The 60,948-nt window shown below is 38.2% G+C and overlaps 3 protein-coding genes and 2 pseudogenes across 3 annotated transcripts; 2 read left to right on the top strand and 3 right to left on the bottom strand.

Moving 5' to 3' along the window:
- Positions 1-7,624: 7,624 nt before the first annotated feature.
- LOC143668979 (cyclin-G1 pseudogene) lies at positions 7,625-8,253 on the bottom strand (annotated as a pseudogene).
- Positions 8,254-13,834: 5,581 nt separating this feature from the next.
- Positions 13,835-14,881, top strand: LOC143668978 (trace amine-associated receptor 4-like). Its single transcript, XM_077143571.1, has one exon. The coding sequence runs from the start codon at positions 13,835-13,837 to the stop codon at positions 14,879-14,881; it is 1,047 nt and encodes a 348-aa protein (XP_076999686.1).
- Positions 14,882-19,022: 4,141 nt separating this feature from the next.
- Positions 19,023-20,036, top strand: TAAR5 (trace amine associated receptor 5). The gene has a single exon (XM_077143628.1). It carries the CDS (start codon positions 19,023-19,025, stop codon positions 20,034-20,036), a length of 1,014 nt encoding a protein of 337 aa, XP_076999743.1.
- A 21,892-nt stretch (positions 20,037-41,928) lies between these two features.
- Positions 41,929-42,960, bottom strand: LOC143669043 (trace amine-associated receptor 7a-like). Its single transcript, XM_077143610.1, has one exon. The coding sequence runs from the start codon at positions 42,958-42,960 to the stop codon at positions 41,929-41,931; it is 1,032 nt and encodes a 343-aa protein (XP_076999725.1).
- A 13,434-nt stretch (positions 42,961-56,394) lies between these two features.
- Positions 56,395-60,948, bottom strand: part of LOC143668976 (trace amine-associated receptor 8-like) — a 6,926-nt pseudogene continuing 2,372 nt past the window's right edge.

Raw genomic sequence — 60,948 nt, 5'->3', positions numbered from 1 at the left:
CTGTTTTTAAAATTAGTCAAATTCTCTCATGCTTTTCAACTTAAAAATCACATCTACATCAATTATTTAATAGCACATTTTACGTGGGAAGCACAAAGCTATTGTGGCAAGTACCCCAAAATGGCAAATTCTCTCAAAACTTACAAATAAAAAAAAAACTACAGGTATCACATTATTCCTAAACTGAGCACAAGCTATATTAACTATGGGATTGATTTACTTCACTATTTCTTTACCTATTTCAGAATTTGCACATACAAAATGATAATGGTTCTCTAGCCTCCCATTATGCCTAAAATTAAGTGATGATTTTTATTAAAATAAATAAAAACATGTATTAATATGTGCAGAAAAACTTGTCTTCCTTTTCACTTTTTTCTTGAAAAAAGTAATACAAGCACATTAAAACAAATTCAAAAGAAACCAAATTATTTACACTAAAAAGTCGTTCTCCCTCCAATTCTTGTTCTCCAGTCTTCCAGACATCTCTCCAGAGCAATTGGTTTCTTATGTATCTTTCTAGAAAAATAAAGGGTAAGCCCAAAGGATTGTAAAGAAACAAAAAAAAGAATGTAAAGTCAGCCAAGACTGATGTAATATTCAATTTCCTGTTTTTTTTTTTTCTTATTTCTTCATTGGCTTCTTCTTCCATATTTATTTTTTCCACTTAAAAACAAATCACACAAAATGAAATGAAAGTAGAAATATTAAAATGAAAACAATTATTCAGTATTACCCCTTAGAATTTTGCTTTATGAAAATATTTGAAAAGCTGTTACTCATGTTGAAGTTTTAGCATTCATTAGTATATATATTTTGTGCCATGCCAGAGACCCAGGTTCAATTCCCATCGTCTGCCCATGCAAAAAGAAAAAAAAATGGTAACTACCTCAATATGATAAAGGGAACATATGTAAACAATAGCCAGCATCATACTCAATGGAGGGAGACTAAAAGCTTTCCCCTTAAGATCAGGAACAAGACAAGGATGCCCACTGTGCTGGTTTGAAAGGATGTATGTACCCGAGAAAAGCCATGTTTTAATTCTAATCCCATTTTTTAAAGGCAGCTGTTTCTTCTAATCCCTGTTCCACACTGTATGTTTGAAACTTTAATTAGATCATCTCCCTGGAGATGTGACTCTATCAAGAGTGGTTATTAAGCTGGATTAGGTGGAGATGTGTTACCACCCACTCCAGGTGGGTTTTGATTAGCTTATTGGAATCCTATAAAAAAGGAAACATTTTAGAGAAAGTAGGAGATTCAGAGAGAGCAGAGAAGGATGACAGAATGCCACAGAATCATGAAGCAGAGAGCCCACCAGCCAGTGACTTTTGGAGATGAAGAAGGAAAACACCTCTTGGGGAGCTGGAGAGGAAGTCGGTGCCCTTCCAGCTGAGAGAGAAACCCTGAACTTCACTGGCCTTCTTGAACCAAGGTATCATTACCTGGATGTCTTAGATTGGACATTTCTATAGCCTAGTTTTAATATTTGGACAATTTCACAGCCTTTGAATTGTAAACTAGCAACTTATTAAATTCCCCTTTTTAAAAGCCATTCCATATCTGGTATATTGCATTCACACAGCTAGCAAACCAGAACACCCACTGTCACCACTATTATTCAACATTGTGCTAGTTCTAACTAGAGCAATCAGGCAGGACAAAGAAATAAAAGGCATCCAGATTGAAAAGAAAGAAGTAAAACTCTCATGATTTGCAGATAATATGTTACTATACTTGGAAGATCCTGAAAAACCTATAGCAAAGTTATTTGAGCTAATCAACAAATTCAGCAAGGTGGCAGGACATAAAATTAATGTGCAAAAATCAGTAACACTTCCATACACTAAGCGATGACCTAGCTGAGGAGTCAGTTAAGGAAAAAATTCCATTCAAAATAGCAACTAAAAGAATCAAGTACTTAGAAATGAACTTAACTAGGGACATAATGGACTTGTCATGTAGAAAACTACATAACACTGCTAAAAGATATCAAAGGAGATCTAAATGGGTGGAAAGACAATCCCTAATTACCAAATTAATCTGGAAGGGAAAGAGACCCTGAATAGCTAAAAGTATCCTAAAAAAGAAGAACAAAGTGGGAGGGTTCACATTCTCTGACTTTAAAACCCATTATAAAGCCACAGTGGTCAAAACAGCATGGTACTGGCACAAAGATAGAAGCATTGACCAATGGGATCAAATTGTGAGTGCAGAAATAGACCACCAAATCTATAGTCAACTGATTTTTGACAAGTCCCCCAAATCCTCTGAACTGGGACAAAATAGTCCTTTCAATAATTGGGCATGGAAGAACTGGATATCAAAAGCCAAGAGGATGAAAGAGAACCCCCATCTTACACCTTACACAAAAATTAACTAAAAATGGATCAAACACCTAAATATAAGAACTAGAACCATAAAGCTTCTAGAAGAAAATGCAGGGAAACATCTTCAAGATCTAATAATAGGAGATAGCTTCCTAAACTTTACACCCAAAGCACAAGCATAAAAGAAAAAATAGATAAATGGGAACTCCTCAAAGTCAAATGTTTCTGCACCTTAAAAGATTTTGACAAAAAGGTGAAGAGGCAGCCAACTCAATGGGAGAAAATATTTAGAAATCACAACACGAGGTTGCATGCCTCGTGTCTTTGTTCCTTTTTATAGCAGCACAACCTTCATTCATAAGTACACAACATCGTTCAGCAATCTACTTCTCCATCAGTGCATCTGTTCTAGTTTGCTAGCTGCCGGAATGCAACACAAGAGAGTCGGATTGGCTTTTAATAAAAGGGGATTTATTGTGTTAGTTCTTCAGAGGAAAGGCAGCTAACTTTCATCTGAGGTTCTTTCTTACGTGGTAATCTCTACTGGCCTTCTCTCTAGGCCTCTGGGTTCCAACAGCTTTCCCCAAGGTGATTCCTTTCTGCATCTCCAAAGGCCTGGGCTGAGCTGCAAGTGCTGAGATGAGGTATGCTGAGCTGCTTGGGCTGTGCTACGTTGCGCTCTCTCATTTAAGCACCAGCCAATTAAGTCAAACGTTATTCATTGCAGTAGGCACGCCTCCTAGCCGGCTGCAGATGTAATTAGCAACAAGTTCAAGTACCATTGGCTCATGTCCACAACAACGAAGTTAGGTGCCTTCACCTGGCCAAGTTGACAACTGAATCTAACTACCACAGCATCCTTCAGCCACCTTTATGCTGGTCATAAAACTGGAATCATACAGTATCTATCCTTTGGACAAAGGTTTGATTTCCTATATATACAAAGAAATCATGCAACTCAACAACAAAAGACCAAGCAACACAATTATAAAATGTACTAAAGCTATGAATAGGCATTTTTCTGAAGACCAAATACAGATGACTCAAAAGCACATGAAGAGATGCTCATTTTCATCTGCTATAAGGGAAACAGAGACCAAGACTACAATGAGATACCACCTCACATATATAAGAATGGCTCTGTTAAAGAAAACAGGAAACTATAAATGTTGGAGGGGATGTGGAGAAAAAGGGGCACTTATACACTGCTGGTGGGAATGTATAATGGTGCAGCCACCATGGAAGACTGTCTGGTGGTTCTTTAGGAAACTAAATATTGAGTTGCCCTATGACTCAGTAATAGCACTACTTGGTGTATACCCAGAAGAGATGAAAGCAATGACACAAACAGACATTTGCACACCAATGTTCACAGCAACATGATTCACAATTGCCAAAAGATGGAAATGAACCAAATGCCCATTAACAGATGAGAGGATCAACAAAATGTGGTATATACATACAATGGAATATTATGCATCAGTGAGACAAAATGATGTCCTGAAGCACGTGACAAGATGGATGAGGCTTGAGGACATAATGCTGAGTGAAATAAGCCAGATACAAAAGGATAGATACTGTGTAATTCCACTTTTATGACCAGCATAAAGGTGGCTGAAGGATGCACTGATGGAGAAGTAGATTGGTGAACGATGGTGTATACTTATGAACAAAGGTTGTGCTGCTATGAAAAGGATCGATCAAAGATGTGAGGCATGCAATGATGTGAATGAACATGTGGGACATTTGGTGAGACAAAATAAGCCAGAAACAAAAGAACAAGAATAGTATGGTCACCTTTAGAAAATGCTTAGAAGAAAACAGGGACCTAGACTTAAAGTTTCTGAACAGATGCATTAGGTCCAGAGTGCTGATTATTATCTCTGGATTTTGAGAGGCTGTTTAATATATATATAACCTGATATTTAGAGACAAGAACGAATCTGTACAAGTTAGGATTAAAGTAATTTAGAAGATAGGGGTAAGGAAGACAGTGTCTATACTTTAGAATCATACATACTCTTTGAGACCAATGGAAGAAAGTTTTATTTGGTCTGGAACTGAACTTTACTGTAGTGCCTAATCTAATTCAACCTATCTATATAGCTCATTTGAAACAAATGAAACACAGGGAGCACAGAATAAGAAAGAGGTCCTTTAATCCTGTATAGATTATTGTAACGCCTGGATATATCCTAGAGTATATTAGGCAGATGATCAAAAAAATATTGGCCAAGTCCCCTAAGGGATGGGAGAAAGACTATGGGACTAGCAAACCTTATCATCAGGGAATCCCCTGATACTGTGTCAAACTTTAGGGACACCCAAATCAATAGGCCATGCCCTCGATCATGAGGCTTACTCTTGTGAAGCTTATGTAGATGGCATAGAAGCTTAGACTACCCATAGGCATGCCTAAGACTTAGTTCTGGAGGACCTCTGTTGATGCTCAGATGTGGCTTCAGTCTCTCTAAGCCCAACTCTGCAAGTGAAATCATTGCCCTCCCCACTACGTGGAACATGACATCCAGGGATGAAAGTCTTCCTGTCGATATGGGAGACGAGTCCCAGGGGTGAATCCAGACCTGGCACTGTGAGATCAACAATTACATCCTGACCAAAAAGGGGGAAAGAAGTGTAATTAATAAAGTATTAATGGCAGAGAGAGTTCAAACAGAGTCGAGAGGCTACTCTGGAGGTTGCTCTTACACAAACTTCAGTTAGACCTTACTACCTATCATCACCTGCCAACACCCAACCAGGACCATTCCAGCCAATCTTAAAGAACACCTAGGGCGTTATATAAGACTTACAAGGGTTCCATGCTCTAATGTGACTTTCCAGAAATCTACAACCTTCAGATGGGTCCCTGGTCCAGATAATTCTTGAAACCTAACCCAGCCTCTCCAGAACATCAGATAGTTCCATCTTCCTACCCCCTATTAGTGACAAACTCTCCCAATATGAAAAATTTAGAATTGCCATAGCCCAAACAGCCCTAAAGAGAGGGAAGGAAAGATCAAAGGTGATGGTGGAGTTATTCAGAGAAGATAGGATTGAACAAATGAATATGAATGCGGAATCATTAAATTGATATCTCTTTTAGTCTCCAGTATTTTAGAGCAGCTAGAAGTAAAAACCTAAAATTGTGGAATTGTAACCCATATCAAACTCTGAAATATGTTCTACAACTAATTGTGGGTGTTTGGAAATTTATGGCTTTTTTGTATATATGTTATTTTCAAAAAAAAAGAAGGAAAAGAAGACGATCGTGATGATAAAAAAAAGTATCTAAGCCCTCTAGCCTCATATATTCTAGAGCAGCTAGAAGGAAAAATATGAGAGGATCGTATGGTAGTCCATGACAAAGTCTGGGATCTGTCCTGCAACTACTTGTTGAAGAGTTCTTTGAAAACTATTACTTTTTATTTCTTTGCTTTGTATATATGTTATACTATACAATAAAAAGAGTTAAAAAGCAAAAAGGAAAAAATGTAAATGTGAATTGGCTCCATCCATTCTGGAGGGTCAGGCTACATATTTGCCTTGAGTGAGCATTTACAACCCTTTAATACTGTAGACTCCTTATAGTCACTGACTCACGTGGAAAATCCTGAACATCACCTACTTTGAAGGTACCTACTTAAGACTGTTTTTGCACCGTATGGGCTTACTGAAAGTATCCTTTCTTCCTTTTAAATACAATTCTAAATTGGGAGATGACAATTTTATGAAAACAGTCCGTAGTAAAAACTTCTATTATTAAAGTTAGCCTAAACTTGCTTTGTTGGGGTAAAGTAAGTTTTTGGAGTAATAATGTATCTTGTTACAAGAGAAACTAACTTCTCAATCGAATGAGATTGAGGCAGTAGATTCTGCATAAAAATTTTTATCACGGATGTAAAATCATCTGTGTTGTAGAAAAAATATTGACAATATTAAGAATAACCCAAGAAAAAAGTGAAAATTACCAGGTTTATAGTTTTTTTCTTCAAATTTAAGTGTAATTGCCATATAGTAGAAGTCCACATCTCTGGGTTATGCATGACTTGGCACTGTGAGTACCAAGAAACCATTTATACTGCCTAGAGAAGTAATCTGTTATGCCTGAGAAGTGCACATGCAAAATGTTGGTTTTGACGTAAACCTCACAATTTAAAAGGCACTGTGTTAGTTAGATTCAGTTGTCAACTTGGCCAGGTGAGCATACCTAGTTCTGTTGCTGCGGCCACAAACCAATGGTACGTGAATCTCATCTGTTGCTAATTACACCTGCAGTCGGCTAGGAGGCGTGTCTGCTGCAATGAGTGACGTTTGACTTAATTGGCTGGTGCTTAAATGAAAGAACGCAATGTAGCACAGCCAAGCAGCTTGGCATTCCTCATCTCAGCACTAGCAGCTCAGCCCAGGCCTTTGGAGATGCAGAAAGAAGTCACCCCGGGGAGAGTTGTTGGAACCCAGGGGCCTGGAAAGACCAGCAGAGACCATCTTGTGCCTTCCCATGTAAGAAAGAACCTCAGTGGAAAGTTAGCTGCCTTTCCTCTGAAGAACCAACAGAATAAATCCCCTTTTATTAAAAGCCAATCCGTCTCTGGTGTGTTGCATTCGGGCAACTAGCAAACTAGAACAGGCACACTTATGATCATTTACTTTAAGTATGTTGCCACTTTCAATATATAACAATTTTATACAATATACGAAATATTAATTCAATATAAAAATTTGGATCAATGTGGGAGGCCACAGTGGCTCAGTGGCAGAGTTCTCTCCTGCCATACTGGAGACCCAGATTTGATTTCTGGAGCCTGCCCATGCAAAAAACTAAACGATTTTTGGATCAATGTTAGAAGTTAACCTTTCCAGGCTTTTCATTTTCATATCTATGCTATTTGCTGATTCGTAGGCTGCAAAGATAAATCAAAATCTAAACATCATTCTATAGCATAACATTAAGCAGGCAGTTTCCCCAAGTCTGGGAACATCAGTGTTAATCTAGTTGCAATGTTTTGAGACTTCGTGGCTTAAATCTGTTATAACACGAATTAATCCATAGCTCAGGGTTGTGCAAAAGGCTTCAGAGAAGAAAGTTTTGCTGCAATAAACCAGCTTGGGAACTATTTCGGGAATTGTTAGAAGGTGGGTGATTCTGTAGAAATTATGTTTCAGTTGCCATGTAGTATGCCTAGAAACAATCCATTTCAACTTCTGAACATTTGATTTGATGAATATTCAGTTAAATACAAGAGCTTGGAAACAAGCTCTTTCCAGAAGATCGAATCTCGGCCATTTAACTAGGAATGTTTCAGAAGACATGCTAATCCTGTTAATTCTACACTCTGCTGTGCTGTGTCTCCAACCCAATGATAGACAATGCTAACACAGAAGGCTTTGATTTAAAAGGTCTGAGCCTGGAGTGGCATGCCTTAAGTTGAACTTCTAGTCTTCCAAAATTAAGCTGTCCAAAATTAAGCTGTTTCTCCTTCCATGTGGCACGTTTCCTTGAATGAATGAATAATAGAGTAACTTTTACTTCCAAGACACCTTTTCCCACACACCTTTTTAATTTTTTTTCCATTCTCATCAAGTATGAAACTGTGAACCTCCTGGCTTATATAGATCATGCCAGATGCCAGTGGGACATTCCTTTCCTCTTCAACTGAGTTTGCCACTAAATAAAAGCAGTTCTGTCCAACCCACCCAAGGTGCTTGGGCTGTACCTTCACTTTGGATAGGAATCTACCAAATTCACAGCCTGAGAAAATATCTCTGTATTGAACCCAGAGAACTGAGTTAAACTAAGATCTCTTGCTTCAGAGTCCCTTAGCCTTGCAGTCCATCTGAGGCCATTATCATTTGCAGAATTTAATTGTCTCAAGCTGCAGACCTTTGGCTGGTATCTACCTCCTGTTCCATCAGACATTCAGCAGTTTCTGAGTGTCAGTTTTCAGGACCTCTATCTTGATTGCCATAGCGACTTCTCAGAGGTAAAATCCCTCCCCGGTTGCTAGCAACCCATCCCACCATAGCAGATCTGGGAGGCCTGAGGACTTAAGGGCAAAAAAAGCCCAGGAGGGAAAGCTGTGCCGGGCAGAGGTCTCTACAGTGCCCCCTAGACGGACCTGACTTCCATCAGGGTCAGCTCGCAGCAGCTGCACAGTGGTTTTTAGCCATAATGATAGACCACAGTATAGTGTAAACATACTCTTCCATGCACTTGGAAACCAAAATGTCCATCCATGTGACTCACAGTATCTCAATGCCCCCTTTCTTTCGGTGGTCTGGAATATCTCTGAGGTCTATAATATCTCCGAGGTATGTCTGCAATAGATTTACCTTTTACAAATTATGTTTTTGCCTCTTCTACTTTTAGAAATAGTAAAGTCCTGGGACCCCCAAAAGTCCTGGGACTGATTTGGCCCTTGGGGAGGCTGTGCTAAGCAGCAGCCCTTGTGGGCAGCAGGGGCCTGAGCTCCCTGCTTGGTTGGGAGACACTTAGGAGTTACCTTCCAGCTGTGCAATTTCCTTTAGCCAAGTGCCATTGAAATATCTTAGTTATTCCCTGGGCACAGGCTTTTGCGGCCCCTGCCTCCTAGCTCTCCGGCTCCATCCCCAACCCTTCTGCCCTCTTATTCCCCATTCTCGGAGGGTGGGTGCAGATGCTTCCTGCAATCCCCAGATGCATTATCTTTGTGTTTCTTTTTTGCCTTTCTAGGCCTCCTATAACTTTTTTTTTTTTGTATGCTGTATGGCAGGAGTCACATTTCATTCTTTTTCCATGTGAATAGCTCATTATTGCCGCACCATTTGTTGAATTTTGTTTGTAGTTTGTCTTCTTTTGTTTTGTCTTTTTGCTTTTTTGCTTGTTTTTGGGAAGTGCATGGGCTGGAAATTGAACCTGGGTCTCCCGCATGGCAGGCGAGAATTTTACCACTGAACTACCCTTGTATCACCTCCCCATACCTCTTAAAACAATTTCCTAGGTAAGTTTTTCTGTGTTAAAATAAGTATTTTCAGGTGGGCTGCAATGGCGCAACAGATAGTATTCTCACCTGCTGTGCTGGAGACCTGGGTTCGATTCCCTGTGCCTACCCATGCAAAAAAATAAAGAAATAAAATTAAAAGTAAGTATTTTCCTGATAGATCCTGACTGATATTTTAAAAGTTACAAAAATACACTGTAAAAATATTAATTCTCTATCTGGGAAGATGTTTGGAAAGAGAAATTTGGTGAATTCTGATGAGCATAAAAGGAAAACCCCAAATCCTCCTGCCATCCCCTCTCAAAAAGTCTTTTATTTCATGAAGGAACTCCTCAGAAGATATCACAAAGTTTTTACCACTTAATTTAAAGGTGGATGACTTTATTCTATTTTTATAACACTAAAGCTTCAAGTTTCTCCAACACTGCAAGGGTTTAAATATATGCATTTGGGGTCTTGATGGACAATAGCCTTTTCGATGTAAACTACTTGAACTTCACAGTAGGGAAGTAGACTCCATTGCGGAAACCCCTTGCCACCAACGATCATGAAAACCCCCACACGATGAGGGAGGATTTCACTCTTACTCCAGATGTTGTGAAACATCATTTGGACCAGGACTTCTGTTTGACACACTATAAACTGAAAAAACTGCAATGTGAACCAATATCATTGATTTGCACATGGCACAAAAGGAGGAGGTAAAAATGAGTCCAGTTTTACTGGGGATTAAACCATTCACTGTTTGAAAACATTATCCAGCATTTGGTTATAAGGGGACCCAGCATTTGTTGGATTTGAACAAAAATTTCCCCTTTCTTCCTTCTTTCCTCTTTCCTCCTCTCTCTCCCTCCCGTCGGTTCTTTCTTTCTCACCTTTGGCCTTGGGTGAGGCCGGTCCATGTCATCCCCCTGAGGTCACTGGGATGATGGCATAAAACTGATTCACCCTCCCGGAGGCAGTGAAACCAACTCCCTGGTGACTTGCAGACTCTTTGCTGGCTGCATGCTGAGGATTGGGAAAGGACGTGCTATCCAAAGCAAGGCACAGATAATGCATCCCTCAAGGATGCATATTTTGTGTATAAATACTGATGACAGCACAGCCTGCCAGGAGCCGATCTACAAGCGTGTGGGCGGAAGTGCCTTTCCTGGAGGGCAATGAGCAAGGAGAAGCAGGAGGGGGCACCGTTGCTCAGTTCAGGGGTGGGAACTCAGCATGGCAGATATTTCACCTTTATACTATTTTAACTCCAGGCCACCTAATTGGTAAAACAAATTCTGGTAAACCAAAGTAGAATATATTAGGATATTAGAAAAGAAAAAGACCAGGTAGATACTCTCTCTCTCTCTCTCTCTCTCTCTGTCTCCCCCCACCCCACTCCACCCCGCCTCCGCCACCCCTCTCTTTTTTTCTCTGCATGTTGAAAGGAACCACACTTAAAACGGTAATTCATAAAATAAATCTGCATCGTTTAAAAAAATCACTGAAACTCTAAAAAGACATAGAAGATCATAGCAGTTATTTCTTCAACTTAATTCAGAAGTCATCTCTCTTACCTAAGAATAGATCTAAGAAAAAGGATAACATAGATCAAAGTAAGATAAAAAACATTTTTTAATTATGAATGTTTTAGCAGAAATAGTCTCAGAAGTAGATTGTTTGAGCTATCTGTGTAACCAGAAAAGAAGAAGAATCATTCCTGGTAAAACAGGTATAATGTGTCTTTTCCTAATTTTTCCCACTTAATTTGCAATAAATTTGAAAAAGAAAGTTGTCATGAAACAAAATGGAGTAGGACTTTTATTAACTATTTTAAAACTTAGCAGAACAGAGATTGCTTAACTTCACCTCCTTTGAAGAATATTCTTCTAATATTTTCCCTTTTTATTTGAGGGCAATAAATATACAACAACCCTTAACATAACTTTTGGCACTTAATGTTTGAGGAAAATATTATTACCTTATTTTTTCCTTGAAATTCTTGAACTTTCACATTTTCAATATCATTTCACAGCCCTTGTGTCTATTCCCTGATTCTGTCTTCCTCACTTGTCTGTCTTTATTCTGGACACACACACAAAATTACGCAATTTTTGCTCCTCTCCAGAATTACTGGCGAATCTTTCTTTCTACCTCCTGGAAGAAATAACCAACATTTTTCTACACTTCTGCTAGGTGATGTTTTGCAACCCTGCCATGATTTTGGTCCTTTGCTGATGTTAGCTGTGAGATGCTGTAGAGGGACGAGGTTTGGTGCTGCATTTCTAGTTTTGCCAAGATACCTCCCCGTTACTCACTACCTACATGCTTAACTTTAATTTTGAAAGAAAATGACTGTGGGTATCTTCTTTGGAGGTAAAGTTGAGCAATCTCTATTCTGGTAAGTTTTAAAATAGTAAATAAAAGTCCTATTCCGATTTAGTTTCATGACAACTTCCTTTTTCAGCAAGATAGTGGACCAGCAGTTATTTTGTTTACTTGTTTTTGTTATTTTTTGGCCAAGTGCTCAAGGTAGGAATTGAAAATTATTATGTTTTTTCTTTACCATTATCTTTACCATTCACCCACGTACTCATTCTTTATTGAATAGTGTGCATCTTGCTCTGGCTTCTTGTCTTAATCTAGCATTTAAATGTTTAAGTATTTTCCTAATATCTGTAAGCAGGCAGCAGGAAATGAGAGAATGCTGTTAGTTTCCAGCAGCTATTCCATACCACATATTTTTAAAAAATGAAATTCACTTTATAAACCTAGGAATTTAATGATATCAATCCACTCAAGGATTAGGTTTTCAAAATGAAACCTAAAACCTCAAAAATTACACAATGAAACATTGACAAGTGTTTATTTTGTATAAGAACTGTTTTTATGCATTGATAATTTTGTGGTCATTGTTAGCTATCTTTAAAGATGATTTTAAAACAGAATATTCATGAAAGTAAAGAAGACAAAAAAGGCAGGATTAAGTTAATTTATTGAAGAAGGTTGTTAAGTATTTATGATTTCAGTATAATCAGCATCTCTGAACTGGGACCGCAAAGATAAATCATCAAATAACTTGTGTTATGTTCTAAAACTGATAGCCTGCAGTTTAAAAAGGAGCTGAATAAGGGTTTGTCCTTATACCTCCCTATATTTTGCTTTCTCAAGTTCAACTTGATTGCGTAATAATTGGCTGTTACAATTTAAAAATATCTAAAGAAAATTTCTAATCAGAGAAATTAAATTACTGTATCCAAAGCAAATAAAATTTGCCCTAATATTAAGATTTCAAATAAATACATAGACATTAGAAATAATTATTGAGTTATGATAGCCAATAGTGGAAATAATACTTTCAAACAAGTTTGTATTACCAATAATATCTTTTCCAAGTAAATCTGTGATTGACCTGGTTGTGAGTTCATTTCCCTCATGGACCAGTGAGTTTTGGTCTCTTCTCAGGTCAAAGTCCACTTTCCAACCTGGCCTTCCACCTCACAAATGCTGGCCATTAGTCATCAGAGCTCACATGCAGATACAGCACTGGAAAAACAAATCAAACCCATGTCAAACTCTATGTGAGTCAGTCCCATTATTTTTCCATTATAAAGGCAACAGCATAACATATCAAATGACAGTTTAACCAACGAGGACTCTGACATGCCAAATTTGTTACCAGGACAGGAGATCATCAACATAAACTTGATTTCATGCAGGCAGCTGCTAAATGACAGAAGATAATTCACAAGATTTACAGAATCTATCATTTGATATATTTTCCTCTTTTTTTGATATTATTCACATATAAACTTGTAACATTTAGCATATTTTTAGTTTACCAAAACATTGCTCTGAATCCCAAAAACTAGGTTGTTCACATTGGGAAAAGAAGTATTTCCTTAACTGAGTTGTGTGTAATAGATGGCAGGTTCAAAACTATTTGCAAGTGTCCACAGAGAAAATTTTAAAATGCAGCACAATCTTCAAAACATGATTATTGTTTAAGCTAAAACTAAAGAATACTTATGGAGCCCTTGACAATTCTTGAGGTGCAAATTGGTTACTATAAATGATACAGGGAAAATTCTTGATCTGCCCATGGATTTGGAATGGAAACCTCCATGCATCTACCTGCATGGTTTTATCTGTGTTAATAAAATCTTGTTTGACTGAACATTTAATATACTTCTCCTTTGTTTCCTGCTACTTGAGGAGTGATCCTTAGACTAGTAGCATTAGCATCTCCTAAAGCTTTTGAGAAAAGTAGACTCTCAGCCTTCACTCCAGAAGCAGATTCTGGGTTTTAAAAAGATCTCCATGTGATTTATGTGCACATTCAGGTTTGGGAAGCACTGAAACCCTGCTCTTGGCTGGTAATAAGCTCAGATTTGTACTGGGAAATCCAGGTTATCTCAGCCTCTGGGAAAAGTTGTCCTGCCAATAATTACAGGGTTTTTTTTTTCTTTTTTTTTTTTTTGCAGGGATAACAGAAACACAGAACTTCCGGAAAAGATTCATAGGCCCCTTGGGTCAAAGATGATGAATTCACCTGACTTTTGGAACCCTCCTGAAGTCCAGTTTTGCTTTGCTTTTACTAACAATTCATGCCCCAGGAAGGTGAGGTCTGCGCTGAGCGTGTGTACCATGTACGGGGTTATGGTGGGTGCCATAGTTGTGACCGTGCTGGGCAACATGGTGGTCATCATTTCCATCGCCCACTTCAAGCAGCTCCACTCCCCGACCAATTTCCTCATCCTCTCCATGGCCACCACTGACTTTATGCTGAGCTGTGTGGTCATGCCCTTCAGTATGGTCAGGTCCATCCAATCTTGCTGGTACTTTGGAGACCTCTTTTGCAAAGTCCACAGCTGCTGTGACAACATGCTCTGCACCACCTCCATCTTCCATCTCTGCTTCATCTCAGTTGACCGCTACTATGCCGTGTGCGACCCTTTGCACTATATCACCAAAATCACCATCCCTGTCATAGAGATCTTTCTTCTCATCAGCTGGTCCATTCCTGCTTTTTTTGCCTTTGGCCTGGTATTTTCAGAATTAAATAAAATTGGTGCAGAAGATTTCGTTGCAGCTACCGACTGCACCGGTTTGTGTGTGTTGATATTTAACAAACTCTGGGGTGTGCTTGCCTCCTCCATAGCTTTCTTCCTCCCTGGAACAATCATGCTGGGGATTTATATGCACATTTTCATAGTCGCCAGGAAGCACGCTAGGCAGATAGACATGGGTCCTAAGATGAAGCAGGTTGTGTCAGAAAGCAAAACAAAGACCTCATCCAAAAATGAAAGCAAGGCCACCAAGACCCTAAGTATGGTCATGGGAGTGTTTGTCCTATGCTGGCTGCCCTTCTTTGTCTTGACAATCACAGACCCTTTCATTAATTTCACAACCTCTGAAGACTTGTACAATGTCTTCCTCTGGCTGGGCTATCTCAATTCCACTTTCAATCCCATTATATATGGAATGTTTTATCCTTGGTTTCGCAAGGCACTGAGGATGATAGTCTCAGGAGCTATTTTCCACTCTGGCTCTTCCACCCTGAGCTTATTTCCTGCACACAATTAAATTGTCCTTCCTCTCAGGTTCTTTCCTGGTAGAGAATCTTGGACACTCATTTTCTCTAAAGGCAAGAGCCGGCCTTACCAAATGGGGAGGTTCTTCCCACTGCTGTAAGAGACACCTAAGTAGGACCAATAGGTCTAGCCTTCTGGGTATACCAAAGCTGCCAAAGGGGCCAATCTCTGGGTTCTGGGGAAGGTACCTCCACAAAGAGGAATTATCTCCCAAGGCTTGCTGATGCCCACAGTGAGTCATTTAAGCTCATCCTTTTTGCTTAAATCAAACTGGGTTTTCCTCCCTTTCACTTGTAAAGAATATCAGAAGAGGAGGTATAGTTCATGTACACAATCATTAACAGCATGCATAACTGTGTTGATCTAAACCTTTCTTGAGTTTGAGAATCTGGAGTCTTGAGTTATGGAACATGTGTGCTACCTGGAGGGGGGAAAAGAAGCAGGGACTTATAGTTACTCCCAATTTTGCTGGTTCTGACCTAAACCTCTTTCAGAAAGAATTGATGTGAGATTTGCAATATGTTGAAACAATTGTTCTGTCTTATTAAATGAGAAGAATGAATAAACAGAGTTCAAGGAAAATGTATTTTTCTCTCCATATATGCTTTTGATCTCTCTGTATACACTGCCTGTGTATATACAGGGTGTGCCCATCTCTTTGAGTTGTGTGTGTACATAGCTACTACCAACCAAGACTGACCTCATTCACAAAACTGAAGTCACTTCACCTCCCCCAGGGTTTTAAGATACTATTTACTCCCTCAATGAGTATCTCTTATCTTTTCTCTTTTTTTTCTTTCTCTTCTTCCTCCTTTCTCATCAGCATATTTCACCAAATTTTGTACTTAACCATCTTTTTGTCCTTCACAACATCTCTCTGACTCTCTAATCCAGTAGTTCTCAACGGAGGTGATTTTTCCCCTTGGCGACATTTGGCAATGTCCAGAGGCATTTTTAGGTGTCACAACTGTGGAGAAGGGGATTTACTTGGCATTTAGTAGATAGAGGCCAGGGATGCTGCTGGACACCCTACAACATCCAGAACAACCCTGCCACAACTGGGAATTAACTGGTCTCAAATGTCAATAGTGTCAAAACTGAGCAACACTGAGCTAAAATCTTCACAGTTTCCATTACCCCCTCTATATAGCTTATTCTTAAATACATTTATTTTCAACTCTATCATTTCCTTAAACTTGAGTCCCTCATTTCTTAGTGTCACTGGATTATCTTTTTGGAGCACCAACATCTCGAACTCAACACTTCTAGCATTTTCCTTCTGTGCCCACAATCCCCCAGACAAGTCTCTCCTACTTCTGCTTTGTTCCAAAGTCGTCTGTGCACAGGTATTGCTTCCTCATCTAGACCATAAGCTTCCAGTGTGAGAGACTATGTCCCATTTATCTGTGTATTCTACTGTACAGAGTGGCTTTTTAATAAAAAATCTCAGAATAAATTCACTGAATAAATGAAACACAGAAACTAAGGAAAATGGGAAAGAGGAACACAAAGACATGAAGATAAATAAATATGAGTAAAAAACAGGGGTGTAGAAGTGGGAGCTCCTTTTAGGAGAGAAGATGGAAGAACAAATCAATCGATTTATGAAATGGATCCAACTTCTGTTTCTCATGGGCTTTCATTACATGTGAACAATGTCATGCTGGGGAGCTTGGGGACCCATCCAGCAGAGGCATGTAGTGAAAAATGGTCCATCAACTTAGAAACCCTTGTGAAACCTTGCATTTAGCTTTGAAGCCAATGTGGAAAAGTTCTGGAGGATAGAGGCTGTGCCTTATCTTCTTCTTACTCAGTAGTGCAAGCGTTCTATGGAAGAATTTGGTCACTTAACACATTCTTAGAGAATCTGACAGGTGCTTGAGGGAATTTCTTAAATACAGATGCCAGAAATATCAGCCTATTGTCATGCATCCACGCACTTCCAGGTCACTGAAACCTACCCATACTTCAAACTGTTTCATTGTGGCTAGAGCAATTTATTCTTCAACCCTTGCCTGTTTGTTTTCTGTTATTGTTGTTATTTGTTTGCTTTTTGTTTTTTACCATAAAAGGTTGATTTTCATGATAAAAACCATAAGATACTGTTATGTTGCATAGAGAAAACTTATCATTAGCATAGATTTTAATGTTATGTATATTTTATTAAGTGTTAATTCTTGCAGGAGCTATTATAATATTTCGTTAACCAAATCCTTTCTATCCTTTGGGCTGTTCAAAAGACATCACACCTCCATGTAGTTTGTCCTAATCCTGAGAATTCTAATGTTCATATAAAAAAAAATCTTAAAAGTTTTTATGAAACATTTATACTGTTTCTCCAGCCTATCTTTTGGGAAACCATGGGGTTTATTGAACATTTATCACTTGTTGGTGCCTTAATTTGTACATTTTTATAGACTTGCTTTAATTTAGACATTTTCACGGGCTTAGAACTGTAAACTTGCAGTTTAATAAACTTCCCCTTTCGAAAGCTTTTCTGTTTCTAATACATTGTACTCCAACAACTAGCTAAAAAAGAACAGGGTCTAATAGGAGAGACAGGCACATAGCCATTCACTTACCCTGCAATGTAACATGAGTAAGGATGGAGCCAGGTGCAGGAAGTTGTGAAGTTATGAGGAGGAAAGTTTAGCCCCACTTGGGATTTAGGAAAGGCTGCCTGCAGTTTGGGCCAAGCGTCAGGGCTTTGTATGGCATAAGAGCCTGTCTTAGAATTGAGAGAGGAGCTGGGGAAATGAATGACTATAATGGAGGTTGGAGCATCAGAGAAGGGATCACCAAGCCAACCTCCTGAAGTGTGTAAGTATTGTGCAGAGGAGGTTAGGAAAGATGCGGTGCAGAGATTTGAAAGAGATAAAAAGTTCCTGTAGTCAAGATGTTCATCAGCACACTGGGGGGAATACATAAGTTCCTTAAGAATCTTTTAAAAAGCAACATGAACCAAAAAACTTAAAATAAACAAATGTACAATATAGGATTATAAATTTAGAGAGGATGTAAAATAATGGAGATAGGAGAAATTAGCAATGTTTATTGAGTGCCTACTATGTTCTAGGGTGGTGGTGTAAGGGACAGATGGAACTCGTCGAAAATGAATTAAAGGATGTATAAATCCAGTGTTTTTACATTTTATGTCTAATTAACTGTCAGGATAAATGATCCTGCCCTGAGATCATGTTCCTTAAACACTGGAACTCATGAATGGTGCAAACTAGGTCCCTCGACACTGCCTCATTATCTGTTTGACAACACGTCCCACACAGAGGCATAGTTTCCGTTTGCAGTATAAAAGCATGAACTGTTTGCACATCTGTCACCTTTGCTGATGGAAGAGGATTTTGTGCCCTATGTCCACCTGCAACAAGGACTTCTTCCCATGAAGTGATTCCAAGTCCTCCCTCTGTAAGTGGCTTAGAAATCATGACTCCAATTTATTAGGCCTATTTGAAATTTCACTGACTGCTGTTAAGATTGATAAGAATACTATTTCCCCCTCAGATAGCTCTCCCAAGATAAGTAAACACCATGTTTTATTTTTAGAAAATAAGTGACATTTAAAACTAACATAGGGCAATACTCTAGTCTTTTGAATATTTGCAAACTGAAATCTCCTCTTGGGAAGATTTGACATGTAAATTAAATGCCATAACCTGCTGACTTTATAGTTAAATTATTTAGTTTTTGAAGGGAGGAGCTGAATTACTCCATCCCCATGTAATGATTAAGAAGAATTCATTCTTCGCTTGGTTCAGACTCATGACTTTAAGTCTCATTTTGCATTTAATGACAGGTACCTTGCCAAAATTGAGTAAATACCTTTGAATAATTTCCTGCTGCCTTCTAGGACACAACCAGATTCTCTGAGGGTATTGTGTACACAAGTTTCAAAAGCGCCTAGTCAAAGGAGGGCTAGCAGAGGTAACTGATGAAACCTTGACTCTCACACTGCATTTGAAATTCATGGCACATTTCATTCAGCTCCCAGAGATAGATATTTAGCTAGGTTTCAAATGCCTCGATTAATATTCTGATTGTTTGGCAGACAGATAATTTTTATTTTTCCTGTGGGGCAGGTAGCCGCTTCCCAAATAGAGTAAGAGTGAAAACTATAAATGAGCGCTGTCCTCACCCAAGGTGCTGAAGAGCGGTCCGTGGCTTTCTGCTACCCGGTGAATGGGTCCTGTCCCAGGACGGTCTACCCTCTGGGCATCCAGGTGGCCATCTACCTGGCTTGTGCGACAGGCATGCTGATCACAGTCCTGGGGAATCTGTTTGTGGTGTTCGCTGTGTCCTACTTCAAAGCGCTTCACACTCCTACCAACGTTTTGCTGCTGTCGCTGGCTCTGGCTGACATGTTCCTGGGTCTGCTGGTGCTGCCCCTCAGCGCCGTTCGCTCAGTGGAGAGCTGCTGGTTCTTTGGGGACTTCCTGTGCCGCCTGCACACCTATCTGGACACCCTCTTCTGCCTCACCTCCATATTGCACCTCTGCTTCATTTCCATTGACCGCCATTGCGCTATCTGTGACCCCCTACTTTACCCCTCCAAGTTCACCATCAGGGTGGCCCTCAGGTACATCTTGGCAGGCTGGGGGGTACCAGCAGCATACACTGCCTTCTTCCTTTACACAGATGTGGTAGAGAGAGGGCTCAGCCAGTGGCTGCAAGACCTCCCTTGCATTGGCAGTTGCCAGCTGCTGTTCAACAAGTTTTGGGGCTGGTTAAACTTCCCTGTGTTCTTTCTTCCCTGCCTCATCATGATCAGCCTGTATGTGAAGATCTTCGTGGTTGCTACCAGACAGGCTCAGCAAATCAGCAACTTAAGCAAGAAGCTGACTGGGGCTTCAAAGCGTGAGAGAAAAGCTGCCAAGACCCTCGGCATCGCCGTGGGCATATACCTCCTGTGCTGGTTACCCTTCACCATCGACACGCTGGTTGACAGCCTCCTTAACTTCATTACACCACCGGTGGCTTTTGACATCTTTATCTGGTTTGCTTACTTCAATTCAGCTTGCAACCCCATCATCTATGTCTTTTCCTACCGGTGGTTCAGGAAGGCACTGAAACTCATTCTGAGTCGGGAGATTTTCTTACTGCGAACACCCACTATTGATTTGTACCAAGAATGACTTTCTCTATGGGATGCATACAAAGGGTAAAGACACTGGAGGGAGGGTGATGTTGCAATGGGCTATGGACTGTCATGAGTTGCTGGGGAGTCAGGGAGACTTGGTTTAAGTGGAGAAGAAAAAAATAAGCTTCTTAACTTGGAAACAGGTACAGTCCTTCCTTCATGCAGTATTTTTAGGATCGAATGTGAGAAAAGGAGATTGAAGTCCTCTAAATATTATAGGGTAAGCCAAAATGCTGTGCAGATATTTGATTCTTAATTCTTTGCTTCCCCTAAGACAACAAAGATGTCCAGCGAAGTAAAAAGAGCACTAAGGCCATGATTTCTCAGTTCTGCCACTTATCAGCAGCCAAGAGAGCCCTGGTCAAATGTTTGGATCTTCCCTTCTGCTTCCACAAGAATTTCCATATTCCTAAAGTTAGGGGGTTGTACTGTTTGCTCCCTAAGGTGTTTTTTTTTTCTTTATCTTCTTCTCTAAGGTGTTTTTAAGCTCAAATACTATGTAATATTACTTGGAGAAACATTTTTTAAAAAATCACAGTTGTATAATCATAGTTAAGTGAGTGGAATGTCTCTTTTTCAAAATGTTCATCTCGAATTTCCTTAGAATGCAGACACTAAACAGGTCTGTAAGCCAGATTTGTCCATGTTGAGTAAATGTTTTACATTCTTAAAAAACATTTTCATCTTTTGTTAAATCATTGGTACTTGAAAATAAGTAGACTATTTTGTAAAGAGATAATAATCCACATCTTACCATTTAAAAATTTCCTTCTTTAACTTTGTATCACATAAGTTGGACCTATCATATTTCCAAGATCAATAGTATGTGATTTTCTTTGGTACCTATGCCACATGCTTGATCAGAATTGAGCCTAAAGTTTCTGAGGAGTTATTACTACCAGTTTCATGTCTTGCTTCTGTCTTCTTGAAATTTTTCCTAGAGGTCTCTAGTTACTCTACTTCTGCATTTCTTCCTGTACTTTTTCTCAAATTAAAGACTGCTTAATTGAAAAACATTTGTAAGTTACTTTGAGGTCTCTGGAGGATAGTTGCATAATTGTAGGTAGATAGAGATACAAGTATAAATAAACAATGAATTAGTGAACATATTTAAAAACATTTCATATATCAATTGCAGAGGGAATTAGCCATTAAATGACTGCTTTAAACAACAATTAACATGTCAATAATAATCATCAAAAGAGTAGAAGTCTCATTTTGTCAGTTAACTGAACTCATATGCATGTGCATGTATGTATTTTCAAGAAGTTGTAGGTTCACAGAAAAATCATGCATAACATGTGGAGTTCCCATATAACACTCTATTATTAATACCTTACATTGGGGTGGTACATTTGTTACAATTGATGAAAGCACATTTTTATAACTCTTTTTAATAATTTTTATATGGTTCAACTTAGGGTTCACTATGTTGTGCAGCTCCATGGATATTTTTAAAAATTATTCTAATAACATATATATATATATATACATATAAGCTAAAATTTCTTCTTTTAATCACATTCAGATATATAATTCAGTGCCATTAATCATGTTTACAATCATGTGCTACCATCACCACTATCCATTACCAAAACTTTTCCCTCACCTCAAACAGAAATTCTACTAATTAAGCATTAATTCCCTACTCCCTACCCTAACCCCAGATTCTTGTAATCTATATTCTAGTTTCTAAGTCTATGAATTGGTTTAACTTAATTATTTCTTATCAGTGAGATCATATACTATTAGTCTTTGTGTGTCTCGCTTATTTCACTTGGTATCATGTCATCAAGATTCATCCATGTTGTCACATATATTAGAACTTCATTCCTTTTTAATAATATTCTGTTGTGTATATACCACATTTTGTTTCTCCATTCATTGACTGATAGATATGTGAGCTGTTTCCACCTTTTGGCTTTTGGCAATTGTGAATAATGCCACTATGAACATCAGTGTGCAAATATCTGTTCAAGAACCTTGTTTCCATTCTTTTGGGTATATATATCTAAGAATGGGATTGCCAGGTCATTTAGTAATTTTACACTTAACTTTACAAGGAACTACCTAACTGTCTTCCACATTGGTTGCACCATTTTCCATCACCATCAGAAACTAATGAGTATTCTTATTTCTTAACATCATCTCCAATGCTTGTACTTTCCCATTTTTTAATAGTAAGCATTCTATTGGGTGTGAAACGGTATATTGTTGTGGTGTTAATTTGCATCTCTCTAATGGTTAATGACTTTGAACATCTCATGTGCTTTTTTGGCCATTTGTATATCTTCTTTGGAGAAATGTTTATTCAAGTCTTTTGCCTAATTTTTAATTAAACTGTTTGCTTTTTTTGTTGTTGAATTGAAGGAGTTCTTTATATATTCTGAATATTAAACCCTTATTGAATATGTGGTTTTCAAATATTTTTTCCCATTTTATAGGTTGTCATTTTACTTTCATGAAAAAGTCTTTTTGTACACAAACATTTTTAATTTTTCTGTGGTTCCATTTGTCTATTTTTTCTTTTGTTGCTTGTGCTTTAGGTGTAAAGTCTAAGAAACCAGTGCCTAACACAAGATCCTAAAGATGCTTCCTTATAATTCCTTCTAGAAGTTATATAGTTCTCATTCTTATATTTAAGTCTTTGTTACATTTTGAGTTGATTTTTGCATATGATGTGAGGTAGGGTCCACTTTCATTCTTTTACAAATGGAGATACAGTTCTCCCAACACCATTTGCTGAAGAGACTATTCTTTCCCAGTTGAATGGTGTTCACCCTTGTCAGAAATCAGTTGGTCATATATGTGAGGTTTGATTTCTGAGTTATTGATTTTATTCCATTGGTATATATTTCTGTTCTTACGCTGGTGCTATGCTATTTTCATTACTGTCGCTTTGTAATAAGATGTAAGATGGGAAAATATGAGTCCTCCAACATCATCTTTCTTTTCAAGATGGTTTTGTCTCTTCAGGGTCCCTTACTCTTTGATATAAATTTGATGATTGGCTTTAGCATTTCTGCAAAGAAAGCTATTGGAATTTTTATTAGGATTGAACTGAACCTGTAAGTTATTTTGGGTAGAACTGACATCTTAACACTATTTATTCTTCCAATCTGTGAATATGGAAAGTTCTTCCATTTATTTAGGCCTTCTTTGATTTCTTTTAGGGATGTTTTGTAGTTTTCTTTGCACAAGTCCTTCATATCTTTGATTAAATTTATTTCTATATATTTTCTTTTTAATTGTTATGCAAATGGAATTTTTTTTTCTTGGTTTCTTCTTCTGATTGTTCGTTGCTGGTGGATAGAAACACTACTGATTTGGGGGTGTTGATTTGTTACCTTACCACTTTTCTGAATTTATTTATTCACTCTAGGAGCTTAATTGTGGATTTTCCATGGTATCTGCATATAGAATCATGTCATCTGTCAATGGGGAAATACTTATTTTTTCCTTTCCAATTTTGATGACTATTATTGCTTTTCTTGCCTACTTTCTCTGGCTAGAATTTCTAGTACAATGTTGTATAACAGTGGTGACAGTGGGGATCCTTCTCTTGTTCCTGATCTTAGAGGGAAAGCTTTCAGTTTTTCATTATTAAGAAGGATTAAGTAGTGAGCTTTTTATGTGTTTTATCAAGTTGAAGAAATTTCCTCTAATCCTAGTTTTTCAAGGTTTTTTTTTTTTTGGCGTGGGCAGGCTATGGGAATTGAACCCAGGTCTCCGGCATGGCAGGCGAGACTTCTGCCACTGAGCCACCGTTGCACTGCCCTTTCCAAGGGTTTTTATGAAGAAGTTTTGCTGTATTTCATCAAATGCCTTTTCTCTGTCAATTGAGATAATCATGATTTCTTTTTCCTTCATTCTGTTAATGTGGCATATTGCATTAATTGATTTTCTTATGTCAAACCACCCTTGCATACCCACGTACTGTTGGCTTCCATTTGCCAGCATTTTGTTGAGGCTTTTTACACCTATATTCTTAAGAGTTATTGGTCTGTAATTTTTATTTCTTATGGTATCTGTATCTGGCTTTGGTATCAGGGTGATTTTGGCCTTGTAGAATGCATTAAGGAGTGTTCTTTCTTTTTTAATGATTTTGAAGTGTTAACTCTTGTTGGAATGTTTGGTAAAAGTCCCCCTTGAAGCATCTGGTCCAGGGCTTTTCTTTGTTTGGAGGTTTTTAATTATTGATTCACTCTCTTTGCTTGGTTTGCTGAGATTTTCTATTTCTCATTATTCTGGGAATGCAGTTGGTATGTTTCTATGAATCTGTCCATTTAATCTAGTTTATCCAATAGATTGGTGTATAGTTGTTCATAGTATCCTCTTGTAGTTTTCTCTTTTTATTTTCGTGGGGTCAGTAGTAATCTCTATCTTTTCATTTTCTGATTTTAGTTATCTGTGTCCTCTCTCTTTTTTTTTCTTTGTCAGTCTAAGTAAAGGTTTTCAAATTATTGAGATTTTCAAAGAACTGCTTTTTTGGTTTGGTTGATTTTCATTATTGCCTTTTTAAAAAATTTACTATTTCATTTATCTCTGCTCCAACCTTTGTTATGTCTTTTTTTTTTGGTTTCCTTTGGGGTTAGTTTGCTCTTTTTTTAGTTCTTCCAGTTTTGAAATTAGGTATATGATTTGAAATCTTTCTTCCTTTTTAATGTTACCAATTAAAGCTATAAATTTCCCTCCCAGCCTGCCTTTGATACGTCTCATAAGTTTTGGTACATTGTATTTTCTTTTTCATGGGCTTCAAAATGTTTCCTAATTTTCTTTGTGATTTCCTCTTTAACCCACTTGTTGTTTATGAAGATGTTGTTTAATTGTCATGTTTGCAAATTTTCCATTTCTCCCTCTATTATTGATTCTAACTTCATTCTATTATGATTGGAGAAGATACATTTCGTGATTTCAATATTTTTTTAGTTTTTTTTGCAACTTGTTTTGTGACCTAACATATAGTCTAACCTGGAGAATGATCCATATGATTTCAAGAAGTACATGTATTATGCTGTTAGATGAAGTATTCTATATGTCTGTTAGGTTTAGTTGGTTTAAGATATTGTTCAAGTCTTTTATTTCCTTATTGATCTTCTATCTAGATGTTCTGTCCATTATTAAAAGTGGTGTATAAGTCACCTAATATTAATGTAAATCATCTGCTTCTCTATTTAAATCTGTCAATATTTGCTTCATATATTTTGGGGTTCTGATGTTACATGCATATATATTTTTGTTACATCTTTTTGTTGAATTGACCCACTTATCAGGATATAATGACCTATTTTGTCCCTTGCAACTGTTTAAGACTTAAAGTCTGTTTTATCTGATGTTAGTTAGCTATCCCAGCTCTGTTTTGGTTACTGCTTGCATGGTGTATATATTTTTTCCATCCTTTCACTTTTAACCTACTTGTGCCTTTGACTTTAAGAGGAGTCCCTTGTAAACAGCATATAGGTAAGTCATGTCAGGAGCTTCTCCCTCAGCTCCCCAAAGGGACGCTTTCTTGACTTGGCCCCTGCCTAGCCAGTGCAGCCCTTCAACTGTCCTCTGCCATTCTGAGGAAATGCACCATCTTCAAGTCTGCGATGGATTGGAGAAATGACAGCTCTCTTTACGGGGCCCACAGTGATGCAAAGTAGCTGATCAAAACTGTGATCCACAATCGGCCATATGCCTTTCCCCCACCTCCTTAACATGGAGAACTGGGTTTTTTTTGTTTTTGTTTTTTTCTTTCTCAGGCACCAGCAAGCTATGGCAGGGGCTGGACCCCTGCAAGACTGCAGGGTGGGTCTCTGTAACTGCCACATGGAAAGAGCAATTTACTTGCACTTATTGTAATTTACCAGCCTTTTCCTCCCACTCTTCCCTGGATGCTATACAGTAATGTGCAGGACTCTGGAGCTTCAAAATCATTGATCCAGATAGTCCTTGCCTATTTAATAGTTGGTCTCGTGGAAGGTCTTATTCCTGGAGCTTCCCATAATACCCCATGTATATTTTTAATATAATTTTTTTATTATGAAAGTTGTAGGTTTACAAATATCATGCAGAAAATACAGAGTTCCCATATACCCTTATATTATTAACAGCTTGTGTTAGTGTGGTCTTTTGTTAACAATTGATGAAAGAATATTATTATATTTGTACTATAAACTGTAGTCTATAATTTATATTAGGGCTCACTGTTTGTATTGTACAAACCTATAGGCTTTTGGTTTTTCAAAAGAAGTTTATGCTGATAGCGTATATGACAACCTAAAGTTTCCACTGTTAACTACGTTCAAACATATAATCCAACTCTTAATTATACATGTTTGCAATGCCGTGCTATCATAACCACCCACCCATTACCCAAAATTGTCTATTATCCCAATTAGAAATTCTGTTCCAATTAAGAATGCACTCTTCATTCCTAAACCCACCCTAGTCCCCGTAACCTGTATCTTAGTTTCTGATTCTGTGAATTTTCTTATTCTAATTATTTCATATCAGTGTGAACATTCAATATTTATCCTTTTGTGTGTGGATTATTTCACTTTTTGCAAAGGAGATCACCTCCATTGACCCCACAGCTTTGTTCTTATCTTTTTAAAAAGTATCTTCTGTAGAAATAAATTTTCTATATATTTTTTGATGCTTAATTTTGTTTGGGAAACAATTATTCTTTCCTGTCCATTTAATTCTTAATGAAACATTATAAGATAATTAGATTATGGATTAATTATAAGTTAAATTGTATCATCGCATGCACAGTTTCAAGATGCTAAGAAACTTAGCAAGAGCTGATGGGCTAATATACTTCATAATTTGAAGTATAAATGGGTTATTAGTTTGTTTTAAAAAAAACACAATTTCCCTTTTGCCATCTTAGAAATAAGTTACCCCTGTTCCCACTGCACTGAGCGTGCTACTTTCTTGATCTGATGCCATCCAGGTGTGTCACAAGAACCCATAGTCTGCTTTAGTTTCCTAACAGCTAAAACAAATGCTGTGCAGTGGGGTAGCTTTAACAATGTGTGTTTATTGACTCATGGTCTTGAGGGCAGGAAAAATGCAAAACCAAGACACCAGAAGGGGCTGCTCAGAACTGCGGCATTTGGGGGCTGACTGCCAGCAATCTTTGGTTCTTGGCTTTTCTTTCACATGACAAGACAGATGGCAGCCTCTTCTCCTTTGTGCCACATGGGAAGAGCACTTTACTCTCTGACTCCCAGCTCCTGGCTGCTCCCATGGTTTTTCTGTCTGTGGCCTTCTCTATAAAGCTCCAGTATTAGGATTGGGATACATCTTGACTCAGTTGGGCCACACTTTTACCTCTTTGAAGGCTCCTATTTACAATGGGTTTAAACCCACAGGAATGGATTAAGAACATGTTTTGCCAGGGCACATAACTCCAGCCACTACCTTTCGTATATCAGTCAACTTCCCCAATGCAGGAAATGCTTCTGCTTCTTTCACATCTGATTGTTTTCTTTCAGGTGGGCAGGGGTGCACTGGCCAGGATAGAACTGCATGGTAAGAAGAAAGAAAGGATGGAGAGGAAGGGACTAATGTTGATTGGGAAACTTCAATGTTCTGCATCTCACCAAATGCCCACAAACCCCTGTGAGGTGGGCATTGTCAGCCTTATTTTACAGATGAGGAACAAAGAGATCTGGTCATTTACCCATGGTCTCTCTTAAAAGGTTTTCACCTGTCTCCTTTAACTCTGAGTTATTAGAGGAAACTGGACAGCTAATAAGTCTGTGAGTGGGACGAAAATAAAAGAGCAGGCTGAGTGGTAGGAAAATTGGTATCCTAAGGAATCACAGAGACACAAGGACTTGTCATGGGAGAGTATTTATATCAACAAACCAGGGACAAATGAGAAAAAGTCATATCTGTGGCAGACACTGCAAAGGGGCAAGAGCTGATAAGTTAGGATTTGATGCCCAGCTCCCACATCACCTTTGATATGAGAAGACATGTAAGAAGCAAACCTGCTGCACCAGAAAATCTGCGGAGGACCTCAGACAAATGAAAACCTGTCATCAATGATGTTCTCCTGAGAGCACAATAGAAAGTCCATAGTGATATTTTATAGCCCTGTGAGAATGACCTTTACACACTATCCCTGCAGAGTGAGGGTTAATTAAATGTAAGATAACTGCTCTTAAGTTTTTCTGTCATGGATGCTTTTGGCATGCTGGTGAGAACCACGGACCTTTATCGGAATATTTAAGTGGATAATTTAAAAAAATACAGAATCATAAAAGAAGGAAATGCTATCTTTTAACTATCTTTTAAAAAGTCAAATTAATAATACAATCACATATGTGTTTCTCTATGAAGCATTAAATAACAAGATCTGTTGGCAGGTATAATAAGTGTAATTTCAAATCAGTGATGAACATGAATGAAATTTCAAGATATCTGTGACAACTACAATGCGATACAAAATATTGATTTTTATCATTGATACAAAACATTGATTTTTATTGGTGGCAAAAATCTTGGGTAGCAGTGATATTACTGTAGTTTTTGCCTATATTCAAACTTGAAGGAAATGCTGTCAGTTAGGGTTTCGTGACTATAGAGATGAAATATTTTTCCCACATGAATCCATGGATATGCTGGTTAAAGAATCTCCTTTAAATATCAACACCAAGGGACTTTATGAGTGCAACAGCAAATGCCTCTTCTAAGTGCAATACCTTCGAGAACATCTCTGGGCATGAGGCAGTGTCAGGAAAGCCTCACCTTTCACAGAGGATGGACTCCGGCCCGATGAATACTCATCTTCATTAAGCAACTTTCCACTGGAAATTGTCTCAACAAGCACAAGCATTTTTTGGTATTTTTGTACTTGCTTAGAATTTTTTTGGCCTTTCAAAAAAGTTCTGTTCCATAAAACTATTTTACCATGGCATCAAATTCTAAAATGAATCCTTTCTCTTTTGTATGCAGCTAATCATTATTTCCTCTCTAAACATCTCCCAACCTAAGTATATTGCTTCCTCATAACTTGGCCATACTAAGCTACAAACCACCTCAGCTCACAGAAAGTGTGAATATGTAATACACATAAGTGTATATGTGTATATGCATATGAGCATATATATATGTATAATAAGTGTATAAGTCTAAATGTGTTTGAGTAAAAATGTATTGTCTATATGCCATGCATATGGATAAGGATTTTGAACAGGGCAATTTTCCTAGCAAAAGTCCATATGTGGTTCTTCAGAATAGCTCTGTCCTGTAAATTTAGTTCTGTAGGAAGCATCGAAAATCAATAGGTTGCTCTAACAGTAGCCTACTAAGTGTGCGAGAGAATCAGGCCCCCTCTCCTATGCAAAGTTGTACAAATTTCCATAGTTTCTTCTGAATTCTGATGGCTGCAAAGCTGTAGCTGTAGGAGATGCTTTTGATAATCAAAGAGAATGATTCTGATCCACCACAAGGCTTGAGAAACACTGACATGTATCAGAAATGGTTCATAATCGGGCCTATTGATAAATAAACCTGAGATTAAATGGTTCTCAACTAACTCTTTAAAAACATCATGTAATATTTTGCTTGCTGACCTCTTTGAAACATTCCAAAATTCATAACGGCCATGCTAACATGCTAGTCAACATGACAAATTTCTAATAAAAAATATTTTAAAGCATAGTGCCTTCATTTTACTCATGAGGAATCAACATGTGAAGATTGCATTTAGGTGACAAAACTCAGGTTATAAATACAATTAATATCAACTCATATGTTTCTGGTTTATGGGAAAACATAACAGTTTTGACAGTCATGCTTCACATCTTGGCTAAATAAAGAGAAAATGGGTTTCCAGTAACATGGATTAAGACCTGCCCTCTTTCAGTTTTAGAAAATCCTATTTACAAGCGAGTCCACACCTTAACTAAAATACATCTTCAAGGGGTCCTATTTACAAATGGGTTCACACCCCTAGGCACAAGGTTGAGATTAAGGAGACGTCCTTTGTTGGGAAACTGTATGACTCAATCTCCCACAGTAGGGAAGGAGAAAACCATTGGAAGACAGCAGAGAGTAGACCCCGTGGTGGTTATTCTGACAGCTCAGCCTTCAAACATTTCGGTTTTCCTCTCCTTCTGGGCATATGAGAGGGTGGAAGTTGGACATGGTCATGTGACTATAGTGAAGTGTGAGCAGAAATATCCTGGGTTCTCGAGAGGCTTCAAGAGTCATCACAGGCTACATTCCCTGCCCCTGCCATGATTGAAATGGAGCTTCAGACAGCAGGAGACATGGAGTGACTGTGGTGAGCTGAACCAGTTTAAATAAGCAGCATGAGCAAGAAACAAACTTCTTTGTCTCAATCACTGAAGTCTTAGTGTTTTTATTTATTTTGCTTTGTTTTGTTACCTATTCTGACTGATAAATCCATGTATGCTCAGGAAAGTTTTGGTCTGAACTTCTTTGCCCAGTTCCCAAAGATTGCTGGGCAGTATCATTGTCTGCTTTGAGTTCAAATTTTTATCTTCCATCCTTGTCAGGAAGAAAACTCAATTATGAATTTTAGCTTGGAATGGACCTCCAACATCCTTAGGTAGTATCGTTAGGGTTCTGCTCCTGGGGCTGAATCCAGCTTCTGGAACCTTCTCCTGGATGTCCTTACTCTGTTTTGCACATGACACTGGTTTAGGGGATTTTCTGGATTTTTTCCTTTTTTAAAATTTTCAGTTTCATTTCACTGATGTGATAGAACATAGTTTGAATCATCTCAATCATTTATTTAATTTGAGATTAGTTTTAATGCACAGAATAAGTTCTATCTTGATGAATATTCCATTTTCACTTGAAAAGAGCATGGATTTACTGTAATGGGTGAAGCTTTTTATAAATGCCAATTAAGTCCAGTTGGTTGATAGTGTTATTCAATTCTCCTGTAGCATTTCTGATTTTTCTCTTTTTTTGTTCTAACTATTTCAGAGAGAAGAGTGTTGAAATCCTTATAATTGTAAATTTGTCTATTTTTCATTTCTGTTCCATCAAATTTTGCTTTATGTTTTCTGAAAGTCTATTAGTAGGTGCTGTGCTAGTTTCCTAGGCTGCCATAAAAAATGACCATACACTGTGCAGCCTCAACAGCAGTAATGCATTCCTTCACAGTTCTGTAGGCCAGAAGTCTGAAACCCATGTGTCAATAGGGCCTTCCTCCCTCCAGAAACTCTACAGGCGAGACCCTTCTCTGATTTTCCCAGCTTCTAGGGTTGTCCACATTCCTTGGCTTGTGAGTGCCTCTCTCTCTGCTCTGTTGTCAATGGCCTTCTCCTCAGTTTTTTTGTCCTCTCCTCTGGGTATCTTTTTATAAGGACACTTGTCATTGGAATTAGGGCCCACTGGAGAAACGAAGGATCCCTAACTTAATTACATCTGCAAAAACTCTTTTTCAAACAAGATAACATTCACAGATTTCAGGGATCAGATTATGGGCTTATCTTTTGCAGGGGCTACCATTTGACTCAGGGCAGGTGCATACACATTAGGGATGATTATAACCTGTTGAAGCGTAGACCTATTTATCATTGTGTGATGCTCTCTTTTTGCCTGGTAATAATTGCTTTGAAATCTACTTTGTCTGATATTAAATTTTTTCCATCTTTTTAGTTTTTACCTATGGTATATTTGTATTTAATGTGCATTTCTTCTAGAGAGCATGTCCCTGGGTCTTGCTTTATTATTTTTTCTTAATTCTATCTGACTCTGCTACAGAAAAAATTATTAGGATTTGATTTAGTGGTACCCTGAATCTATAAATTGATTTGTGGAGCATTCTGATCACTATAATAATTGGTCTTTCCCATCTGTGAACTTTATGTAGTTCCATATTTGTTTAAGACTTATTTTACATCACTCATTTATGTTTTATTATTTTTCCGTGTAAGTCTTGTACAACTTTTATTAGACATTTTCCTGGCTACTTTATATATTTTAATGTTGCTGTTAATAATATTTTTCTTTAATTTAACTTTTAACTCTTTTTCCTTTGGTGAATAGATTTGTGATTTCTTTCGTTTATTTTTTATTCATAAATCTTACTATATGCTCCATTAATTTAAAAAGTTTATTTAAAAGAAAGATTCTCATGAACTTGTTCTGCATATCTAATATCCCATCATCTGTGAATAATGACAGCTTTCTTCTTTTCCAAAAACAAAAAAATATACTTTTTCTTCTTTACTCCATGGGTTCAAACTTTCGTTAGTGCACTATTTAATAGTAATGATGATAGGGTAGACTCTAATCATGATTATACTTATCTCAAAGGCAACATTTAATATTTCACCATTAAATATGATACTTTCAGAATTTTTATACATTTCCTATTGCTTAAGGATGTTCAAATTCATTGCCTTGGGAATAGGAATGAATCTGTGAGCTGGGGAAAGTTTGTATTCCTGAAAGATTTCTGATTCTCACAAGAGTATTCTTGGAACAAAAGATTATCACTCATTTTTGCCTTTCATGTGCATGGGGGAAAAGGGTTCTGAAGTAAGGGGCAAATCTATATGTTTTCATGGGTCTTTTCTGGGGGGAGTTCTGGGTTTTCGCCTGGGGGGATGTATCAAGAGAAATAAATGCCAGCTTCCCATTACTTTAAAACGTTTTTCTAAGAGTGAAAAACCTCTGCTCAGTCTGTTTTCCATAAGCCCTTCAGAAAAAACATCTTTAGTTACAATAGTAAAATCCTGTTGAATTTTTTAATCTATCAGTTCCATAGGGGTAGAAGCAACATTGCCCCCTCATCAGAATTATAGTTTGATCCAGGGATAGAGCTGAGATATTTGTAGCTCAGTGGGGAAATTGGGTATGTATAAAATAACAGGAGAAAGAAGACTGTAGGATATCAGAGCTGGACTGGCTACAAGGAAAGGGGCAGAGGTTGAAAGCATCTTTGGGGGACAAGCAGTGCCAGCTCCAGACTGTTGGAGGCTGAGTAAGGGAGGAGCTCTCAAATCTTTCTCATCATGCCTGAAGCCAGGTCATGTTGGCAGCCAGACACTCAGATGAGAAGAGGCCAATCTTCTGTGTAAGAAGGACTTGATCAAGCAAGTTTCTTTAGCTCTTGACCTTCGTCTAAAAAGAGAGAGGCTTAGTATGCATAATCTCCAATCACACTCTCAGCTCTTGCGTATTATGATTTTACCATTACAGTTCCTCAGCTGAGTTATTAATACAGGGAAATTGGAATAAATTCTACATTCTTTCCACTCGCCTTCCAGAGTCCCAGAGGTTTGTAAAAGAATCTTTTCTCATGAGTGGCTAAATTTCATCTGGCCTGGTAGATGGTCCTATTCAAACTTAATTATAAGAAGTACAATGTCTAAAAATTCATTACAGTGATGACTTTTAAAAATCTGTATCCTGATGGATAAAGAACCCCATTTTACTTCATAGGCGCTTATGCATATTCTTGTATAAATGTATTTTGATACTTTAAAGATGGCACATGTATTTATTTAGCAAATATTTACTGGCTACCCATCAACCTGGCAGGTGGGCTGCAATCCAAGATTCATGCCGGGTCACAGCGATGAATATGGAACAAGCTTTCCATGAGGAGCTGAGAACACTTCAGGGTGACTGATGGACAGTGACAGCTCAGTAAGCACCACAGCAGGCAGGCGTGGGCAAAGGGGCTCCTAAAAACAGAGAGAAACGAAAAAGCTGCTTCGGTATTTGGGTAGTTTTAGTCTAATGTATACTAGGGAAAAGAAAACAGAAAAGAATTAGAACAAGATCTGGGATTTTTTTTTTCTTTTAGCAGAGGAAAAGTCAATGTAAAAGAAGTTTTAAGTAGAAGGGATGAAAACACTGCTGTGGTCCCTGAAGTGGGAGTCGGCCACGAGATTTGAAACTTGTGCAAAAACCTGGCTAGAACCCTAGATACTGGTAAAATAATCTGTAAAACCATGAACGAGGTAACTTCCAGTTTTCTACCAGCCCCAATTTTTAATTCTTTCATCTTTAGGTGACTCTTAGGAGTTCAATTAGATTCACATTTCTTCCCCTTGCCTCTGCCTCCTACTTCCAATGCCCAAATTAGGACAGGTTTAGAAAATGCTATCAAGACTGAGAGAATGGGAAGCAAACTGGGAGTGATTAGGCTCTGAAGCCAAGGCGTGAGAAGATGGTCAACCACGGCGTCCAGATGCCTCCCCAGGCTCCATGAAATCTACCCAACAGTCTCCAAAATACAGCTCAGAGGCCCCCAAGTCTCCCACATTGATGAAAGGAAGCAGGATGCATCCTCAGGGAAGAATTAGCTGTCTAACCTACTGTATCATAACTTGTTTAACTGAAGAATTGTAGGATCAATTGGAAATCAATTATGGACTCTCCGCTCCTGTGTCTGCCTGTCTGTCTGTCTGTTTGTCCAAATTTCCCTCTTCTTAAATTATAAGGACACCATCCACATTGCACTGTGGTCCACCTTAAACCACTTTGGCCCCATCTTAACTAATCACATGTTCAAAGACTCTGTATCCAAAAAAGGTCCCATGCACAGGGCAGGGGTTAGGACATACACGTGTCTTTGAGGGACAAAGTCACCTGGGAAATCTGACCTGGGGGCACAAACGCCAGTCGGGATTGGTGCTGGTCTGCAGCAAACTTCTCATTGGTCAGAGGAAAATGACAGAAATAAGGACAATAGGACAAGCTCTTCATAAAGGAAAGTTTATTCCATTTAAAGGACTGCCCTTTATTCTTAGATTATGCCCTTTCCGTATTCTGATGCTAGAGCATATTTTTCTTTTATGAAATGATGGAAATAGTAACTAAAAGGAAGCCATGTGGCTGCCTTTGTTGCTGTTTATGATGTCCTTGGTTAGCAAAATAAAAACTTGATGCTTACCTGTGGGATGCCAAGACTTTTATAAAATGTTATTTTTAGAAATCCCAAATTCCAGGAACCATCATTATTTTTTTTAATAGTGAAAGTGGTATTTCAGCAAGTAAGCTTTTTTTTTGGCCCCTTAAGACAAACAGGGGCAGCATCTAGTCTACTCCAAACATTAGAGAGTGAAGTAATGATGAAGGATGATGACCCACAGTTGAAAGGAAATGGAAGCAGATGTAAGGAGGTCAACCCTGGGGAGAAAGCAAAATGAAATTTCTCTGGAGAAAATAAGATATGCTTTGTAATGCACTATCCACGTATGTTCTGTTTTGTTTTACTGTCATCTGAATGTATTAGACGATTCCAGTTTAATTCATGCTTTTCATGTTTAGGGTTAACCAGAAAACAGCAACTAGGACAGAGATTAAATGGTAACTGGAGGGTCTTCCCAAGACCTCTAAAATTCTTGCTCATATGCGACTCTTTCTGTCTTGTTCCTAAAGCAATCTTGGGTAAATGGATTTGCATCTGATAAACATTAAGATTCAGCAGAAGGCTCTAGTTCTCAGGACTTTATCACCCTAACACCCAGGGCAGACCTTGGAGGTAAACTTCTGGTCTTGCATAAGCAAAAGTTTTTAGTCCCATATTTACCCTTGGCTTTCCGTTTACACGTTGTCAACTCATTAAAGACATCATTCCCCAAATCAAGGTGAGCTAAGTAAACCATTTCCCTGATGACTAGAAGTGTGAAACATGCCTCATTATGATCCAGGAGTGAGAAAGATGTGTTAATGATGCCCTGTGGTCTTGGCAATGACCAAACTCAGAAGTACGTTAATGAGAGGAAGGAGAGAGACATGTTTTATGCTTTTGTCTCCTTGGATAAGAAAGTGGAGGTAACCAAACAAAGGCAGGTCAAAGTGTTAAACTGCAAATGAAGAGCTGTGGGCATTAATTACTGTCATCAATATATCTAATTAATGCTCTAAGCCATTCTGCAAGTTAGTGTATAACTGACTCAACTGAATTATCAACTCGATTCATGACATAATTCATTTGAGTTGAATAAGCATTTTTTAGAAACGTGTGTTAATTGTTTATGGAATACTTTGAATGGGATATGACACATATGAGATTCTTTTTTCTCCCATCTATCCCTGCCTCCAAATTTGCTCTACAAAGCCTTTCTTTTCATTCTTTAATGATAACGCAGGCAGATCTCATAGCTGTCCAGTCGCTTTTGGGATAAAAATTATATTTTGTTCTATTTCAGTTCAAAACTTCAATCCATATCTGAGTGTACCTGTCCTTCCTTCCAGCGCTAATCAGGTTGAATGGCTCAGTTTGGGAAGCCTGTTTTTCTTCCCTCACTCCATCCTCCTTTCCTGCTTCTATTTCTTAGGGAGGAGAGGAGAGTTGAATAAACAGTACAAAGCCATTTTATATCCACTTGATTACTTGTAGTTTTTCCTTGTTTGTCATGACCTCCATGTAGCAATCTTCCAAATCCTGCCTGCTTTGTGCAGAGCTATGTGGCTTCTTTAGGCGTCCCTGCTGGGAACATCCCCACTCCGCTGTTCCCTGGCACTTGTGAGCTCTTCCAACACCTCCCTCATTGCCTTTGGGGAGTATCTCAGACTCTTGCTGTGCCATGAAATGGGCTACTGGCCCCATGAGCCAAACCTGACTACCTTCTCCATCCAGCCTCCAGTGAACTCCTTGCCATCTGACTAAATGACAGTGGGGCCCTTCCCCTTCCCAGCCCATTTTTCCTCCCAGCCATCTTGTTCCAATTCTCCTTTCCCTCTATTTAGTATGAACTCAAAAGGTCAGCAAGACTACTGAATAAGAATAAGCAGATCTAAGCAGGAAGTAAGGCTTGAGCCACCTTGTAAGTACCTTCTTCAATGGAGTGGTCCCAAAGACGAAAGGTCCCCAGAAACATAGCCTGTAAAGTTTCCTCCCACAGGGAGACTTTAAGGCTTGAGCCACCTTGTAAGTACCTTCTTCAATGGAGTGGTCCCAAAGACGAAAGGTCCCCAGAAACATAGCCTGTAAAGTTTCCTCCCACAGGGAGACTTTAAAAAGTGCTTGGAGGTCAACTGGCATGGCTCATCTACATCAGGGGTGGGTAGGATGTCCCCACAAGGAACCACACAAAGCTCATCACGGGGCCTATATTTGTACACCACCACATTGAGAACACAGCCCTTTAAGATTACAAAAATATGAAACATGGTGAAACTTTTGTCCCATTATTTTATATTCTCCTTATTCCCTTCCTGCTTTTCTCTGGAAAGTGGGTAGAGCTACTAGCAGAAAAGGAGAGTGGAAGGAAGAGTGAAAGAACAGACTATAACTTCCCCAATATAGGCCCTATGGGTTGGGCCAGCATGTCCTAAGGTCAGCAAAGAAAGGAATGCCAAACTGGAAGTGATACTGAAGTTTCAAACTGAATTAGAATGGACTTTTAAATGGGCTTTTAAATCACAGATATTATGTGGAAAACTATGGAATCTGCTGAGAATATTATTAAAGATAGGAAAGGGAGATATAACTGAGCATGTTTGTATGCTGTGATTTGATAAAATGGTAAGCCATTTTATGTTGGGGATGCTTTAAGTTGAGACTGTTCCCCAGTCGGTGATCTAATCTATGGCCAAATTTCCCAATCAGACTAGAGGGAAACATGGATGCTATGCCTAGAGTCCTATTCATCCAGGCTTTTCCTGAATAATTAGAAGAATCCTCTCTACATCCTACTACACATTATCAGAGATTTTACTCATTTCCTCAGAAGTACATGATAGCAAATTAAATAATCATTTAGCAATTCTGAATAAATTCCTAAATTTCCTCTTTGTACTCGCCCATGATCAGAAAATAAATTCACTGTTGATTCCTCTTCAAATTATGACCACTTGATTTCTTGGGTCAATATTCAGGATTATTTTTCAAATTACTTGAAAACTAGTAGAAAAGTTATGCATCAGCCAATTAGAAAGCATGCCATTCGGGATAGGTAGAGCAAAACCTTGAAATGCCTCCCTTTGCCTCTGGACAGTGAGGGTGCTTAGGAAGTTTGGGAGAAAGAGTAAGGGAGAAGGTAGCAATGTGTTACAATTTGGGGGCTCAGGGCTAAAGATATTTACCAATCATTACCTAAGTATTTTGGCATTTTAACAACTTGAACGGTTGAATTGCTCCACACCATCTGAATATCAGCCGAGTCAAGATAACTGAATGCTTAAGTCAACCTACCTTCTGGAAATCCCATTGAAATGCCCCAAAATGAACATGGGAAGGCCAAAAAAGCTGTAGGAATCAAACTGATGAAAAACCAGAGTAGAGGAAAACATAACCCACGAGACACACAGTAGAAGCTTGCCACAGAGATGGGATTTCTTTCTCAGAGAGCCTGGGAGAAATTCTAAGCCCTTGAAGCAGCATCAGAGAGAATGAAGGCAAGAAAATAATGGAAACAATTCTAGAGAAAGTTTCTTATGGATTGAAGAAGAATATAAGACTTCAAATTCGAAGCGTCTATCAAGAGTAAAGAGAAGAAATGAAAAAAAAATATGGGCAACAAATTTGGATAAATCCAACAAAGAATATCATAAAAACTCCAAGGGAAGGGACGAGAAGGAGGTGGTTTAGGACAAAGGAGTGAAAACATCAGACTGGCATTGGGCTCTTGAAGACATTGGAGAAGGCTTTTGAAGTTCTAAAGGACATTCTGGTTTTGAGCAAGAATTCTGGTTAAAATTAGAATTATAATTAAAGTCTCATAAAATCCTTCAAAGCTAAATGGTAAGCAAGGAGTAAATGGTCATGGGTGGCTAGAATCAGGCAGACATGTCTAAAGGAGAACAGTCAGGAACTCTTTGGGAAGGAGAGCCTCCACCAGGGCCAGAGGGAGGAGCACAGGGGATGACCTGCAACTCCCCAAAGTCCAGCTCAATCCAGGCCCCGTGGACACCAGACCGCTGTCATGTGGGCCAACCCACAACTGTGAACTCAGAGACTCAGGCTGTCTGATCTTGCTCAAGGGACTTCAGCTGTGACCAGTATCTAAAGGGGTAGTTTAGAGTAGGACATCTCAAAGGCACCTCCAGTTCTAATATTCTGTGAGTCTGTCATTGCAGTTTGATACTGGGCAGGAAGAGGAATGTGGAAAATGAAATGTTCTTGGCTGGGGGATGGATTTCTCTGTCCCTCATATCAACGACCAATGCCCCATAGTTGGAGAAGGCAGCTCCTTCCAGGCAGTGATTCACATAAAACTATTTTCCATGAATGATCACACTTGCATACCTCAAAATGAACATATATAGCATCTGCATTTTTGTTATAATGATGATTACATTGAAGCATAAAAATGATGAATAAAGAATCATCTTTATTAATATGACCACACATATTCTTATATAGGCAATGTTATTTCTATCTTTAAAGGAAATACACATTTATTATTCTGCAAATGTTTATTAACTATCTTTTTTTGTTCCATGTGTAGGGGAAGATTTATGCTGGAGTAAAGAGATCAAATGTAAAAATATAAACACTAAATTCAGATGAGTATAAATAAAGAAAATAAAAATTCCAAGGGAAAGGACCATAGGAAAGTGGTTTAAGACAAAAAAATCCCCTCAGGTTTTGGAGGTAAACAAATATGCTCAATGAATGACTCATTAGAATGTAGGAAGCAGTGCAATAGAAACAGTGAAAAAGGGGGGACTATATAGAAATGCATCCATCTTCTGTTTTAACTTTTTTTACATGTGAAAATAAAGAGAAACTTTACAAGTTTCATTTAAATACTTGAATACGGAAGGTACCTAATGTTGGAAGACATAACCATATTATTATTCATGATAACAAACTGATATCCATGGACAAATTTATTTGTAATCTCAACAATTATCATGTAGGATGGAGTGGCTTGAACGTACTAGTTCTGATGGAGAAAAGGCAAAAAGAAACCAAAGCACTAAATCACATATGGTCTTGATTAATATGTGAACCCATCCTGCCTTAGTACAAGATAAAGTTTATCGGAATGACCCTCTCTTCAGTCTCTGGGTGAAAAAAATCATGTGTAATCAAATACTATTTCTATCATCAAATGTGAGTGAGTGAAAAGTGACAGATTAAAATGTTATATCAGAGCTCATCAATGGCTCCTACATTTTTTATATATTAGTTATGACAATCGCTTTAAAAAATTTTTTGTACAAACTCTGTGCCTGAAATTGCTCTAATGGACTGGAGTGCAGTGGCTGGCTCAGTCCCCAAGTGAGTGGTGACTTCACTTACTCTCAGACCCCCTGGGTATGAAAACTGGTTCTGTTATTTACTAAATATATGACCTTGGACATGTGGCTTCTACTTTTTCTCCCTCAATTTCCTTATTTATAAAACAGAAGAATATTACCTGTCTCATAGGGTTATTGTGAAGATTAAATGAATTAGTACAGTTAGAGCAGTCTCATTCACAGATGAGGGTTTGATAACTTTGTTATAATCATTATTTGGCTATATTGTTTTTATTTTTACATATTGCTGGCTCCAGGCCCCATGTATTGCATGCAGGAAGCACTTAATAAGTGGTCATGAATATAAGAATTGTAACACAATCAGACTACTTAGAAGAGAATAATAAGGGAGTATATGATTTTTCTTTTATAATCCACATTTTCAGACATTTATAAATATAAACAATACATGATCTGGGAAAAGAAGTAGTACAATCAGATGATGCTCCAAATATATTTGAAAGGATGCTTTTAAAAGAAGGAAAGTCAGATGTAAATAGAATGAGCTAGATGTTAGAAGAACACAGACTTTATGATATTCATTAAATTTCTTAAACACTGTGATTTTCACTTCATTATCTGTAAAATAAAGAAGTAAGATTTTATCTATAGCTACTGAAACAAGAAAATGTTACTATTACTAAAACCTACTGAATCAGAATAAATGTATGATATCCAAACTCTACCTGAAGAAATGATAGCTGAGGTGAGAGAGATACTCAAGTATCAACTCCTAAATTATCCTTAAGCACCTAGGGTATCATTAATCAGCTGTAGGCTGGAACACTGCACAAAGTACGTGAATAAATTGTAAGTTAATTTACAAAATAACAGCATGAAGGACCATTCTAAAACTCTTGCTTAAACAGAAAAAACATATATAACTTCACTTGTAATATAAACATAGCATTTTCTACATGTTATATATAAATTGAAGCATTAAAAGTTATAAAGCATAACAAAATATGTTCTGTATATATAATGGAGTAATTTCTGTACTCTAATTTCCTGAGCAGAGTTACCAGGAAGAAGCTCACTGAATACATGAATATTATTTATGATGCCAATGATTTACCTATTGTAAATAATTCAATAGCAAATAATTGAATTAATATAAATAAATAGATCTATGGCTTCATTTATTAGAGCTGAGCTAGGAAATAATATTGGACTGGCAAGCGTAAAAAATAGTGCTGATTCATTGGTTCAAACTTTGCAGCACAAGGAGCCAGAACCTCTGTAAATATCTCTTACTGGCATTTACATTTTATTAGAACAATATTTTAAAGGAACAGAGAGGATATAATACAGGTTAATAAAGGCAGGATGTAGAAAACATATAGTAGTTCTTTTACATATTTTCTCCTTAATTTTCACAAAAACATTGTGCAAGAAAGATGTTACTAGCCCAAAAACTGAAGTGAAGCTTAGAGAGAATAAAGTAGCTCAGGGTCACAGTGATGAATGTCAGAGTTGCTATTGGAGTACAGGCATTTCTTGCTCTAAGACTGTGCTGTTTCCATTACACTTGGGTTTTAAAGAACATCTGCCAAAGAACGAGTCTGAATTTAAGTGGGTCAAAGTTGAATTATGTCACTTTCATGATCATTTCACACAGTCATCACATTTATGATCATTTTTTCCTCCCAGTGAGGTGTAGTTGTGAATCTAATTTCAATTCCTCATTCTGTAATTAGAATCTATTCAGCAAATAAATTTATAGTTGAGGAATTCTCTCTCAAGACTTGGCCAGTGGTGATTAATTTGATGGCTTTTCGAAACCAAGGATAAAAGAAAGCATAAATCAGGGGGTTCATAGCTGAATTATAGTAAGCCCACCAGACTAATATTTCATAAATGTATGGGGGTGTGATGAAACCCAAGAAGGCATCGATTATTGAGTCAATGAAGTATGGCAACCATGAAATCAGAAATGCTATCACAGCAATTCCCAGCGTTGTTGCTGCTTTTCTCTCCCTCTTGGCCACCCTGTCTTTGTAACTGTCTGAGGATTTCTCAGGCTTATTGCTCATTCTTTCTATTTTTCTAGCCTGTTGTTTAGCTATGAGGAAAATCTTGGAGTAAATAACTATCATCACAAGTGTGGGTATGAAAAACAACATAAAATTTACCAAGACCCAATTCTGATTCACTACAACTGGACAGCCTCCCACACAGGTGAGGGCACTTACTAGTTCCTCCAGCCCAACTCCATTTGCACCTGTGTAAAAAATGGAAAAACTATAACCAAGGGAAAAGAGCCAGGAGACGGCAATACATATGCCAGAAACAGAGATGGTAAACCTGGTCGGGTAGATCAATGGGTCTGTGACCGCGACGTATCTATCAATGGAAATGAAACACAAGTGGAAGATGGACGCGTAACAGAACGACCCATCAAACCAGGAGTAGAACTTACAGTAGCCCTCCCCAAAGTACCAGCAGCTCTCCACGGTCCTGACCGTGCTGAAGGGCATCAGCGTAATTCCCACCAACAAGTCGGCACCGGCCAGAGAGGCGATGAGGAAATTGGCTGGAGAATGCAGCTGCTTGAAGTGAAGAATTGAAATAATCACCAGGAGGTTTCCGAACACAGTCAGTACACACCCAAAGCCAAAGACGATGTAGAGGATCACTCGTGGGCCCGGGGAGTAGGACGTTTTGACACAGGATCCGTTCAGACCCTCGTAGCACATTTGTACAGCCGCAGGAGGGGGCAAATCACTGCTCATGGTTCTCCTTTTTGATACCTGGAGGGATTGTCTTCCCTCCAGGAAGCTGTCATCTCAGTTTTCAAAAATCCTTACAAGATTATCTATGTGTCAATATTTGCCAGTATCAGCTGTCCCTTTTTCTTTGTACTCAAAAATCTTATTCATAGCATTACTTATTTCTTCATATCTGATCATCTGTCATATGATGCATGTTTGAATGTCACCTTTTATTAGAGTTCATTCCTGATTTGTCAGAGCTAAGATAATACCTAAAACTTTCTGTTCCCTCAGGAAAGGAGCTAAACAGTTCCAAATACACAAGCCCCCTAAGAATGAATCCCCAAAGTGCAAGGTGTGGAAAGTAAGAAACTTTTAAATAACCTTTGGATTTATGCAAGCAATAAGATTAGGTACCTCTAACTTGCCAATAATAAAGATCTTTTTCATGAAACAGAAACAAATTTGACCAGAATTTGAAATCTATGTTGTTTATTCCTGTTAATTATTCGAGATGGCCCTTTCATTTTTGTGAGAAACGTTGATGAACGATTCTTGTAACAACTGTCACTAGAGCTCTTTCAAATAAGCATCTTATATCTTACACATTGGAATACGTTAAAGAAAATTAATGCACAATCATGTAATAAAGCCTAGAATTTTGCAGGATCAGTTTTAATAATTGGATTTGTAAAAGTGAGGGAGGAGTGAAGTATGACACATTTTCTTATGGAAATACCTAAAGAAGTATAAGTACAAATAAAATGTCATTCCCCTGAAGGGTCTTTTTTTAATAGAAACTGTTGAAAAGATGTGAAAGAAATAAAATGCAGAAAGGATATTTGGAATATAGGGATTCCAATAATTTGACTTCATAATTCACATTTGACAAATTTGATTCCTTCTTAAAACTCTAGAAATGAACTCATCTTAGGTTATGAAAAACAACTTCTCTGATGAATGACCTCTGTTCATTTTTAAAATCATCTATTTCAGTTTGCTAAAGCTGTGAGAATAGAAATACTCGAAATGGATTGGCTTTTACAAAGGGATTTATTAGGCTACAAATTTATAGTTCTAAGGCCATGAAAATGTCTGAATTAAGGCATCAACAAGCTGACACCTGAACTCTGAAGAAAGGCCATCAGTATCTGGAACACCTATTCCACTAGTCAGCTGGGAAGACACATGGCTGGCATCTGCTGGCCCTTGCTTCTGGTTCCTTTCTTCAGCTTCTGATTCCAGTGGTTTTCTCTCTGTGTCCTGTGACTCTTTTCTCAGCATCTCAGGGGCTTTTCTCTCTAAGTGTCTGTGATGAAACTTAGACACTTAGAGAGTGTCTGTGGTCCTCTCTTAGCTCTTCTGGGGCAAACTCTGGACATCATTTCTTAGCTTAGCATCTCCTGGGATGTTTTTCCTTCTTCAAGTGTCCATGACCGTCTCCAAAATGTCTCCCTTTAATGGACTCCGTAAGCAGATTAAGACCCACCTTGAATGAGTGGGCTCACATCTCCATGAGAACAACCTAATCAAAAAGTCCCACCCACAATAGATCTGTCCCTCACAAATTTGGATTAAAAGAACATGGCTTTTCTGAGATATATAACAGTTTTAAACCAGCATGGCATCTTTTCAATTTGAGGTATAATTTTTATTTAAAAATTTCACACTTGTGAAGCGTAAATAGACAACCTTGGACAAATGACACAACCATGTAACTGCCACCACAATGAAGATCTAAGAATATTTCCAACACCTAGAAATTTTCCTGGTGTTCTTTTGCAGTCAGTCTTAGTTCCTCCCCACCCCTGTTTCACTTCCCCAAACTTTCACAATCAACAAGCTCCGTGCAATCACTGTAGATTAGTTTTGCCTATTCTAAAATCATTTGTGAATCTAATCATATAGTGTGTAGTGCTGTGACAAGAATTTCACTCAGTTTGATGGCTGTGAGATCTATCCTTGTTATTGTGTAAATATGTAGCTCATTCTTTGTTATTGTTAAGGAATATTCCACTGCACAAATGCTTTAATCCAAATACTTGTCAAAGGATGTTAAGATTGTTTCCAGTTTCCAGCTGTTACTAAGTCTTGCTATGCACATTCTTGTACAATTCTTTGCATGGACCTGTATTTTCCTTTCTTTTTGATAAATATCTGGAAATGGAATTGCTGAATCATATAGAAATGGTTTGACTGTATAAGACACTAGAAACCGTCTTCCCAAATAATCACACCATATTTTTTGCTCTTTTTTTTCATTTTTATTATTAGAGCACTTGTACGTTTACAGAAAATGTGCAGAGAGGACAGAGGTCACATATATACCCCCACATGCACAGTTTTCCCTTTTATTAACATTTTGCATTAGTGCAGCATCTTTGTTACTACAAATGGATGAAACAATACGATTAATAATTGTCCATAGCTTATATTAATGTTTAATTTGTTTTGTACAGTTGTTTTTAAAAGATTTATTCTGATAACATATATACAATATAAAATTTGTCACTTTAACCACTTCCAATGATATAATTCAATGGTGTTAATTATATTTGCAATGTTGCGATTGCATCATTTTTATTTCCAGCAGCACTCAGTAAGTGTTCCATTGCTCCAAGTCCTGGTCAATATGTGGTCTGTGCAGTCTTTCTTATTTCAGCCATTCTAGAGGATGTGTAGTGATAGCTCATGTTCATGATTTGCTTCTCTCCAATGAATGGAAATTTTGTGCATGTTTCCATGTGATTCCTGCCCATTCGTGTCTCTTCTTTGATGAAAAGTCATTAAAATATTTTGCCCATTTTCACTGTGCTGTGAACTTTCTTATTGAATGGACTGAACACAAGCCCTTTGTTAGACATACATCATGAATATTTTCACAAATTGCTGGCTTGACTTTTCATTTACTTGACAGTGTTTTATGAAGAATAGAGGTTTTATCCTTAATGTAGTCCAACTTGTATTTTTTATGGTTACTGCCTTTGAGTCCTCATCTGAGAAACTCCAATGTCAAACTATTTTCTCCTATGTTCCCTCTAGAATTTTTATATTTTAATCCTTAGTTTAGACCCACAGTTCACTTTATATTAATTTTGCATATGCTGTGAAGTTTCTGGGGTTTCATCTTCTTCTTCTTATTATTAAATAATTATCTAGTTATTCCATGATTATTTCTTTTTCTTTTTTTTTTTAATTTTTTTATTAATCAAAAAAAGAAAAGAAATTAACACAACATTTAGAAATCATTCCATTCTACAAATGCACTCAGTAATTCTTAGTATCATCATTTCTTAGTACATTTGCATCGATTTAGGAAAAGAACTAGCAAAACAGCAGAAAAAGATATAGAATGTTAATATAGAGAAGAGAATTAAAATAATAATACTAATAAAAAATATATATATAAAAAGGAAAAAGAAAAAAAACAAAAACAAAAGATACAAACACGCAAACAAACAAACAAAAAAACATATTTCAGGTGCAGTTTCATTCAGTGTTCCAACCTAGTTACATTACACTTAGGTATTATTGTGCTGTCCATTTTTGAGTTTTTGTATCTAGTCCTGTTGCACAGTCTGTATCCCTTCAGCTCCAATTACCCATTATCTTACCCTGTTTCTAACTCCTGCTGGTCTCTGTTACCAATGATATATTCCAAGTTGATTCTCGAATGTCGGTTCACATCAGTGGGACCTTACAGTATTTGTCCTTTAGTTTTGGGCTAGACTCACTCAGCATAATGTTCTCTAGGTCCATCCATGTTATTACATGCTTCATAAGTTTAGTCTGTCTTAAAGCTGCATAATATTCCATCATAGGTATATGCCACAGTTTGTTTAGCCACTGGTCTGTTGATGGACATTTTGGCTGTTTCCATCTCTTTGCAATTGTAGATAATGCTGCTATAAACACTGGTGTGCAAATGTCCGTCTGTGTCTTTGCTCTTAAGTCCTTTGAGTAGATACCTAGCAGTGGTATTGCTGGGTCGTAATCCATTCTGCCATTCTATGTCTTTTGATTGGGAAATTCAGTCCATTAACTTTTAGTATTATTACTGTTTGGATAATATTTTCCTCTACCATTTTGGCTTTTGTACTATATATATCATATCTGATTTTCCTTCTTTCTACACTTTACTCCATACCTCTCTCTTCTGTCTTTTCGTATCTGACTCTAGTGCTCCCTTTAGTATTTCTTGCAGAGCTGGTCTCTTGGTCACAAATTCTCTCAGTGACTTTTTGTCTATAAATGTTTTAATTTCTCCTTCATTTTTGAAGGACAATTTTGCTGGATATAGGAGTCTTGGTTGGCAGTTTTTCTCTTTTAGTAATTTAAATATATCATCCCACTGTCTTCTAGCTTCCATGGTTTCTGCTGAGAAATCTACATATAGTCTTATTGGGTTTCCCTTGTATGTGATGGATTGTTTTTCTCTTGCTGCTTTCAAGATCCTCTCTTTCTCTTTGACCTCTGACATTCTAACTAGTAAGTGTCTTGGAGAACGCCTATTTGGGTCTATTCTCTTTGGGGTGCGCTGCACTTCTTGGATCTTTAAATTTAGGTCTTTCATAAGAGTTGGGAAATTTTCAGTGATAATTTCTTCCATTAGTTTTTCTCCTCCTTTTCCCTTCTCTTCTCCTTCTGGGACACCCACAACACGTATATTTGTGCGCTTCATATTGTCATTCAGTTCCCTGATCCCCTGCTCAAGTTTTTCCATTCTTTTCCCTATAGTTTCTGTTTCTTTTTGGAATTCAGATGTTCCATCCTCCAGTTCACTAACTGTAGCGTCTGTCTCTTTATATCTACCATTGTAGGTATCCATTGTTTTTTCCATTTTTTCTTCTTTGTCCTTCACTCCCATAAGTTCTGTGATTTGTTTTTTCAGATTTTCTATTTCTTCTTTTTGTTCAGCCCATGTCTTCTTCATGTCCTCCCTCAATTTATTGATTTGGTTTTTGAAGAGTTTTTCCATTTCTGTTCGTATATTCAGCATTAGTTGTCTCAGCTCCTGTATCTCATTTGAACTATTGGTTTGTTCCTTTGACTGGGCCATATCTTCAATTTTCCGAGCGTCATCCATTATTTTCTGCTGGTGTCTGGGCATTCGATCAGATTTCCCTGGGTGTGGGACCCGGCTGGTTGAAAGGTTTTTCTGTGAAATCTCTGGGCTCTGTTTTTCTTTTCCTGCCCAGTAGGTGGCGCTCGTGGCGCTTGTCTGTCTGCACGGCAGTTGGCCCGGGAAACCGCGCGTGGAGGTGGGGGTCGCTGGCCGCCGCGGCTTGGGAGAGTGCCGGTCCTAATTGCCCAGCTGGCCCGAAACGCCAAGTGTGACGGGAGGGCCCCGCTATCCAACGTTCCCAGTCAGACCGGGGAGCCACGTGCGTGGAGGGGACCCCAGTCGCCAGCCGCCCCGCCTGGGAAAACGCGCGCCCCTCGGGTATCTCACCGCAGCAGATTCTCCCTGCCCGTTCAGCTGTTCCAGAATGGGGTACGCTGTCTTTTTGGTCTCTGTCGTGACTCTGGGAGCTGTTTCGTATTGTTTCTGTTTCTTTAGTTGCTTTTCTGGAGGAGGAACTAATACCTGCGCGTCTTACTAAGCCGCCATCTTCTCCGGAAGTCCCATGATTATTTCTTGATAAGATTACTCTCTCTGAATTATGTTGGTGCTTTTGCCAAAAAACATTGACCACATTTGCTGAGTCTATTTCTGGACCCTCTACTGAAGCTGAGAAATTTTGATTCAAGTTCTAGTCATCTTCATACATTTTGTGAAACATAGCCTGGGAGAGCTGGTGGATAGTGTTCAGTTATAATTTCCGATGAGTAAGGCCAAAACAGGCCTTGAGAATTATCTTCACAATATTTACACGATTCTTCAATAGAAGAATTTCTGGACCCTCTACTGTATTTCCATTGATCTATATGTCTATACTTAAGCCAATCCCTACTATCTAACTGAAACTCTACCATGTCTTAAATTCAAGGTGTCTTCTGCATTGTTGTTTTTTTGCAAATTTCTTTGGCCACTTTAACTTTTTTGATTTTCCAAATCAATTTTTTTGTGCATTTAAAGAAAAATCTATTATATATTTTAACTGAGTGAAAGGCACAATGCTAGTCACTGTGAGAAATACAAATGAAAATAAGATCTTTTTCTTGACTTTTTAAAACCATAGTAGTGGATACAGGCACAATAATATAAGCTAAGTTATAAGACAGTTTTTCAGAGGTACTATATTTGATGAATAATTAAAATAGTATGGGAATAGATAGAAGATTCATTCAGATTGAAAATTTTGCCTCAAAGTCCATTATACCTAATTTTCTGATATATAACTGTCATAAAGCCATAGAAAAATGGAATCCCGCATGTGTGGAGAGAGCAGTTCATCAATCTTAGCAGCAATAAGACCAAATGATATCGTCTCTGCCCTAACCATCAGGCAGAGTAAGCACAGAGCTGGACCACCCGAAAAGCAGCAGTGATTTACTTTGTAATAGACCATAATTTTAACTGCTTAAAAACAAAACAACTCTTTAATTAAGGTCTACATACATAAAACGCACAAATGTAAAATCGAATGTACAACTTGATGAATTTTACATTTATATGAGTGGTGGCAGCTCTTAAATGAAAAGCACTGATAGTTTCTGACACGCAGAAAGTACTCCGTAAGTATTAGCTATTGTTTCACAGACCATTTGAAAGGTGGAAAAAATACTACCTTGGAATCATCTGCATTTCTTTGATAAGTGGGATTGAATTATTTTTTCATGTCCAACTACCGAGATATTAGTCATTTTTTACTAATTTGTAAGCTTTCTTTATAAATTGATACTCACCCTACTATATAATATCAGCTTTTCCCATGCCTTTTAAATGTCTTTGCCATCCACTGTTTCTAAATTTTTATGTGGCTAAAATGTTATTCTCCTTTCCTTAGTAATTTCAGGATCTGATGTTATGCTTTCTAAAAAGCCTGTCCCTTCACACTTGGCCGGTTATACGTTTTATTGCCCTCCTAAACCAAAGGTAAAATAAAGGATAAAGTAAGGGATTTAGAGGATTTTTTTTAATCCAGTGCAATTAGTTTTATTTTAAATTTGAATAATTATTCTGTATATATTTAATATAATTGTTGGTGCACTGGGGTTTAAATGGACTGTTTTATTTTTTCTATTTATTACACTTGTCTTTTGTTTTTATGTTTCTTGACTTATTTTAGATCAAATGGATTTTTATTATACGAGCTTTCTATTCTACTAAATTATAAATTAGACTTTATTAATCTGTCGGCAGGTACCTTAGAGTTTCAATAGGTATCATTAATTAAACTTTCCTATCACTAAATAACTTTACTCAGTTCCAGGCAATTTAGAGTATAAGGAATTGCAATAAAATATGTTAATTTCTATTTACCTCTCCCTTTTGCTACTATTGTCATTTATTGTTATTCTGTATATAATTTAATTCTACACAACAGTTTAAAATTTTACAGTAAGCCTTCATTTTAATTTTCTCATATTTATACTTTGTGGTGCTTTTCATCCATTCCTCCATTGCACCGTCTCCTCTGGGCTCACATTTCTTGTGCCTCTAAAACTCTTTTTTTTGTGAGACTATTCTGGCCATAAAGACTGCCTTTATTCATTTGAAAAATATCTATATTTTGCCTTCAATTTTTTCTGTGTGTGTGCATGGACAGGCACTGGGAATCATTACTATCCACTGTGTATATTTTGTTTATCCACTCATCAATTGATGGACACTTGGGTTGTTTCCATCTTTTGGCAGTTGTGAATCATGCCCTATGAACATCAGTGTGCAAATATCTGTCTGAATCCCTGCGTTCACTTTTTTGAGGTATTGTTTCGGTTTTCTAAAGCTACTGAAAGGCAATACACCAGAAATTGATTGGTTTTTACAATAGAGGTTTATTAACTTACAATTTACAGTTCACAGTCCATGAAAATGTCCAACACAAGGCATCAACAAGATGGTACCTGGACTCTGAAAACAGGCTGCCAGCATCCAGGACACCTCTGTCACCTGGGAAGGCATATGGCCAGCATCTGCTGGTCATTCACTCCTGGATTTCGTTGCTTTCAGCTTGTGGTTCTGTGGTCTTCTCTCTGAGCTTCTGTGGGTCCCCTCTCTCAGCTTCTCCAGGGCATTTTTTCTGTGAGTTTCTCTTAAATTCATCTCTCACCTTCTCTAGGACTTTTCTGAGCGCTCTGAACTTTCACTGTGTGTTCCTCATCCTCTTATAAAGCACTCCAATAGGGGGATTGAGACTCACCTTGAATGGGGTGGGTCACGTCTCAATTGAAATATTTAATCGAAATATCTACCCCCACAGGAATGGACTAAAAGAACATGGCCTTTTCTAGGGCACATGGCAGCTTCAAACTACTGCAGGTATATACACAGTTGCCAGTTTTTTTCTTTTTTACAAATGTATGAATGATATTATTCCATTTAATATTGGGACACACATTGTACTTATTTTATTTTATTTTCATTGTACTTTTTTACATCTGTTCACTGTGCCCCATGTGACACACATTGTTTTCTTTTTTAAAAAATATTTTTATTGATAAATCTTAACATACAAACATTCCATACATGGTATACAATGATTGGCTCATAATATCATTACATAGTTGTGTATTCATCACCATAATAATTTTTTAGAACATTTGCATCTCTCCAGAAGAAGAAATTAAAGGGAAAAAAGAAAATGCACATATACCATACCCCTTACCTCTCCCTCTCATTGACCACTAGTATTTCCATCTACCTAATTTATTTTAACCTTTGTCCCCCCCATTATTTGTTTACTTTTTCTATATTTTTTTACTCATCTATCCATACCTTAAAGAAAAAGAGCATTAGACACAAGGTTTTCACAATCACACAGTCACATCATAAGAGCTGTATCATTATACAATCATCTTCAAGAAAAAAGGCTGCTGGAACACAACTCTACAGTTTCAGGTACTTCCCTCCAGCCACTCCAATGCACTATAAATTAAAAAGGGGTATCTATATAGTACATAAGAATAACTTCCAAGATATTCTCTGTACTCTGTTTGAAATCTCTCAGCCACTGAGGCTTTTTTTTTTCTCATTTCTCTCTTCCCCTTTTTGCCCAAGAAGGTTTTCTCAATCCCTTGATGCCGGGTCATGCTCATCCCAGGATTTCTGTCCAAAATCGTTATGGATCCATTTTTTAAAAAATTTTATTGTATAATATAGCATATATACAAAACAAAGAAAGAAAAAAGCAACAGTTTTCAAAACACTCTTCAACAAAATAGTTACAGTACAGATCCAAGAGTTTGTCATGGGTACCATTCCATCATCTCAGATTTTTCCTTCTAGCTACTCCAGAACATTGGAGGATAGAAGGAATAAATATTTTTTTTATCATTACAATTGACTTTTGTTCCCTTTTTTGTGAAAAATAACATATATACAAAAAAAGCAATAAATTTCAAAGCACATCACCACATTATTTGTAGAACAGATTTCAAAGTTTGATATGGGTTACAATTCCACAATTTTAAGTTTTTACTCCTAACTGCTCTAAGATACCAGAGACTAAAAAAAAAATCAATATAATGATTCAGCAGTCACACTCATTTCTTAAACCCTACCTTCACTGTATAACTCCACCATCACTTTTGATCTTTCTCCCATTCTTTAGGGGTATTTGGACTATGCCCATTCTAACTATTTCATATTGGAAGGGACTGTCTATAATATGGAATAGTGGGAACTAGCTGATGTTCTAGAGAGGCTGGGCCCTCTGAGTTTCAGGACTCATCTGATCCAGGGACCGATCTGGTGGCTGAAGGTTTCTGGAAAGTTACTCTAGTGCATGGAATCCTTGTAGAATCTTCTATATTGCCCTAAGTGTTCTTTATGATTGGCTGAAATGGTTTTGGTTGTGGTTTGGCAAGTTATGATAGGTAGCAATGTCTAACTGAAGCTTGCATAAAAGTGACCTCCAGAGTAGCCTCTCGACTCTATTTGAATTCTCTCACCTACTGATACCTTATTAGTTACACTTCTTTTCCTTCTTTTAGTCAGGATGGCATTGTTGATCCCAAGGTGGCAGGGCCAGACTCATCCCTGGGGCTCATCTTCCATGCCACCAGGGAAACATTCACCCCTGGATGTCATCAGATTATCTTTTGTATTTTCCACACTCTATTTTCTCAGAGCTTTAATCTGTATATATTTTTTCTTTATTAGAAAAATTGTGCTTTTGCAGAACAATCATGCATAAAACATACCACCCTATTATGAGTATATTTTTACTTTCTTATTTTTAGTAAAGTGAATCCTCTTTTTTATAGCTTTTAATCTGCTCTTTGACCGTCATTAAGCTCTTAATTTAGATATTGTCTTAAAATTTTCAAATCGACAATTCATTCTTTACAGTTTTAGTTTTCTTGATGAAATTTTCCATTTTGTTATTTATTTTTTTAATGGGAAACACTTTTTATAAAAAACATCTTTGTCTGGCAGTTTCAATATCTGGACTACGTGTGTCTCATTCTCTTCACCTAGTGTTCAATCATTGGTCTTCTCATGAAATGCTTGGTAATTTATTTTTTTATTTTTTGTATGGGCAGGCACCAGGAATTGAACCTGGGTCTCCAGCAGAGCAGGTGAGAACTCTGCCACTGAGCCATGGTCATACCACCCAGTGATGTTTCATTGAGTACTGGTCAGTAGGTATGAGAAATTACAGATGTTATGGATAACATTATTTTCATCCAAATAGGTTTTAGTTTTCTTTTTATCAACAGAGTATAAGCAGATCAGATATTGTGGATAACCCAGTCTAGATTTCACACTTTTTGAGGGTCTATTTCTAGTTTACCCTCATTCTAAGTAATCGCAACTAAAATCCTGGGGTGTTTTACTTTGCTCCTTCTTCATTGGCATCCCCTCAACTTTTGCCTCTCTGGCTATGCAAGACTGCCAAAGCTCTGCTTAGGTTTTTAGATTCTTAGTGATTGCTTTCTTCTTTGTTTCTTAGACTCTGTCCACAGAACAACTTAGAATTCTGAAAAAAGCTCAAGGGAAAAAACAATACAGTTTGCTGTGCTCAATTCTCTGCTATTTTCATTTTTCCTGTACTATGTGGCCTCTGAAACTTGGGCTCCCTTGGCACTGAAATGCAGTTTTTGTCCCACCAGCAGTTTGAGACTTTTCAAGGCTGTAGCCCACGGTTTCTGCTTTGTCTCCATGTGGCACAGCAGGAATCGTTGTCACCATGAATATAAAAACTCAGAGAAGGCCCAGCCCACATCAGCGTGTTTCTTTTCTCTCTCTAACCTTGTCCCATCAAGGCCAGGCTGACTTGGTTCCCACAGTGCTTCAACCAGCTGTTTTATGTGTTCAACTGATGTTTTGTAGTTGTTTTTGGTGGGAGGGATGCTCTGAAACAAGCTATTTCATCATAGCCAAAATCAGGAAATTACCCACTCTACCTCCCACGATTTTTGTCATTTTGGCATATTTTATTTTGCTATTTTGTCATATTTTTGTCATCACTCACTTCATAATGTTTTATAATTTTCATTTTGATTCCTTCTTTGTTCCACAGGTTTTTGTTTTGGACCATCTTTCCTGCATCCGCAGGTTCTCATTCTCGCTATTGACCGCTTACACTGGCTCAGCCACCTCCAGAGTCTCCAAGTCCTTTAATGTCCTGTGGCTCCACTGCCTGCGACCAGTGCCTGATGCACTAGCCTCTCCCACCACTTACAGACTCGCATGGCCTGGCAATCCGCGTTCTCAAAGGCTGTTGAAGTGGGCAAATGAAGAGATCCTTGATTTTAGGAATTAAACTTTCTGTGGCATGAATTTTTTACCTTTTGGGAAACAGGAGCCTGGAGGCATCCAACACATAGATAGTATTTTTTTACAGCCTGTCAGTTGGCTTCCACCCAGCCAATATCTGTGTTCTTTGAGGCTTGACAAGCAGAAGCCCATTCAGCAAGGTCTCATTTTGTATTTGCATTTTCATTCTTTCTTGTCTTAGCTGCCATTTCCCTCATTCTCATATCTTGGGATTACAGCTCCCTCAAAATATTAGCAGTTAAGGCTTCCTTAAGACTCTGACATGCAAGGTCTGAGCCAAGATATTATCTAAAAGTGATCTACCTGATTTCCAAATATAAAGGGCTTTTCTAATTATATTTCTATCATTTATTTCTAACTTGATTATCTTATAATCAGAGTTCATACTCTGTATGATTTGTTAACTTACTTTAGGGTACTTCAGAGGATCAACACTTTTTAATAGTTTGATGTACTTGAAACAATGTGTATCAGTTGGTGGATGCAGTGCTTTCTCTGTGTATCAGATATATCATGTTTGTTGATCATGTTAGGAAATTACTCTTTATTCTGGCTGATCTTTTTATTGCTTATTCTATCAGTTATTGCAAAGGCCGTGTTAAATCTATTGTTATTATTCCATTAATACTCTAGGTATGCATTTGAAGAAGACTTCCATTGTTTCATTAAGTTAAAATATTCCAGAAAGCAAAATATAACATTATAAAATACACTGTTACAACATATTATATGTAAAATATAAAATGTAAAATTATATAATACATTGTCTATACTCTTTTGAGTAGAAGTTTTTAGTGGTATTAACAAAGAATTTCTGACCACCACAAAACTCTGGGAAAGTGAATTATATACTGTTTTCAGGTGAGAAATGTTGGGTATGGAAATAACCACTGCTAGTCATAAGTGCAATAGCGTTGATGTGATAATTCTTCAGTCATCAAGTTTCCATTTGCTATTGATCATTGCGTCAATAATTTTGAGGTAATTTTTTCCATTTGCAAAATTTCTGGGCAATCACTGCAGTTAATACCTGACCCTAAGACTGAGTTCCTGGATTTGCAATATTCCGGGAGAACACGTCCAGATTCTGCCCAGCTGTTAAGCAAGAAGGGCTGACCTGCTGCTGCAAAGGCTCCTAGGAAGAACAGATAGTAAAGGAGACATAATGACATAAGGGTCAGCCAGCAAACAGAACCTTGGATAGTGTCATCAGACCAAGACTTTACACTTGTGACATTTGAGGATAAATGAGAGTAGACACTAAAAGGAAATATGATAGAGTTTACATCCACAAAATGAAATTCAGAATTCACTGAAAGAAGTACCGGAAATAATGTACAAAGCGAGGCAATTGGCATATATGAGCATATTGATCATTTGTTGTTTAGTGCAGTAAATTAATTTATAGTGCTCTAATGGAAGCACCTTACCATGACTATTTTTCTTGGATAATTTAAAAATAATACATTCAACCATTTTGAAAAGTTTTATTCATTTCTTAAATTTCATTTCATCATATGTTCATAATTTTGAAAGTAGTTTTAAATTTCTCAATGCAGTGATTACACTTATTCTGAAAATACACTAATGGCTGATGAACTCTCCTTTAAAATGTCCCCACTTAAAATAAGCTTAATGGTTTTTCTAAACCAATGGTAAGTAAAGCATAAATCAAAAGTTCATAGCTGAGTTGCAATAAGCACCCCAACAGCAAACCTCTTAAGTATGGGCAGGGATTATGAAGCCCATAAAAGCTTCAATTAATGAATCAATATTATATGGTAACCATGAAAATGTAAATACTACCACTCTGACTGCTCCCACTGTGACTCCCAGGGTTTTAGCTACTTTTCTCTCCCTCTTGGTTACCCTATTCAATTTTGTTTCGTCCTTAGCTCTCTGACGATGACCCTGCTTTGTTACTAGCAGGTTCAATTTTTATAGCTTGTTGTCTAGCTACAAGAAAAATCTCACTGTAAGGAATTATCATAACAAGGGTTGATAGGAAGAATAACAGAGAATCTATGACACCCCGGTTTTGGTTCTCAGCGATCTGACCACCACCTCCGCAGTGGAGGGCGCTTACTGCTTCCTCCAGCCCGAGGTCACTGGCCCCCATGTGAACTCGCCCCGCAGGCGAGGCTGCTGCACACAGACGCCGTGACCTGGGAGGGACAGAGCAGGGGGTCAGGACAGCGGCGCCCCTGTCCATGGAAGTGAACGACTGGTGGAAGAGAGAAGAGGAACCAAATGCCCCAGCAGAGTAGCTGCAAAGGGCAGAAAACCGGGCTCCGAAGTCTCCGCAGTCTCTCCACTGACCTGTCCCGGCTGAAGCGCCTCGCGGTGGCGCCCACCAAAGCAAGTCCGCACCGGCCAAGGGGGCTAAAGGAAAGCGGGTGGGAGAAAGCAGCCGCCTCAATGAAGGACCCGCATCGTCACCAGGAGGCCTCCCAACCCCGCCGGCGCAGCCCCGAAGCCGCGCACCGCGTCCATTGAGGGGCTCGTAGCAGAGCTGCGCCCGGCCCGCCTGGGGAATCGCCCACCCGGCTCTGCTTTGCTCTGGGATGCTGGCTGCTCGCTGCCTTTCCTGGGGGAGAAAAGAGTACATTTCACTTCTGACTTTTAAAGAAATTTCCAAATGCATATCTGAGCAACTAATTTCAATATTAACACATTTATATCCTTTTGTACTTTATGACGAGAAATTAAAAGAAATTTAAAAACTCAGATAATTTTTATCTTTCACAAAATTATTGCTGCACCTAATTCTAAACCACAAAGATAAAATTCCCAAGCAAATATATTGTGAATTTTCAGCAGCTTAATAATTGCGTTACTGACTAAATCTAATTCAAATACCTGGTTCTTTACACCTGTGGATCCCTTCTTTGCAAAGGATAATCACATTCATATAAGTTATGTATTTGAAAAGTCACCTTTTAATAGGCTTCCACCTCCCCCTTGTCTGAAAAGTTAACACCTAAAGTGACTTGGGAAGTCAGTAAGTAACGGAAACTTATTTTGATGATTATAATTAATAAGATCTACAAAGCAACATATTTCTCTGCGCTCTGCTACTTAGTAGAAACATTTAGAATTTTCATAATCAAGAGATTTATGTTCAACTCTCCTGAATGTACCTAGCCCAGTATTTGGCAGCAATATTACTTACTCCCTGCTTGCAGGACTGGCCACCTAGTTGTGGTGCTCAGTGGAAGATAAACATAAAGTCTTTTGTTCAAAGCGACATTAAGGTAGAGGAATATAAAACTCTTCCTCTCTTCTGTGACCCTCTTGACCATCATGGTGTTTTACATTCATTAGTTAATGTCCCCCTCTTTGGGCACCAGAATATCATCCCTGCCCAGGACACTGCATGCACGTGACCCGTCACAGACCTGTGCCCTCCTGCCAGAGACAGACCTGTGCCCTCCTGCCAGAGCCAATCTGGCATGCCCTGTCTGGGTTGGGGAACTGTTCCAGACATCTGCTCTTCTCACAGGCCTCCCACCTGAGCCAAGGGCAGAGGGGTGACTCAGCAGGGATAGCAACCTGCACAGGGGGACGCACTGGGTGCTGGAATTGGGAAAAGTGATGGGTTTGCTCAATGTGTAGCCCAACAATGTCTCATGGACAATCACCATGGAGAGTCTGCAGACCATGCACTAAACTCAGATCCTGCCCCTCGTTCGAGGGCGTGGAGAGAGGATGCAGTAGTTACTGGGCCAGGGTGGGGAGAAGGAGGGAGGATGGGAAACGAGGCCCTAGGGGTGGGTAGCAGGTGGCCGAGAGCCTGTCCCAGGAAAGAGTTAGGTGGAGAATGGTCCTCCCACAGCTCATGCCAGGCTCCAAGCCCCACACGTTTTTTGTCCCATTTACTTCACTCAAAACACAATGCGAAGATGAAATAAACAAGAATTTCCAGAAAAACTCCCCAGAGAATTAAACCCCAAAAGCATCCTAAATAGTTCTTTTCCGAGATTAATTTATCTCTTTGTAACAGCAGCTCAATGAGGAAGCAAAGGTTACCAGGTGGAGGCAACTGCAAAGCTCTCAGGCGGGGGAAGTCATGGGCTCTGCAAGCCAGTCTGTGCTCACAGTGACAGCTTTCCTGATACAGAGCTTCACCCTGTGACATTAACAAGAACTCAGGAAATTAGGAGGGGGGTTATGGACAGGAACTCACAAAATGGATTTCCTCAGGATCTGCAGAAAATACCACTTTTGATCTTCTAATGCAAATATTTAAAAGGAGATGAAAAAGACCTTTGTCCTCCTCAATTATATATTCAGTACTTTATAATAGAACTATAATCTGCCATTTGTAATAGAGGTATGAAAAATTAATTTGGATGAAGTGTAAGAAGAGATATTAAAGGGACTGACATGAAAACAATCACCCAGTTCATCATCTACTGTTTCCTCATCCTTTCTAGCTTCTAGACCTGCATACTTTCCTTGGCTTGTGCCCATTCCTCCATGCTCCAGGTAGAGTAGCATCTTCATATCTCTTTTGACTCTGATCCAGACCCTCCTACTTCCCTCTTTCACTTTTAATGACCTCTGTGATTACATTGGATCCATCCCAATAATCCAGGATCATCTCCCTACTTCAAGATTCTTGATTTAATAACATCTGCAAATTCTCTATTCTATGTAAAGTAATGTAGTCACAAGTTCTGGGGATTAGTCATGGACATCTTTAGATGTCACTATTGTGCCACCACTATGCTCTCTTCTACCCAGGACATTGGCTTTTAGAAAGCTATTAGCCTAGGGAGATGTAAGACACAGGCAGACTTACAACCAGTGTCTTAGCTAGGGTTCTCTAGAGAAACAGAATCAGCAGGAAATACCCATAGATAAAAATTTATAAAAGTGTCTCACGTAACTGTGGGAACATAGAGTCCAAAATCCTTAGGGCAGGCTGTGAAGCTGACAACTCCAATGAAGAGTCTGGACGAACTCCACAGGAGTTCTTTTCTGAATCCTCCTTAAAAGACTTCCTGTGATTAGATTAAATATCACTCATTGCAGAAGACACTCCCTTGGCTGATTACAAATGCAATCTGCTGTGGATGCAACTGATGTCATCCTGATTTAATTCTATGAAATGTTCTTATAGCAACAGACAGGCCAGCACTTGCCCAACCAGACAAGTGGACAACACCACCTGGCCAAGCTGACACATGAACCTGACCATGACAACCAGGAACTGGGCTAAGCTGCCCAATGGCTGATTGCCTGGATCAGTGACAATTCCTGTGTGACAGCAGAGCAGGAACCCCAGCACCAGCATACACCAAAGCACAAATGTACTGTGTGGTTGTGTTTGGAGTCCTTCAGGGCTGACGGAACACATTTCAAAACTACCAGATACTGGGCAGGCCATGGTGGCTCAACAGGCAGCATTCTCGCCTGCCGTGCTGTAGACCCGGGTTCAATTCCCAGTGCTTGCCCATGCAAAAATTTAAAAAAGAAACTACCAGGCTCTAAGTGTTTGTTTTGGGTAGTGTGGTGGTTTGAACCTGTATGTACCACTCAAAAGCATGTTCTTAAAGTTAATCCATCCATGTGGGGTGCCCTGGGTGCTGGAATTGGGGTGGGAGATAGGCTTGCCCCCAGTGTATAGCCCATTATTGGTCCCCATGGGCAACTTGTGTGGAACCTTTTGATCAGGCTGCTTCAGTTAAGATATGACCCACCTCTTTCAGGTTGGGTCTTAATCCTCTTACTGCTGTCCGATATAAGAGAATGAAATTCAGAGAAAGAAAGAGAAAGCCATAGAAGCAAGAAGCTGAAAGCCACAACCTAAAGAGAAGAGACCGGTAGCCTCTGCCATGTGCTTTGTAATGTGGCAGAGGACCCAAGAATGGCCAGCAGCTGGACTTTGGAAGAAAGCATCACCTTGATGATGCCTTGATTTGGACATTCTCATGGCCTCAAAACTATAAGCTTGTAAGTTAATAAATTCCCTTTGTTAAAGCCAACCTATTTTACTGTATCTGCTTTCAGCAGCCTAGCAAACTAAAACAGGTAGGGTATGGAAAAAAAAAATAAGAAAAAACAAAACTAAAGAAACGCACCCATTCCAAATAAAAAAGCCCAACAAAAATCCCAAG

This window comes from Tamandua tetradactyla, chromosome 25, assembly GCF_023851605.1.
Source record: "Tamandua tetradactyla isolate mTamTet1 chromosome 25, mTamTet1.pri, whole genome shotgun sequence".
NCBI lineage: Eukaryota > Metazoa > Chordata > Mammalia > Pilosa > Myrmecophagidae > Tamandua > Tamandua tetradactyla.
Note: the sequence above shows the minus strand (reverse complement) of the source record. Positions and strands in the feature narration are given on the sequence as shown.

Excerpts from the sequence above, each read along its gene's own strand:
- TAAR5 (XM_077143628.1), top strand. The coding sequence starts at position 19,023 with ATGAGCGCTGTCCTCACCCAAGGTGCTGAAGAGCGGTCCGTGGCTTTC.
- LOC143669043 (XM_077143610.1), bottom strand. The coding sequence starts at position 42,960 with ATGAGCAGTGATTTGCCCCCTCCTGCGGCTGTACAAATGTGCTACGAG.
- LOC143668978 (XM_077143571.1), top strand. The coding sequence starts at position 13,835 with ATGATGAATTCACCTGACTTTTGGAACCCTCCTGAAGTCCAGTTTTGC.